At 36.8% G+C, this 72,089-nt stretch overlaps 4 protein-coding genes across 6 annotated transcripts; 3 read left to right on the top strand and 1 right to left on the bottom strand.

Moving 5' to 3' along the window:
* Positions 1-14,479: 14,479 nt before the first annotated feature.
* LOC133807761 (adenylyl-sulfate kinase, chloroplastic-like) lies at positions 14,480-18,886 on the top strand. 3 transcript variants are annotated; one of them, XM_062245826.1, is made up of 7 exons: positions 14,480-15,050; positions 15,865-16,005; positions 17,108-17,257; positions 17,344-17,462; positions 17,589-17,673; positions 17,777-17,823; positions 18,403-18,886. In XM_062245826.1, exons 1-7 carry the CDS (start codon positions 14,801-14,803, stop codon positions 18,499-18,501), a joined length of 891 nt encoding a protein of 296 aa, XP_062101810.1. In that variant the 5' UTR covers positions 14,480-14,800; the 3' UTR covers positions 18,502-18,886. The 3 variants fall into 3 exon arrangements, with proteins under 3 accessions (XP_062101810.1, XP_062101811.1, XP_062101812.1); XM_062245827.1 differs by having other exon boundaries at positions 14,888-15,050; positions 15,869-16,005; XM_062245828.1 differs by having other exon boundaries at positions 14,908-15,050; positions 15,882-16,005.
* A 2,169-nt stretch (positions 18,887-21,055) lies between these two features.
* On the bottom strand, positions 21,056-23,140 carry LOC133807745 (uncharacterized). The gene is made up of 4 exons (XM_062245825.1): positions 22,768-23,140; positions 22,384-22,531; positions 21,620-21,690; positions 21,056-21,506 (listed from the first exon to the last, which is right to left on the bottom strand). Exons 1-4 carry the CDS (start codon positions 22,972-22,974, stop codon positions 21,285-21,287), a joined length of 648 nt encoding a protein of 215 aa, XP_062101809.1. The 5' UTR covers positions 22,975-23,140; the 3' UTR covers positions 21,056-21,284.
* Positions 23,141-35,223: 12,083 nt separating this feature from the next.
* Positions 35,224-46,209, top strand: LOC133807729 (peptidyl-prolyl cis-trans isomerase CYP65). Its single transcript, XM_062245824.1, has 11 exons — positions 35,224-35,593; positions 35,689-35,751; positions 35,858-35,961; positions 42,247-42,338; positions 42,452-42,541; positions 42,642-42,717; positions 42,813-43,186; positions 43,666-43,922; positions 44,015-44,303; positions 45,574-45,687; positions 45,780-46,209. Exons 1-11 carry the CDS (start codon positions 35,466-35,468, stop codon positions 45,981-45,983), a joined length of 1,791 nt encoding a protein of 596 aa, XP_062101808.1. The 5' UTR covers positions 35,224-35,465; the 3' UTR covers positions 45,984-46,209.
* Positions 46,210-51,399: 5,190 nt separating this feature from the next.
* On the top strand, positions 51,400-53,718 carry LOC133807713 (protein SHORT-ROOT). Its single transcript, XM_062245823.1, has one exon. It carries the CDS (start codon positions 51,848-51,850, stop codon positions 53,384-53,386), a length of 1,539 nt encoding a protein of 512 aa, XP_062101807.1. The 5' UTR covers positions 51,400-51,847; the 3' UTR covers positions 53,387-53,718.
* The last annotated feature ends 18,371 nt before the right edge of the window (positions 53,719-72,089 follow it).

Raw genomic sequence — 72,089 nt, 5'->3', positions numbered from 1 at the left:
TTTCTTCTCTCCATCTCCAAAGACATAGGCGCCAGTGATTTTGGGCTTGTCGCTACCTCTACTTTCTCTTCTCTATAGTCACTCTCTCATCTACAGTGGCAACTCCAGTCGCAGGCGGAGGTAGCTCCAGATGGAGGCGGATGAAGCTTCAGCAGATCCAGCGGCGACGCGGCTCCAGGCAGTCAACGGAGGGTGGAGAGCATGGGATCCAACACAGGCAGAGGTAGGTTTTGTCTTTTTATTTCATTCATGTGATATATATATATAATTACAGAATATATATTATAAAGAAAGTAAGTATATTGCATATGTATTACGTTTATATTTTTGGCTGGACTATTTGGTGAGTGAGTAACGATTCTATTTGCTCTTATGTTTTATTTATTTATTTTTGGTTTTCGTTTTAGTTGTTGCTACAACTGTAGTTGGGCGGGCCAAAGAGCACATAAGACATTCAAACAAGTGAATATTTGGATGCTATACACGCATGAGTTCTTGAAGAAGGTAGATAAAATGACTTGTTAATATTGTTCTTTCCTTACTGCTTTTTATTTTTAATAAGTTGTGTAAATTTGGTTTTTGAATTGTAGGCAATAATCTTAAGGATAAGGCAACAATGAAGGAGAAACAAAGGAGAACATCAAGACACCCATTGTCATTGTTAACTGATGGATTCAAGCTTTTTATTTTGTTTAAATTTCAATTAACTATCTAGTTGCTATAATGGATTACTATAATAATTTTAAGACTTGTGTTTGGAATTTGGATAACTACTAGGAAATGATTTTTTTTTTCATTTTAGGTTTTAATTTGATATCCCTTATTTGTATTGAATTAATGATTTTGATAAACTTGATAGATTTTTTTTAAATGGGTTATAACCCAACCCAACCCAACCCATTATGTAATTAGTAGGGTTGGGTTACATATTAAAACTATTTTAAATGGGTTAGAATTTTCTAGGTTGATGTAACTGGGTTGGCTCATTCAAACACCCTCAACCCGGCCAACCCAACCCATGCCCAGCCCTAGCTAGACCTGCCATGAGTTGGAGAGCTTCGGTGGTGGTGTGTACATATGCAGCTGCTCGTCCACCACGGCCCCATATCTCAGAGGAACTAGGGTTGTACCCCTTATTTTGCCACTTAGGCCGGCTGGTTATAAATTTTGAGTTGTATATACCCTTTTAAACATCTGTTTGTAACATTTTGGGATCCCATGTATGTATGAAACTTTTAAATGAAATTTCAATGTTCCTTGACCAAATTTTTTAACCCTAACCCTTGACATTAACCTTTGTTACATGTTTATATCCAAATGACTTGATTAGCAAGTCTAACACTATTTAAAGTACACAGTGTAACAGTCCTGGATTAGGAGGACGTTACAACTTAGTATCAGAGCTGCCAAGGTTTAAGGGTTCCTGAAGACTGGCTGGGCATGTACACTCGCCACTAAAAACAAGCTCGACTTAGGGTTTGGTAACTACTTATCTGCGGGCCTTATTAGGGAGCATGAGATATTCTGATAGGGCCTGGCCCTTGACTGTTGCATGAATGATAAAGAACATGCTTATTAGCATCGTTATTGCCTATGAATGCAAAGGAACTGCTTATTAGCGTTGTTATATGGATATGTAGGTCAGGACACGCTTATTAGCGTTGTTATTTGCATATAGGCCAGGAAATGCTTATTAGCACTATTAATACTAACAAGGAAAAAAGAACATGTTTATCAGCATTACTATACATGTATAAATTCTTGAACATGCTTATTTGCATCATTAATTGCTTATGAATGCCAAAATTGCTTATCAACACGTTGTTTGCTGATGAATATCAAGAAGTGCTTATAAGCACCATGATTGAATGTATTACGTGTTGGCATGCTTATTAGCATTGTATTTGTTTGTTTGTTCGGTCTTGGACCGTTAGGCGGAAAAAGGTATAGTTATTACTTACCTAACTACCGATTTAATCACTGCAAAGTGGAATTGTTATCAGTATGCTTCCTCGAAGGTCATAGAGGTTGGCTGGCCAGCGAAGAGAATGACCAGGGCTAGGCTCCATTGCCAGCTTCATAAAATTGGCAACAGGTTCTTGCTGATATGCAAACCAGGTTACAGAGGCAGGAGGATGAGATTCGCCTCTTGACACAGCAACAGGTTTCAGGAGGGAACCTAGAGCCTGTAATACTGGCAGTTTTACAGCCAGAGGTACCAATGGTAGTACAACCCCAGGCAGGGGGAGATAGATGGGAACCCTTGTATGAGAGGTTCAGGAAACAGCACCCTCCAGTTTTTTAGGGCAGCTTATACCCACTGAAGGTTGAACAATGGATGACTATGATAACCACTATCCTAGATTTCATGAGGGTAGGTGGTAATGAAAGAGTGGCCTACGCCACTTACATGTTTCGGGAGGATGACCGAATATCGTGGGAGTTGGTATCCCAGACCAGGGAAGTAAACACTATGGAGTGGGAAGAATTCAGAACTATGTTCAATGAGAAATACTACAATGATGCAGTTAAAGCTGTGAAGGCTGAAGAGTTCAGTAAGTTACTTTAGGGCAACATATCAGTGATCGATTATGCCCTAAAGTTTGACAGATTGGCAAAGTTTTTCGAGGATATGGTGCCCACTGATGGGACCAGGAGAAAGAGGTTTCTCTAGGTGCTACAACCTATGATAGCCCGTGATATTTGTATTACTACTGTGCCAAGGGTGACTACCTATGCACAGGCTGTGGAGAAGGCGCTTACAACTGAGAGCGCCTATAACAAGATCTGGTATCAGAATGTGGCCAGAAGGGATTATAGGAGGCCGGGACCTCCATTTGTAGGCTTTGGTAGGGGTGGAGGCCCTAGTGACCAAAAGAGAAAGACTCCAGATATAGTTTCAGCTCCAGGGCCAGATAGAAGGCCACGAGGCATATAGATAGGCCGCCAGGGTCATGGTGAGACCTATAAGGCATTCCTAGAGTGTAATTGGTGTAGGATGCGCCATAATGGGGAATGTCGGGCGAAGGCCTGCTTCGTTTGCAGGAGTGTGGGACACTTGAAGAACGACTACCCGAAAGCCAGAAAGGAAGAGCCCAAGAAGGTGGATAGCCTGACGCCAGCTCGAGTGTTCGCATTGACCCAGGCAGAGGTCGAGGCTAGTCCCTCGGTGGTTACATGTCAACTTTCTAGTGCTGAGACCCTTTATATTGTCTTGATTGACTTGGGTGCTACACGCTCTTTTGTTGCTAGTAGGATTATAGATGGATTGTGTAGACCATGTGACTTTTAACCTGTGGGGTTTGGTACTATGTTGCCTACTAGGGAGTTAGTGGTTTCTAGGATATGGCTTAGAACACTACCAGTGACAGTGGATGGCAGGGAGTTGTCAGTTGACTTGGTAGAGTTGGTTATGACTAATTTTGATATAATTATTGGTATGGAGTGGCTAGAGAAGTATGGGGCAATGATAGATTGCAAGAAGCAGATGGTAACCTTTGAGTCGGAGGTGTAATGCCCTGGTTACTCCAAGACCGTTACTATGAACTTTAAACCGTGCTTAACTCACTAAACGAGTCATTTGGTTATAAACGTGCATCTAGGTGTTATTAATAGGCTAAGGTGAAAAATCTTGATCAAAAGGAATGGATATATTTTATTTAAAACATAAAATTGTACATGGGCCCATAAAGGCATTTACAAGTTATTTACAATCCAAAATGGTCATTACAGTGTAAAAGTTACAACCCACCGAACTAAGCGACAAAAGTAGGGTTAACCACTAGTTCCTATGAGAAACACCTTGGTCGTGGTGGTCAAGCAGCTGCATATGTACACATCGCCACCTAAGCTCTCCACTCAAGGCTGGGTGAGCCTTTCTTTCCCTTTACCTACACCACATAGCACCTGTGAGCCAAGACTCAGTAAGAAAACTCATTACTGCATGTATTCAATATCAATTGATGATTATTATTATCATACTGGGCTTGTAGCCCTAATCAAGTGGTATCGATATTTTAATACTAATGCTGGGGCATGTAGCCCTTATCAGATAAGTGACTGATGAGTAAGTCACGAACTTAAACCAGATGAGTGACTATGGAGTCACAAACTTGAATCAGATAAGTGATTGATGAGTGAGTCACGAACTTAAACCAAATGAGTGACTATGGAGTCACAAACTTGAATCAGATAAGTGACTGATGAGTGAGTCACGAACTTGGGCTCCGCACCCTTAGCTATGTGACGATGCAGTCACCTGGGCCTTCTGGCCCTGGCTCTAAGTAACTAGCCTTTAGACTAGACAAGCGCTTTTGTTTTCATCGAACTTAAGGTTGGTTAAGCATTTCATGCTTATGACGACAATGCTTATGTCGATTAGATCTAATCTTTTCGGCTTACGTTAAACACGCTAATACCGCTCTTGACTTATAAGCCAATACCATACGACTAGTGCATAGTATTGCTGCCAAACTTGACTAATGAGTCATAGCTTCACAGTCAATATTGACACCATTGCCGACTAATAAGTCAGTGCCACTCACAAGTAAGCAAGATTGCTAAGCATTTAATATGCAATCAAGGTCCACATTTAGAGCACTCAACATGCTTCATCAATAACCATGCATGTCACACACTAGGTGCAGTTTTCTTACCTCTTGTTCGAGCGAGAAATAATAAAAGAATGACCCTTGAGAACGATCGATCCTTTGATCCCTTAGCGATCACCTAGTCATAACTAAATATGGAACTCCATCAATAAAATAAATCACTAAAAGGTTTATAATCTAAAACCTCACTCCCGGGACTAATCTCGTGCTCTCGGGACTTCCAATCCACCCAAACGGGGTAGTGGAACCATCCCCCAATCCCCCAAAGTCATCCCAAGCCCTAAAAATAGGTCTTGCTGGAAATGACCTAGCGTTGGGGTGCTTCTAGGTAGCGCTGGGGCGCTGCCCCAAGTCAAAGAGAACCCCATTCTCTGCTCTGCCTAGCACTGGGGCGCCACTGACAGACCAGAAAATTCTGGTCTTCTCCCCTGCGATTTCCCCTGAAAACCAAGCTTCAAAATCAACCCTAAACATCATCCAAACCTATAATTTAACCCCAAAACTTCATCCATACATCAACCTCATCAAAACCCAAGCAAACTTTCCCAAAAACTTCCATGAATTCTCAACTATCCACTTCAAAATCTCAGCTGAAAACTAATAGAAAAACATAGCAAAACCAGAGTTTCGTGGCTGAAAACCTTACCTAAAACTTGAATTGAGTCCTCTTCAATGGTTGAACTAAGGTTCTAAGCTTCAAACCTTGATCTCCTAGCTTGAATCCTTAAATGGAGTTCAAAAATTCCAATGGAAGAAGAAAGAAAAATGGTGATCCTGAGAGAGAAAGAGAGTCTCTGTTTTTGGTTTAATCTTCTACAGCTTTCCTAAGTTTGAATATATCCCTTGGTCAAATGATCAAAATGCCCCTAGGTCATTAAATTCCCTCTTAAGGCTAACAAGGGTAAAACCGTCCTTTCTCGCCTATCTCATTAATTATGAGATTATAATTAATGTCCTTCAATTCTCGTTATTCCCAATATTCTCAAATGCTAATAAATCATATCCCATTACCCTTTAATTCCTGGTAATGTACTAATCATCAAATTACCCCGAGACTCACCCCGAGCCCCGAAATTAGCCCGCTCTGACCAAACCGCTAACTAGTATTCAAAGATTGTCTCATGCCGAATAGCTCGAAAAAATTCACATTATAATGTGGCCTCATCAATAATCACTAACATGCATGAAAATATACAAATATGCCCTCAACGGGCCAAATTACCAAAATGCCCTTATAATGAAAAGTGGACCCACATGCATGCAATTATCATCATATTATAATATAATTCACATAAGCATGCATATAATCATTTAATGGCATAATAAATCAATTATGGCCCTCCCAACCTACTAATCCAACCATTAAACCTCATTAGGGATTATGAGGCATTACAGGAGTGGGATGACCCTTTATATTCGTTGGCACTGTGCATGGACCCAGTATACCTAGTGTGGTGGATACCACTCAGGTCGTGCCAGTGGGACCAGGATAGACCAAATTGGTCTGTGAGTTTCTGGATGTGTTTCCAAAGGATCTGTCAGGGTTACCTCCACATAGGGAGATAGAGTTTATGATTGAATTGGCGCCAGGGACAGAGCCATCATCTAGGGCACCTTATAGGATGGCTCCAGTAGAGCTGAAGGAACTAAAGGTTCAATTACAGGAGTTACTAGACTTGGGTTTTATCAGACCCAGTTTCTCGCCATGGGGCGCATCAGTTCTCTTCGTGAAGAAGAAAGACGATTCTCTGAGAATGTGTATCGATTATAGAGAACTGAACAAGCTGATTATCAAGAACACGTACCCTCTTCCAAGGATTGATGATCTGTTTGATCAGTTACAGGGTAGGATAGTATTCTCCAAGATAGATTTTTGATCTGGTTATCACCAGCTGAGGATCAGGGAGGAGGATATACCAAAGACAACTTTTCGCACCAAGTACGGGCATTATGAGTTTTTGGTGATGTCATTTGGACTGACTATTTCCCCAACAACATTTATGAATCTGATGAATATGGTGTTCAAAGATTACCTGAATCGGTTTGTGATCGTCTTTATTGGCGATATATTAGTATACTCTCAGTCAGAGACAGAGCACGAGCAGTATCTCAAATTTGTACTACAGAGGCTGAGAGAGCATAAGTTGTATGCAAAATTCAAGAAGTGCGAGTTTTAGTTGCCACAGGTGACTTTCTTAGGTCACATAGTCAATAAGGATGGAATTATGTGGATCCAGTGAAGATTGAGTGGTCAAAGATTGGCCAAGGTCGAAGAAGGCTTCAGAGATCAGAAGTTTCTTGGGAATGGCAGGTTATTATAGACGCTTTGTGGAGGGGTTTTCCAAGATTGCATCATCACTAACAGAGTTGACACGCAAGAATCAGAGAGTCATATGGTTAGACAATTGTGAGGACAGTTTCCAGAGACTGAAGAAGAATTTGATCACTGCTCCAGTTCTGAGTCTTCTTATAGATCAGGACAAGTTTGTGGTTTATTGTGACACCTCGAGGCAGGGCCTAGGTTGTATTCTTATGCAGGCAAGGATGGTGATTGCATATGAATCATGTCAGCTAAAGGAGTATGAGCAGAGGTACCCCGCACATGATCTAGAACTTGCAGCAGTGGTTTTTGCACTGAAGGTGTGGCGGCACTACTTATATGGTGAGAAGTGTGAGATATACACAGATCACAAGAGTTTGAAATACTTTTTCACTCAGAAGGATTTGAACATGAGGCAGAGACGTTGGTTAGAGCTGGTGAAGGATTATGATTGTGAGATCCTCTATCACCCAGGAAATGCCGACGTGGTATCAGATGCCTTAAGCCAGAAGGGTCTGGGACAGTTGTATAGTGCTAGGCATATATCCAAGGAGTTGACTAAGGATATGACTAGAGTAGGTATTGAGCTAGTGGTGGGCCAGTTAGCCAAAATCACCTTGTAGTCTACTCTTTTGGAGAGGATCAAGGAGAACCAGTTGAGTGATCCACAGTTGGGGAAGATGAAAGGGGACGTCCTAGCAGGAGTAGCTAAGGACTACACAGTGTCAAACATGGGCTTATTTAGATACAAGGATCGGATCTACATTCTGATAGACAGTGGGATCAAACAGGTTATTTTGGATGAATCTCATACTACCCCTTATTCTCTATATCCAGGCACCACAAAGATGTACCAGGATCTAAAAGTTTTATATTGGTTGCCTGGGATGAAGAGGGATGTGACTGAGTATGTGGCGAAGTGCCTAACTTGTCAGTAGGTCAAGGCAGAGCATCAGAGACCAGCAGGGCTGTTACAGCCTCTGGATATCCCAAAGTGGAAGTGGGAGGACATCACGATGGATATCCTGGTAGGATTTCCCATGATAGTGGGCCAGCACGATTCAGTTTGAGTCATCGTGGATCGGTATATGAAATCAGCTCATTTTCTACCAATGAGGACGAATTACACAGTTGACCAGTATGCAGATCTCTATGTGAGAGAGATAGTTCGCCTTCATGGGACTCCGAGGTCTATCGTGTTTGATAGGGACCCTATCTTTACTTCCAAGTTTTGGGGAAGTTTACAGAGGGCGATGGGTACACAGCTGAAGTTTAGTACAGCTTATCATACTCAGACCGATGGTCAGTTTGAGAGGACTATCCATATACTGGATGACATGCTGAGAGCATGTGTATTGGACTTTCAAGGGTCTTGGAGTAAATATTTGCCTCTGATAAAGTTTTCCTATAATAACAGCTACCAGTCGACTATTGGAGTGACACCTTATGAGATGTTGTATGGTAGGAAGTGCATATAGCCCATTCATTGGGATGAGTTGGGTGAGAAGAAATATTTGGGTCCTGAAGCAGTTCAGGGGACCTCTAAGGCTATTGAAAAGATTAAAGCTCAGATGCTCACATCTCAATGCAGACAGAAGAGTTATTCAGACCCAAAGCGGAGGAACGTGGAGTTCGAAGTGGGAGACTATGTCTTCCTTAGAGTTTCACCACTGAGAGAGGTGAAGAGATTTGGGAAGAAGGGAAAGTTGAGCCCTAGGTTTGTTTGACCATTTGAGATCCTGGAGAGGATCGGTCAGGTGGCCAATAGGTTGGCCTTACCCTCTACACGATCTAGTGCACACAACATATTTCATATTTCCATGCTGAGGAAGTATGTATTAGATGGGACTCATGTATTGAGTTATGAGGATCTGGAACTGAAGACAGATTTGTCCTATGAGGAGCAACCAGTTCATATTTTAGACAGGAAGGAGAAGGTCCTAAGGAACAAGACTATACCTTTGGTTAAGGTATTGTGGAGGAACAACAAGGTCAAGGAAGCAACCTGGGAGCTGAAGGTAGATATGCAGAATCAAAATCCCGAGTTGTTCAGGTAAAATTTTGAGGACGAAATTTCTGTAAGGAAGGGATGGTTGTAACATCCCAAATGACCTAATAAGGCTTAGGGCCTTGATTAGGGGGCTAGGATAGCAATTTATGGAAATTATATGTTAATGTGAAATATATGCATGTAAGTATGTGTTTACGTGAGTTGTATGATAATATGACTAGATATGCATGTTTAGGTGTATTAAATATACATGTGGGTCTGTTTCTTATTAGAATGACATTTTTTGTAATTTGGCCCGTTATGGGTATATTTGGAATATATGTGATATATGTGTGAGACCACATTATTATGTGGATATATTTGGGTTACTCAGCACGAGACGGTCCTAGGGAGCAAGTTAGCGGGAAAGTCACAACGGGACCGAATACCCGACTCGGGGTGAGTCAAGGGGTATAATGGATATCTAATACATTACCGAGTTATCGGGTAACGGAAATGAATATTCGAGGATATATTTGGTATTATTAAGATTGGGAGGGAATTCTAGGAGTTTTGACCATTTTACCCTCGGGGACATTTTTGGTACCCCGAGCCTCGGGATTTGCTTAAGGTTACTTAGAGTCTAAGTAAACCACACAAAACACCAAAAACAGAGGGAAACGTTTGCACTTTCTCTTGTTCAAAGACTTTCTTTCAATTTATTGAGAATTCTTGCGGTTTAAGGAGAATCGAGGTTAACTTAGGCTCGGGATTGCTTGGGGAAAGACTTACCATCGACTGAGACAATAGAGGTAACAATTTCTAGCCCTAAATCTCTGTGTTTCTCTGGTTTTTAGTTAAGTTTTTGAAATTTTAGAAACTCAGTTCTGAGTTGGGAATTTGATGGGGTATTGGCCAAGCTTTTGCTTGGGTCTTGATGGTTTTGGGCTACTAAATTGATTGAGGACTTTACTTTTAAGTTTTAGCTATGTTGGGATAGGTTTTTGGAGGGATTTGGCTTGAAGAAAATAGAGAAAAAACAAGGTTTTCATGTCGAGTCGCGACCCTATTCTTGGGGCGTCGCAACTCTTTTGAATGCTGGGAGAAGCAGGTGTCTTCGGGCCATTTGAGTCGCGGTGCCTGCTAGGGCGCACCGCGCCGCGTGTCAAAGCAGAGAAGAGCTTTGGCTCTCCGACTTGGGGCGGGCTACGGCTCCTTGGTTTTGAGTCACGGCGCTTGAAGGGTTTTGAGCCCCAGGAGGGCTTTTGAGTGCAGGAACTCAAACCTAAGGGCTCGGAATCGATCCTACTACCTGGTTTAGTAGAATTCGACGTCCTGGAGGCTAGGACTCGGCCCCAAATCCTTTATTCGCTTATTTTAATGAGATTTTCTATTGGTTGTGATTATTTTATCGCTAGGGGCTCAGGACCAGGATCGTGCTCGAGGATCGTTCTTAAAACACTTTGCACTCGGACCTAAGGTAAGAAAACTGCACCCAATACTTGATATATGTGATTAGGGCTTGGCCTGGTTGTTGATTATAACTATGATTAGGGCTCGGCCCCTGAGAATGAAAGTGATTTAGGTTATGCTCAAATGCTTCATGACTGGATAATTGTTTAATGAATGCTTGCCTTGTTTGCATAGGTAGGGCTCGACCCCATTAAGGAACATGGTTATTATTGTGTTTGTGTTTCATTGGTTAAGATACCATGATTTATATGTATGCATACTTGTATGGTCTAAAGTATGATTATCTGTATCTGTATATGATTGTTTGGTTATCTGAATGTCTGATTAAAGCCTTGACTTATTAGTCAAGGGCAGCAATAGCGTGCTACACGCTAGTCGAGAGGCTTAGGCCTAATCAAGGACGTACTATTACATTGCCTGACCCTATGGTCGTTGGAAAACAAAGTGCTTAGCTAGCTCTATGGCTAGTTACTCAGAGCTAAGGGCAAGGGCCCCAGGTGACTCTATGGTCACATAGCTAGGGCATAGGGCCCCAAGTTGACTCTATGGTCAACTATTCAGAGTAACGAGCCCAGTATAATCCAATGATCATTTATTTGTACTTGTATGCATGTATGAGTAGGTTATTACTGCTGGGCATGCTAGATATGTATTTGGAATCTGTATTTATTGTTCATGCACATGTTTAAGTTTTCTTGTTGATCCTTAGCTCACGGGTGCTATGTGGTGCAAGTAAAGGGAACAGAAAGCTAGACCAACCATGAGTTGGAGAGCTTCGGTGGCGGTGTATACATATGCGGCTGATCGTCCACCACGGCTGAGGATATCTCAGAGGAACTAGGGTTGTAGCCCTTATTTTGCTGCTTAGGCCGGCTGGTTGTAACTTTTGAGTTGTATATACCCTTTTAAACATCTATTTGTAACATTTTGGGATCCCAAGTACGTATGAAACTTTTAAATGAAAAGTCAATGTTCTTTGACCAAATTTTTTAACCTTATCCATTAACATTAACCTTAGTTACACATTTATATCCAAATGACTTGATTAGCAAGTCTGACACTATTTAAAGTATACAGTGTAACAGTCCTGGATTAGGACGACGTTACAATTAGTATGCTTTTGCTACTACATCCTGCTATTTCTAGTTTTTTTTTCTTTCTAATACAGTGTTGATTGAAGTAGTAGTATCAATCCTTTTTTTTTATTGTCACGTGTAACGACTGTGATGGGGTTCTCTTTTTACTCTGGTTTAATGCATTAAGGGGGTGTTTGGTATGGGGGTTAGGTTTAGTGGGAATGAGAATGTCAAGTCTAACTCATGTTTGATAAATTTATGTGTAATGGTTTGAGGGTTTGTATTTCCAAGTAGGTCATACTTTTTATCTTAACTTGATGGTAACCTTTACCCCTTCAAACACTTGAGTTTCATATTCCCTTAAGAATGAGATGAGCCTGAGTCAACTATGTTTTCTTAAACACAAAGTTGTTCTTTACACTTTGACAGCCTTTTAGTCCACAAAATCTCTCGTGAGAAATAAATGAAGTAAAGCTTTTTATTTCTAGGCTCACTTGTGTTACATTTGAATTTAGAAAAAACCCCTAAGAACATGTATATGATTTTTTTTAGATGAATAATAAAATACAAGTAAATTAACAAGTCTCGACCTTCTCTGTTCAATTATACATCTACTTCCAAAACTACTCAACCAGACTCCTAATGTTTTATTACTCTGATCGTTCACCTGAACACAACTAGTAACACATCAACTTTCTATTCAAAAAGACCAAGTATGCTTCATCATCATTACTCGACTAAATTTTATCTCCACTAGGGATGCACATTTTTTCCATGAGGATGGGGCATCGTGGGGACCTGTCTCTAATGGGGCGGGGATTCCCCATCTAAATGAGAAATGGGACGAGGACGATGGCAATTTTCCATCCCTAAATGTTAATCAGGACAATGGTGAGGACCGGGATGACACTTTCCGCCCCAATAGGGCCACATTTAATTTTTTATTTTTTATTTTTTTTAATATTTTTATGTGTTTCAATTTTTTTGTTATGTGTTATTGTAGTATATTAGTAAATTTTCAAAGATTTTAAATTTTATTTAGGATAATATTTAGTATTTTAAATTATAAATATTGTGTAATATTTTAGTTTTTATGTAATTTGCCATTTTTCTTTTCAAATTTTAATTTAGATTTTATTATTTAAATAAATAGGATTCCATGGGAATTCTCCACCCAACCTCGATGGAAAATAGGTGGGGACAAGAGTGGGAACGAAGATTAAAACTGTTAATATGGACTAAGACGAGGGAGCACTCCCCACTAATTCTTTGCCTCATCTACATCTCTAATCTCCACGTCAATATCTTTGTCTTTGTTTAACACATGTCATCAGTCTAGCTTCATAAATTATGCCACGCCATTAAGTGAAAATCAAGGATAACAAAAAGTGATGGTAAAATTATACGATAGCAAAAATCAAGGGTAAATTCACTAAAAAATTTGTTGGTAAATACCATTTTGGATATTCTATTTTGCAAAAGTTACTGATCGGACCATCTGTTTTGTTAAATGACAATTTGGACCATGCGTTTTGCAAAATGGAACAAAATGATACCCTGAGCTTGATTTTGGTCAAATAATTTTTCAATATGACCAAAATACCCTCAAATTTAACAACTTAATGAATTTGTTAATATTAATGAATTTTTAAAAATTATATTATATTCAATTAATTTTTAATATTAAATATTAAAAATTAAAATTAGATAAACAAAAAAAAAGTGAAACATAATCTCTACCCTAAAATAAAAATCATATCCCTAAAAATTTCAAATTTCTTCTTCTTTTATTCAAACAAAAATTATAACCTAAACTCCTAAACACAACAAGACCACAAAGAAGAACACTATGACCACAAAGAAGAATAAATTAAATCAGATAAAACAACATTTTAAAAACTAAATTAAATCTCTATCTCTCTTTGTGAAAATTAATCTTGAGGGAATAAAAGAAACTCATAGATTTAGAGAGAAAAGTTCAAACCCAAGAACTAGATTTATCCTCCATTGATCTCCATCTCAAACCCAGATTCGAGACCATTTGATGCCGACTGTGGGACGACGAACTCAACCCTGGGTTCCGACTGATGACAGAGAGCTCCTCGACGCCGCAAGGGATGCCGATTTGAGACCACTTGATGCCAATCGAAAGGGAAGCTTACCCAGAAGAACCTAGGAACCAAGCCAATCTGGCCTCCGTCACACCAGACACCGTAGAGAGAACCCAGGAGCTTAGCGATCAAAAGGGAAGCTTGGCGTCCACCCCACGACCCGACCAGCCTCGGATCTGAAACCTCAGACCAATCCCCGTCGCAGATCTCAAGCCTCATCATAGCCACAACTCAAACCTCACCACAGGCATAACTCAACCTAGTTGTCACCTCTATCTTCGGCTTCAGATTTTGTGGCAAGGTACCTGGAAAAACAAGATGGAAGAATAAGATAAAGATGAAGGATTGTTTTGATTCTTTTTTGTTTTTTTGTTTTTTGGTTTAGAGAATAAGGGTTTTGATTTTTTATTAGTTTTATGTTTTATTTCAAACTTTTATGCTAATTAAATTAAATTTGATTTTATTAAATATTTTAAAAAATCAATTTAATTTATATTTTATTTTAAAATCTATTTTTAATTATTTAATTAATTCAATAATTAATAATAGTAGGGGAATTTTGGTTATATTGAAAAATTATTTGACTAAAATCAAGTTTAATGTATCATTATGTTGTATTTTGTAAAATACAAAGTTTGAATTATTATTTAACAAAACATAATATCTAATTAATAATTTTTACAAAATTGAGGATCCAAAATGACATTTAAGGAAAGTTTTTTTATGCAAATATCACAATTTAATATTATATTCAGGAATGTGCATTAAGAATAGTGTTGCAAAAAGCAAGTTGGATTTATTTATTTATTATTGTTTGAGAGAAAAAAAGAAATAATGGGAATAGGTTTAGCTACAGCCTCCCTCACCTCACTTCTTATAAACTCTCCATGAATTCACATTTCACACCACACCAGATCTTTAGCTGTGCTCTGTCTCTCACTCATTTTGCCACCTAATTACAGCCACTCTCTCTCTCTCTCTCTCTCCACAAAAAAAAGGCAAGAACTCCTTTCTCCTCCTCTGGTCCAAACCATGGCTCTTATTTCGTAGTTCTTAGAGAGTGAGGGAGAGAGAAAATATGCACTTTCTCATCCATGTGACAGTACTTGAACGTTTTGTTCATTACTATTATTATTAACAGAAACCATCAACCAATAAGCTTCCCATTTATAAGCCAAACTGTTTCCATCGAATCTAGAGGGGTTGAAGAGCTTTCGGAGATGACAACGTTCAGTGTTCCACCACGACTGTCGATGTGGGGCGGTTCAACTTCGGAATTTGAATCTGGACCTGCAATATCTATGTCTTCTGGGAAGCTAAGGTTTCTGACTATGGTGGGGGAAGATAAATGTAATGCGATTGGGTTGGACCGGACGAGTAAGAGTAGGAGGAAGCTTTGTCGTGGACCCCATGTGGGTTCGAGGTTTTTGAGGTCAATCAAGGCAATGGAGGATTGTGCTTCAATTTCTGGTACATGCCCTTTTCTTTTTATTAATCATATTCTTTTGTTGTAATGAGCAAAGTTATTTACAACGATTTGTATTTCATGGGTTTTATTTTTCTTAGAAAATTAGATGGTGAGTATATGTATAAAAGAAAGGTACATTTTTTATTTATTGTTGTTGAATAAAGGAAGACTGCTTTGGGCAATTTAAGCAGTCAATTGAAAAGCCTTCACCTCATTGAATGGTAGTTTGAATTTATAACCCCACTCCATAGACCTATTTTTTTCTTATGATATTATCTATGCTCAGCTGTACTAAATTTTTTGAACAAAAATAGATTATGCTACGACGTGACTCGACTTCAAACAAATAAGGAGGTGAAAATACTCAGTAACCATGAAAAAGCCTGTTTCCTTTCGCTTTAGACATACCTATAAGCAAATTTCAGTAAACCTGTCTTTTCGGGATTTTCTTTTGTTGTGGTGTAAGGCACCTAATCTAAAATCTAGCTTCTTAAAATCATAGGATTTCCCTTTGTCAAGATTGTGAATTCATTTGTTGAAGGAACTATTTGTTGGGTGTTCTTTGCTTATTGAGAATTGGTACAGAAAGCCTGGCTTATTTTGCAGAACCATTAATATGTGTGTGCTTAGAATTTGATGAAGATTAATGTGTTTTTTCAGCTAACTCAAAAATCATTGAGCTTTCAGCATGAATGGTGTATGTTATTCTTCTGGTTGTAATTCTAGCTTGTGGAAATGTCATTTTAAGCATGTTTGTGGTTTTGTTCTCACATGGATCTGTTTAGGTTTCTAATTTAAATAAACCATTCTAACTAGGAAGAAATCTCCACCAGATGTCAACCATTGGGAATTCGACAAACATTACATGGCACAAAAGTTCAGTGGAGAAACTTGACAGGCAAGAATTACTTCAGCAGAAAGGCTGTGTCGTATGGATTACTGGTCTTAGTGGTTCAGGTTTGTTAATTGATCAACTCCTTTTTTCCTTTTTTTTTATTTTGGTTTTATTTTTTCCTTCTAAACAATATTTGTCAATGTTCTCCTAGCAACTCTTTTTTTAAATAGTAGTGCTTCTTCAACTCATAAAGATGGTTTAAACTCGTAACGTTAATTATAGCTATGCTGTACTTGTTGGATTTTTTTGGGTTGTTTAATGGTGTGTACTTCTTGCATTAGTGATTCATGTTAGCAAAGTTGCTTGTGGAATTAGACGTGTCAAATGTCAATAAACCAGAAAAAGCTGCTAGCTTTTTGTATTAATTGCAAGTTGGTGTCATGTTATTATCTGACTCAGCTTCCACTTGGCTGACTGTTGTTGTTGTGAATTATTGTATCTGTCTACCCTGGTTTTGTCTGTTTTCTTTATGTTAATTGCACATAATTTGTTGATAAGATCGTTATTTTGATCATTTGCTTGACCTTTTTCCACCTATGTTTAGATTCAGATTAATTGATTTCCACCAAGCTCAAGCTTGGCTTAAAATCAAGTTAGTTGTAGTACAACTTTGATCCTTTTTTGGGGGGGTAATATATCAGTTAGCATACTATATGATAGTGACCATTATTTTAATAGCAAGATTACGTAGAGTGTTGGGATTCTAAGCCTACCCCTGTTAGTAGTAAGTCATACCTAGCACTAAATCTGGATTTACTCAGCCTTCTAGTTAAATTAATTTGTGACATTGAGCTATTTTTTATTTTATTTTAAAATGAATCTGGAAAATATGAGTAATTGAGTAATCAAACAATTAGGAAGAAACCTTTTGCTGATTTACCTCTTAAGTTTTTTCCAATCCATATCTCATAGTTACACATTTGTTGATTCAGTTCTTACATGCAAAATCTGTAAGATCACTCTGGTACACCATATTTTTTACAAATAGATAAAGAAAAGTGTTCATAAGCTCTCGTAAAATCCAAGTGCTTGGGTATTATATGAGTTCTGTCCTTGACTACTACTCAAGAGATGCATGTGGAAGAGTTTTTTTATATATTCAATATTTCCACTGTACTTTTTCTTACTCCCTCTCTCTTGTAATCACATATCTTGGTCTAATAGGTAAAAGCACATTGGCATGTGCTCTGAGTCATGGCCTGCACTCGAGAGGAAAGTTTACCTACGTTCTTGACGGTGACAATGTTCGACATGGTCTAAACAGTGATCTTAGTTTTAAATCAGAAGATCGTACAGAAAACATAAGACGTATTGGTGGGTCTCTATTAGTTTCTGACATATTTTTATGCAGAAGGTAGTAACATTTTTCTCTAAATATGTACTATTTTCTTTTTTAAAAGGCGAGGTAGCAAAGTTGTTTGCAGATGCTGGAATCATTTGCATTGCTAGTTTAATATCTCCATACAGAAAAGAACGAGATGCCTGTCGTGCACTATTGTCAGAAGGAGATTTCATTGAGGTATGTGGTTATCTATATGGGATTTTCTTTAGCTGATTTTCAGAACAACTGTACAAGGACTTAGTTTTTATATGTTATTGCCTTCATGGTGGATTGATATTCTATACTATTCTTGCGCTTTATCAGGTGTACTTGGATGTGCCACTTCAAGTGTGTGAAAGTAGGGACCCAAAGGGTCTTTACAAGCTTGCACGCGCAGGAAAGATAAAAGGTATATTTCTAGACATTTTGTATTAATTAAGATATAGACTATTTGAATACTTTTTTTAAAAAAAGAATACTTGGTATTGAAACATTAATTTGGCATGCTGCAGGTTTTACAGGGATTGATGATCCATATGAACCACCATTAAATTGTGAGGTATGCTAATAGAGGAAGCTAGCTCAATAAAGTAACTTGAGATTCACTTTTACTAGATTGCAAATTTTCTTAAATGTACCAATCTAGAAGAAACCCTCAAGTATTATTTTCTGCATAAGAAGCCAATTTTAGGGATGGAAAAATAGATACTTCTCTGTTATCTAGTACTAGTTTAATAATTGAATGATTCAACTCAACAAGTTTTTTATTTGATATCCTCACTTTTATGCTCGTACTTATTGTTATTATTTTCTTGCCTTTCATCAATTGCTTGTGTATTGGTAAGAGCATTGCTATGGACACAAACTTTTACACTAGTTGATGTGACCAGTTTTTTAACTACACAACATAATGACTATTATTTTAGTAACTTTGAAATGATATGCAATTTAAAATCATCCACATCTGTTAGTGAAAAATTGTAGTACATAAGTTGGTCACACGTGTAGGCAGCCTAAAATACATGGCTGCGACTGTGGTAGAGTGCTGTGGCTTAAGCCTTTGAGTGCATCGTAGAATTACTCGTATTATTCTCAGTATTACCCTAATTTGGTTTTATGTTTCTGTTATATTACACAGATAGTCTTGAAACAGAAGGCAGAGGACATTGTTTCTCCATGTGAAATGGCAAAAACAGTAATATCTTACTTAGAGGAGAAAGGATATCTGCAGGCCTGAGAGTCAAACAACAAGAAGGTGCCTGTACCTGGTTTCCAAAGCTGTTTTAACATGTCATGTGAATTGCTTCCTCCCCAGGATAGGAAATTCCTCGTTTCCTACCATTTGTGGTTCCGGTAATTAATCAATCGATTAATTTGTTTTTATCATTGTAAGTCAGTTTGTGCTGTGGTTAGTGGCTTCATATTTTAGATTAGTAATGCATCCCAACTACCTAATAACACTCATATGGCAAGAGGGATTTCATCCCATTTCATTTGCCATATAAAAAGTTGGGAAACAATATTTTATTCTAGCAAACAAATAAAAGGAGCCAAGGGGAAGTTGGCTTTTGTTCTATTGTGAATTATTTCATTTAATAAATGAATTCTAGTATATGAGTGAAGTACTTTAGCTGAGCATTGCCTTTGTTGATGTCACTAATGCAAATGCATTGATTGATCAGCTATCCCATTTACATTAAGTATTCAAATCATCTTTATTGATGTTTGGATTGTTGTTTCATTCCTTTAGTAAAAGAAAAAGAGAAAAAAAAAGGAGACATTGTCTCTTAGTTGGGTGCATATTGGCTATGTAAACTAAACGAAAAGGAAAAGAGTGGGGTCTGGGGAGCTTGTTACTTGTTAGGCCATTTGAATAATAAAAAATAGTTTTTGGTTTAGAACTGAAAAAAGCATATTGACGAACCTTGCTTAGTAGCTAATGACTCAACCTTTTGAGAAGGACAATAACTAGTGAGCTTTGGGCTACACTTAAAATTGAATTATGTATTCTGCTAAAGATGTTATCTGAGATGAACTCCTTAGAATGTACTGCATTCTACACTTGCCGAAAAAAAAAAAAAACCAACAATGCTAATTCTATTGAGCGAAGTACATAGAAAATTATAACTAAGATCATACCTTAGCTTACACTGAATGAAAGTTTATCAAGTAGCTAGCCAAAGAGGCTAATTAACCAGGAAAATAGGCTCAATTATAGAGCATGGAAGATCAGATGACCATGGCAAGAGCCCTTCTTCTGCTTGTCTATATCTCTATGAATAGACATAATGCATAGCAGATAAGAAATCCAGTCCTCTGTGTCTACGAATGGAGATAAAGCATAGCATTAGCGAGGTGGTTACGGACACCATCACTGAGCTCACAACGTCAAAAGTGATCGAGAATCGCCTCTCTTGAAGACCCCAAATTGTCCAAAGAAACATTTCTAAGCGATCCATCTTCGGAATTCCTTGAACTGACAGAATGAAAGACAGATGAAGGTGGAAAGATAATTGAAAAGAAAGGCCAAGTACACACTTCAGTTCAGATGCAAAAACCAGTCTTTTTCCACTTGGAAGTGAACTGTCAAGGCAAAGAATGAGAATGGTAGGCGCTCCTTGAATCCCTTTATATGCTTTTCAACGTTTTTTGTTTGGAAAAATAAAGAAAGTTGGGTTTTGATGAGAGAAGTTATTGCGTTGCTTCCAAGTTGCTTCTGAACCTCATCCTTTACTAAACCCAAAGATATTCTTAAATCCACGAACAGCCAAAAAAAGGGGTTGCTTGGAAGGAAGGTTTTAATGATTTTGTGTTGGAACCTTGTTAAGTGATAACTGAAAGAAATGATATTGACATAGGAACTTCAAATTTTACATTTTTAATTTATATTGTTGTTGTTGTGTTTTGTAGTTTTCCACTAAGTGACCTTAGTTGATGGCGAAGTTGTCTACCCAAAATTCTGAAAATGAGAAAAAACTTCCCACTCCCATGTTGCGTCCAAGAAATAATGTCAGTGGTTTTTGAAGCAAGTGATAGGGACGGGAGAAGAGTTTAATGTAAGTACACTTACTCATCCAACCCTAAAAAAATGCAAGTACATTTACAAATCCAACCCAAAAAACTAACCAATGAAATCATTAGTTGTGTTTTTTTCAAACAAATTATGTTGATTGAAAATTTTAGTGGAATTTGATTAGTGGAGAGGTGTATATATCTTTCTTTTTATATTGAAGACTTATATGATTTTTTTAATAGACTTATAAATTTTATAAATATATATATATATGTATATAAGGCACAAGGCACATAACTAATGGGTAAAAAAGTCTATCTCATTTTAAAATTAATAATAGAAATTATTTCCAACCATTTTCATTGGTTTAGCACTTGAATTAGGATTCTATTAGTTGTAGGAATAAATGATTACCATGGAATGAATTCCGTAAGTAAAAAGGTCAAACCAAACAAATGGAACTTTGATTCCATTCCCATTACCATTCAAGCAAACCAAACATGGCCTAAGTATTAACATCATTCTTTTTTAGTTTTGGAAACGGTGATAAATGGTATTCTTTCCATTTGGCCAATAAGGGCAATACGTTTAAGTTTGAAAACGACATCAATTTCAAATATAATCTACAAAAACAACATAATTTTATTTGGAAACAAATGTTCATCGAAGATTCGAATGTGATTGACATTGTGTTTTAAGATTATTAATAACGCATACATTTGCAACATAACACATGCTTTAATTGTTAAGACTACTTAATTAATATGTAAAACAGAGGTAAAAATTAGAATGAGGAATGTAGTTTATACTAATCTTTTTGTAGGTCAAGTTCTATTACATTAAAACTTGGTCTAACAATTATCAACTAATTGAGTATTTAAATGTAATCTTCTTTAATGTAAAAAAGAAAATCAGTGGTGATCTCACATTCATGCCCTTTTTTCCCACATGAAAACTATCAATAATAACATAAAACAAAATAGTCTGGTACAGCTAATGGTGGCAATTCAAATAGGAAATTTCATCGGCATTTCTCTGGCAAGAGAAGGTAACCATCTCTCTCCTCTAATCTTCTTCAGCTGGGCTACTCTTTCCTCTTCCTTTTTGGCTGCTTCCTTTGCTGCTGCTTCTTTAGCTTCCATCCTAGCCAATGACTTTTGGCACGCTTTTCTTGATGCAGCCATTATATCTTCTCCATCAACAGTAACAGATTGGAGTCTTTTTTTGAACTGTAACCCAACATACAGAGCTTGAGGCCATGTCATACATATATATATATATATGTGTGTGTGTGTGTGAGAATTAAAAGCAGGTGCAGAATAATGAACTCAGTCATACATACCTCCTTTGATTTCTCATTAATTTCTTTTCCAGGAAGAATTTTCGGTCTTTTTCTAGGTTCTTGAGGTTCCTCTGGTGGTATAAACATACTAGTTAGTTAGTCCTCAGTATGAATTTGGCATATAGGGCCGGCATAACTACATTGTATGTCAACATCAGAAAGATACTTTCAATTTCATGACAACTGGCAAGATTAGCCGGGCAAGAGAAGATACTCAAGTGATGATACGGTGTCACATACTGATTATGGCAAAGATCTTGATCAGAAAACCAGTTTTCTTATTCTAACAAAACCAATCCATTGTACTGATTACTTACGAACCAACCCAACATATTAAACTAGAATGCAACTTATCAAAAAAATTCACAGGAGAAACTAAACAAGAATGCAAGATGGCAAGAATAAGATAATCAATTACTATATGAGATAGATAATGATTAGGACCTGGTGTAAGGACATGTGAGCTTGGTGAATTATAACTTAAATTGGATTTTTAAGAAAAAAATTAAAATAACCAATTCAGCGCTGACTATAATAACTCAATTGATGTAGAGAATGGGATAATCGAAGCAAAGAAGAAGAAGAAATCTATAAACAGCTAGAATTACTTTGATCCATAAACACACATCAACAGATTGAATGATGGAGATCTATAGTAAGTTCTCCATTTATTTGTCTCAATCTCATGGAACCAGTATGAGTATTTCCAGGCTTAAAGCTCAAAGCTTTTTCAATTAAAAAAATGATGGCTGACAGTTACTTACCGATGGGATCAAGTTCTATTCCAGGGCTAGAATGCTTAAACAAACGTATTACACCTTCATTACTAAATTCGGCAACTGGTTCATGAATAGGATGATCTTTCACCATCTCCAAACTCTCCTCTAAGATTTCATCCAAAACCTTTTGTGCCTGTCAAGACACTTAATTTGGTCAAGAAAACCTTAAAGCAAGCTCACTTAAAACCATCAACTAGTTACCACCCCATTCATTATATTTCATTAAAATCTCTTTGAATGACTATAATTAAGCACAAAAGAAAGATATTTATATGCAAGAGACATGTATATTGGGCCAGTATTGTGTCAAAATCATTTCCTATAGAGCACACTAAGCAAAAAGTAGAAAAGAGGAAGATTAGGAAGGACCTTGATTTGGTAGTGCTTGGGTTTGTGGTTCCGGCGGTCATTGCCATCTTCGGCCGAAGCAAGACGTCGTTTGGCGGCCATGTCAGAAGAGCCATCAGTAATGGAAGAGACATAAGCAGAGGTGGTGGTGGCGACTGAATCGATTGCTGCTCTCCACGCGGCATCTCCATCTTCCTCGCCACTACTACTCTCACTCGGGTCTCCCATGACCTCTTGACGACTCCGTTCAGACTGCCGGCGGTGACTCAGTTCCCATTGTCCAAGTTACCGCTCATCTAAAACCCTCGACAATTTAGGATGGATGTTACCAACATTTTGGGCTTGGAAGGCCTTATTTAGGGTGGAATATTTACACCTTTTCTTGCAAAAAAAGATCATTTACAAAAATACCAACTCAAATTCTATTTACAGAAATACACAGGACTTCTCCATACCAAACCCTCCATTTCCGCCAGATTTTTTTTTCCAATGCACGCGCCAGCCAGCCAAATTTTGCTACCAAAAGCTTTCAGACAGCGGTACCAAAGGCGTGATTTTAACTACATTTTCTGGCCAACTTTGGTCGCTCCAAGGCTGAGGATGGTACCACTAAAACTAGCAGTTCGAGAGGAATAAAACTCAACCAAAGGTAAGTGTAATCAAAGGTAAGTGTTTTAAGAATACTCATTTGACACATGTTCATTTGATTATTCAATTATTAAGTGAAAATAAGGAATCTGAGTGATTCGTGTACGTAGGCCAATTATTCAGGCCAAACCATGTTAATATTTTCTTCTTGAATTCACAATCTTTATTAATTGTCGTTCTAAAACACGTTTACTCATTTTCTTTATAAATTGACCAAAATGTGAATTAACATGTAACTAACATTTATAGAAATAGCTAGAATAAAAAAACAACTAAATTTGTAACCAAATGTTACAAAAAAAAAATCAATTTAAGAGAAAAAAATCCAAAAATCGGGGCAGAAATAGATGAAGAGAGAGATCTTGGTTGGATGGGTTTTGTTCTCATTGATGAGCTAAGTTCAACAGTGCAAAGACTACTTGTTTTGGTGTCAGAGTTGGCCATAAATGAAGATTGAAGGTAGCAGCGCTGCGAACATCAAATAGCCACCCACAAAGGTTAGGGGCAACGAGTGGGGCAGTGAAGCTTGGGGGCTAGTGGTTTGGACAGCTGACAAACACATCTTAGGGGTGCTTGTCAATATTGGCAATGATCATCCATGGAAGAATGGTAAATAGGAAGAGGAGGAGGAGAGAGACAATATTCTTGATACAGCATAGTTAATTTTGTTATTTTTCTTTTCCTTTTTCAGTTCTTACTGTTTAGAGTTAGTTACAGGTTTGTTGTAACAACTCTCTCTCTCTGCTTGTCTTCATTCTCTGTAAGACTTTTTCTATAAATAAAAAGGCCTCTAGCTCAAAGACCGTAAAAAAAAAGCTTTTGCAAGTCTTTGTAGCTCATTCTCCTTCTCTGAGGTGTTCTCTTGATAGTCTTGTATAGATAAGCTTCTTTATGGTATCAGATTGCCATTGACGTCTTTGTCTACAATGGATCCTGGTGTTCTTGATAATTCCACTGCTGCTCCGACTAATAGTGCTCCTCCGATGGATCCTGGTGTTCTTGATAATCCCACCGCTGCTCCGACTGACACTGCTCCTCCGGTTCCTGTCGCTCAGCCTCCCCAATGGAATCCCTTCCAAAACTCCCTCAATTCTTCTCTCATAGTCAAATTAGATCGCACGAATTTTCTTGCGTGGAAATCTCAAGTCATCCCCACTGTCATCGGTCATGGACTCGACGACATTCTTCTCACCGGTGTTGCTCCGGTTGAACGTTTGGTTAATGGAGCTGTTAATCCAGAGTTCACCTTATGGAGAAGGAAGGATCAACTACTCCTCAGCTGGCTTCGCTCGTCTATGTCTGAGACAATTCTTGGATCTTTAGCCCATCACACCACCTCTTTTGCTGCCTAGAAAGCGCTTGAACAACGATACTCCAGTCAATCAAAGGCGCGCCTCATGCAAATCAAGTCCCAACTATCAACAATCACCAAAGGCAATCTCTCTGTTTCTGATCACTATGATTTAGTGAAGCTCTTGGTTGATTCTTTATCGACTGCAGGTCACCCATTAGAGAAAAGCGACTTGATTATGCATCTGCTCAATGGACTAGGCCCTGAATTCGATCCCGTGGTTGTTCATGTCACTAGTCTTGTTGACAATCTTTCTTTCGATTCAATACATTCTTTGCTGCTCACTCATGAAAGCAGACTAGAAAGACACTATAGTATTGGGGATCTTTCATCGAAAATGGCTGCCAATCTCTCAGTTGGCAATTCAAGATTTGCTTCCACTAGGGCTTCACGACAGAATGGCTTCACTGATCGTGGTTCAACTTCCTTTTCCTCTAATCGACAACCTAATTGCCCATATGGTAGAGCTGGATTCAACATTCCACGGCTTCTCTGTCAAGTCTGTCACAAATTGGGTCATACTGCTGCAGTTTGCCATTACAGGTTCGATAAAAATTTCGTTACCCCTCGCAGTGGTGACTCTAAGGCATTCCTCACTGAGATTGAAGATCCAGCTGCATCACAGATCTACTCCTCAACAACCCTCCCTGATTTTGGTGTTGATCACGATTGGTATGCAGATACAGGTGCCACCAATCATGTTGCTCAAGGAATTGAACATCTAGACACTGAAATTCCTTACTCTGGTTCTGAGTCTTTGGCTGTAGGGGATGGTAAGAAACTTCCTATTACCCATATTGGTAACTCTTCCTTACCCTCTTCCTGTTCATTTCAGTCTTTACAGCTTAAGTCCATTTTAAAAGTGCCTAGAATCACTAAAAATCTTGTTAGTGTATCTAAACTTACCAAAGATAACAGGGTATTTCTTGAATTTCATTCCAGTTGTTGTTTTGTCAAGGACAAACTTACAGGGAAAGTTCTGCTTAAAGGAAGGGAGAAAAATGGCCTCTACATGTTGTCTCACACCTCTTTTCCCCATTCCAATGTCCAGCTCGAGTGTCAACTTGCCACTAAACAGTCAAATTCTGCCAATTCATTTTCTATTGCACCTTGTTGTAATAATGATTCCGCTATTGCAGACTCTACCTCTTGTAACCATTTAAAAATGAATAAACATGTGAATGATTTTTCTGGTTTACATTCCAATACTTCTCCTGAAATTTTACATGTGCAACATACCAATAATATTAATATTTGGCACTCCAAACTTGGCCATCCAGCACCCCACACTCTAGCTAAGGTTCTGTCCAATATTAAAATCCCAACCTCTATTAAAGATCTGCAATTCTGTGAAGCCTGTAAACAAGGCAAAAGCCATAAGCTGCCTTACCCTCTATCTAATTCTAGAGCCTCTCAACCATTAGAGCTAGTTCATACAGATGTCTGGGGTCCATCTCATATTACATCTAAAGAAGGATATAGATATTATATTCACTTCATAGATGACTTTAGCAGGTTCACTTGGCTTTTTCCTCTAACTGTTAAATCTGCAGCATATACAACATTTCTCCAATTTAAGGTGTTGGTGGAAAAATAGTTTCAATTGTCTATAAAAAATGTTCAATCTGATTGGGGGGTGAATACAGGTCTTTTGCCTCTTTTCTTACTCAACATGGTATTCAATTTCAACATCCATGTCCTCATGATCATGAACAAAATGGGCGGCCAGAAAGGAAGCATAGACACATTACTGAAACTGGTCTCACAATGCTTGCTCAATCTGGTTTATCTCTAGCTTACTGGTGGCATGCCTTTCAAACTGCAGTCTTCACTATCAACAGGCTACCTACACCTGTCATTGGCAACATTTCACCTTATGAATGTTTATTTCATAGGCCACCTGACTACAACTTCCTCAAATCATTTGGATGTGTTTGCTTCCCTCGTCTCAGGCCATATCAGTCAACCAAGCTCAATATCCGGTCCACTAAATGCATTTTCATAGGCTACTCTATGCAACATAAAGGCTATCTCTGTGAAAATCCTGAAGGCAGGGTCTATATTGCCGAAAATGTCCAATTTAATGAAGATGAGTTTCCTGCTCATAAGACTATTACTACACCTCAAGTAACCTTATCTATACATCAGTTATTTCCAACAATCAGTTTTGTTACACCACCTCTTGTTCCTGACACATCCATTTCTAATGATGTTTCATCTGAGGTCTCTCCTGCTGCAACTGGTACCAATTGTACGCCTGTTATTCCTGTATCTGCTCCATTACAAGTTCCAACTGGAGTTAATACCCCTTCCACAATGGAAGCTTCATCTCATGGTCACTCAGCTAGAACTCAAATGCAAGATATCTCTCTCACATATGGTTTACCTTACCTCATACAAACACCTCACAAACAGGAACCTTATCACCTCATACAGAATCCCATACAGAACTCCATACGACACCTCATACAGAACCTAGTTCACTGCTTCCTTCTATATCAGCTCCAGTTCAACCACCTCCTACAAATAAGCACCCTATGCAAACCCGTTCCAAGGCTGGTATTCACAAACCCAAAGCATTCCTTGCCACCAATTGCCCTTTGCCTGAGTCTCTCATTTCTAAAGAACCATCTTCTCTAAAACAAGCTCTAGCTGATCCTAAATGGCTTGCTTCTATGAACCATGAAATCAATGCTCTCACCAGGAATAAGACTTGGACATTGGTCCCTTATCAACCTCACATGACCTTAGTTGGCAATAAGTGGGTTCACAGAGTAAAAATCAAGGCAGATGGCACACTTGACAAGTATAAATCAAGGCTGGTTGCCAAGGGATATTTACAAACACCCGGTATAGACTATACAGAGACATTTAGTCCAGTGGTAAAGCCACAACTGTTCGCATTTTGCTCACTCTAGCTGTTTCCTTCAACTAGTCTGTACAACAGTTAGATGTTTCAAATGCTTTCCTTAATGGTACCCTTCAAGAAATTGTTTACATGCAACAACCACCTAGGTTCATTGATCCTTCTCGACCCCACCATGTCTATCTTCTCCATAAGGCTCTTTATGGCCTGAAACAAACTCCAAGAGCATGGAATGAGAAACTCAAACACACTCTCTGCAGCAGAGGTTTCACCATTTCCAGGTCTGACAATTCTTTGTTTGTTCATGGAACTGGTTCCACTCTCATTATCCTCTTAGTCTATGTTGATGACATCTTGATCACTGGACCATATCCTAAGCTCATCTCTCACCTTATTCGAGATGTCAATACTGAGTTCTCTATCAAGGACCTTGGCCCCTTACATTATTTTTTGGGGATTGAAATAATCAGGACTACTTCTGGTATGTACCTTTCACAGACCAAGTATATCTCAGATTTACTTGCCAAGCTCCACATGGAAGGTGCTAAGCCTAGTCCTTCACCTACAAGCTGCACTCATCACCTGTCCTTGACAAATGGTGAACCCTTCTCAGATCACAGCTTGTATAGAAGCACGCTGGGTGCTCTTCAGTACCTGACTTTAACAAGGCAGGCTATTGCCTTCATTATGAACAAATTAAGCCAATTTATACATGCTCCAACAACAGTTCACTGGGAAGCATGTAAAAGGTTGTTCCAATATCTAAAGGGTACTGTGCATGAAGGTCTATTCATTAAACCAGCTCTTAGATTAGATCTTCAGGCTTACTCTGATGCCGATTGGGCAAGTTGCCCTAATGACAGAAGATCTACAGGAGGTTATGCAGTGTTCTTTGGCGGAAATTTGATCTCTTGATCCGCTAAGAAACAATCAGTTGTAGCTCGATCAAGTACTGAAAGTGAGTTTCGTGCTCTGGCAAACACTACTGTAGAAATCAAGTGGATCACTTCAGTGCTCTCTGAACTTCAGGTCAAGCTTCCCATAGCTCCTATACTTTGGGTAGATAACCAAGGCGCTGCTTCTCTGGCTGCTAATCCAGTGTTCCACGCAAGGTCCAAACACATTGAAATCGATCTTCATTTTGTTCGGGATCAAATTCTGGCAAAACAGATTGAAGTTAGATACGTTCCTTCTATTGACCAAGTAGCTGATGTTTTGACAAATGACAGATTTGCCTATCTCAAGTCCAAACTCAAAGTGTATTCTACACCCTTTCGCTTGAGGGGGGATGATACAGTATAGTTAATTCTGTTATTTTTCTTTTCACTTTTCAGTTCTTACTGTTTAGAGTCAGTTACAGGTTTGTTGTAACAACTCTCTCTCTCTCTCTCTCTGTGTGCTTGTCTTCATTCTCTGTAAGACTTTTTCTATAAATAAAAAGGCCTCTAGCTCAAAGACCGTAAAAAAAAAGCTTTTGCAAGTCTTTGTAGCTTATTCTCTTTCTCTGAGGTGTTCTCTTGATAGTCTTGTATAGATAAGCTTCTTTAATTCTTGATATTATTTTTCTCATCAGTATATTTCAATTTTATTTATTATTGTATTTTGAGTGGCTTATGTAGTTTTTTTATTTTAAACAAGTTCTAAACTTCCCTCCGCAATGTAAAAAATAATAATAATAAAAAATTGTATTTTCTGAAATACATATATTTTTTTTACTTATTTATTATTCTTAATATTTTTCTTAAAAAAATAAGTACTCAAGGTTTCTAAAAAAATAACTTACTGCATCAACCCAAAATAAACTAAAGAAAACAATATATATTAGAACAATTAAACATTAACAAAAAAAAAAAAAAACTAAACACAACGTAAAAACAACACAAAAAATAGAAAACAAGACAAAATTGTAAAAAAGTAAAAAATTTCTTACCGTCGTAGAATTAAAAAAAAATGTTTGACCGTAAAAATGTATTTTTGTTTAGGAAATTACATTTTATATGAGATTTTTAATAGAGTACTCAAAACTATGGATTTTTTTTCAAAAAAAAATTTATCTATGACTTTTTTTTAAGATTTTTCACTTTTATAGGTTTATTTTCCCATATATCTTTTTTATAAAAGTTGGTTTATACCATAGTTTTACTCTTAATCAAGTTTTATTAATTTGGAAGGGTATGTTTGTAATTTGATTATTACTTTTTATATTGTTTTTATATTAAATTTTTCTTTGGTTGTTTTGTAAATTATTTTTTTTGTAATATGAATTGTTTTTAAAATTATTTTTTATTTATTATAAACATTTTTTCTGTTTTTTTAGATTATATGTTTCTTTTTTCAAATCCTGGGTAAGCTACCCAGTTACTTGATTGATCTTTGACAGTTATGTAAACAAAAATCCTAGAACTAGGTTAAATAACATATACCAGGAGGGGTAACCAGTTATCCTGAGATGAGTAACTTTCTGTCATAAGAGGGGTAACTAGTTACCATAAGAGGGTGACGAGTTACTCATATTAAATATGAAAAGAAACATCAAACTTGAAGGAAAAAGAGGAAGAACACTTCATTAAAAAATGAAGAAGAAGTAACTATGATTTTAGTAACATAGATAACTAGTTACCATAAAAAACTAATAAATATACACAGACCAGAACGTGAAGGTAACTAGTTACCCCCAGAAATATACACACAAAGAACGTAAAGGTAACCAATTACCCATTCACGTTTTCATATTTTCATTAGTTTTCTTTCCAAATTTTGGTATTCCTATAAGTATTACAGTAAAAAGAAAATGCTGAAAAAATTGATTTGAATCTTTTTACATATAGTGGAAAAAACTATGAACAAAAAAACAAACACAAAACAAATGAAAGAAAAAATAGATAGATGAATAAGAATGAAAATAAGAAGAAGAAGAAGAAGAATGGAAAAATTGAAAGAAAAAAATGATGTACGAAAAAATTGGTAGAAAAAAGAAGAAAAAGGAAAAAATTGAAGAAAAAACAAGTAAGAAAAAAAACTTAAAAAATAATCAAAAAATGAAGGAAAAAATTAAAATTACCTTCAAAATCAAAGAAAACATAACTATGATAAAAAAAAAATGTGGCATTTTCATATTTTAGTTAGCTACTAATTGTGTTTCTCATACTTTAATTTTTTCTTTAATAAATTTTTCCATACAAATTAAGAAAAATATAATTCCCATATTTTTGCACATTGATGGTATAAAAGCCATATTTTTTAAAAATTCATTTTTTTTTATAGAAATTGAGTATTTTATGTAAAAATAACAAAAAAAAAAATTACATTTTATATGGGATTTTTAATAGTGTACAAAAATATGACTTTATTTTTCTTCAAAAAAAGTTAATCTATGACTTTTTTTTAAGAATTTTCACTTTTATAGGTTTATTTTCCTATGTTTTTGTATAAAAATAGGTATATGCTATAGTTTTACTCTTAATCAAGTTTTATTAATTTGGAAGGGTATATTTGTAATTTGATTATTATTTTTTTAGCTTATTTGTTTTTTTATATTACTAATTTTATATTAAATTTTTATTCGGTTGTTTTGCAAAAAAAATTTTTTTGTAATATGAATTGTGTTTAAGATTAATTTTTATTTATTATAAACATTTTTTTCCTTTTTTTAGAATGTACATTTCTTTTTTTCAAATCATGAGTAATGTAATCAGTTACTTGATTGATTTTTCACAGTTATGTAAAAAAAAATCCTAGAGCTAGGTTAAATAACATGTACTACGAGGAGTAACCAGTTATCCTGAGAGGAGTAATGTAGCGTCCCAAATTTGCTAATAAGGCTTAGGGCCTTGATTAGCGTGCCTGGAGGGCAATAATTGATTTATTATATTAATATGTGAATTTGATGATTATGTGATTAGAAATGCATGTTTAGGTGGATTAAATATGCATGTGGGCCCTATTTGGTTGTAAGGGGCATATTTGTAATTTTAGCCCGCTGAGGGCCATAAATGCAATATTTGTGTGTATTGTGATTGACATCATGTGTGAGTGGTGATATATTTGTGATGCACGATCCGAGACAGTTCTAGGGAGCGGTTTAGCTAGAAAATCACAACAGGGTCAAATACCCAGCTCGGGAGGAGCTTAGGGGTATTTTGGGTATATAATATGTGTTTGAAATTTATCGAGTAACGGGTAGTGATTTGGTAGTTATTTGGTTATGTCAGGACTTAACGAGGATTTATGGGAATACTCGGGGACTTAACGGAGTTTGGTAAATGACTAAATTGCCCTTGGTTATTTAAGGGTTAAGGATAAGTGTGAGGGGCAGTTTGGTCATTTGGCAGGGGTATTACTTAGCTTAGAGAAGCCTTGGGAAACCACTGGAACAAAACAGAGGACCCTCTCCCTATCACTCGGTTTCTCCATCTCTCTTTGGATGCTTGAAGGCTGAAGAAAATTATGAGGGATTTAAGCTAGGAATTCAGAAATCTAAGCCTTGGAACTTGGGTGGAGTAAGCTTGGGAAGTTGAAGAGCAAGTGTAAGCTTGAATTCATCCTTGAGGTAAGAGCCTGACATTAAATTATTTGAGTTTCTGCTGAGTTTTGGTTAGAATTATAAGTTTGCATGTGAATTGGATTCTTAAGTTTAATTTGGTTATGGGTTGAGTTTATGTTATTATTTATGGACTTGCTATGGAGCCTAGATTGTGTGGTAGGGAAGTCCAAGCTTAATTATGAGTTTAGATATTGAATTGGGTTGATTTTAGAAGAATTGGCTCGAAAGAAATGCAGAAAAATATGGAGGTTTTGTGGGTTCGGAGGCTCGAGCCGTGACCCAAGGCTGGGCATGCCGCGACCCGTGTGTGCGTGAAGGCCTGGGGAAGCCTCTGTTCTTGAAGCGTGCCACGGCCCTAGGAAGGGCATGCTGCGGCCTGTGTCTCCCAGCAGGGAGGCATTTTGCCTCTGTTTTGAGGCATGCCGTGGGCCTAGTTCAAAGTGTTGGTTGTTTGAAAGTTTTTGGCTCGGGAACCCAAAAGTTAGGGCTCATGATGGATTTTATCACCCCGATTGATAGAATCCAAGGTCCCGGAGACTAGAATTATATCCCAAAGTTATTTAATGAATTAGAGCTCGATGGATAGCTTTTGTCAACAGTGAGGCTCGGACTAGAGGACTGTGCTTGGGATAGCGGTGGTTAGGAAACTTGGGACACAGGTAAAAAAACTGTTGTACCCGTAGAGCAGGGCATGGCCCTATAGTTTGTATTGCAGGGGACAACCCTATGTGATTGAATTGCAGGGCGTAGCCCTATTATTTATGTTTTGTATTTGTTTAAGTATTTCTTGATTATATGCTATGTATTGCATACTTGTGAATGAACGGCGAAGACCGAGAACGGCAGGAAGCCGGGTCCGGCAAGGGGCCGGGAACAGCGTTAAGCACGTGGAGTGCAAGGCCGAGTACGGCAAGGGCCCAGGAGCGGCGTTGAGCACGCAGAGTGCAAGCCGCTAGGGTGAGACCCTTCACGGATGCATGAGTCATCCTCACGGTGTAGACCGCGAACCCAGGGCTTGGTAAAGCGCATGGAACGGCATGGCCACTATATGTTTAGCCCGTTGGTTGCTTTGTTATATGCTGATTGATAGATATGCATATGTTGATTATTTGTGTTGAGTTTTCTTGTTGGGCTTCAGCTCACAGATGCTCTAAGGTGCAGGTAAGGGCAAGGGAAAGGTTGACCAACCATGAGTACAGAGAGCGTGAAGCAACGTGTACATGTTCGGCCTGCCTGGCTGCCACGACTAGGGGTATTTTTGGGAAATGATATGTATTACCCTGAATTTTGTCGTTTAGTCGACCTTAAATGTATTTTGAGTTGTAAATATTTTCTAAACAGTACTTTGGGATCCCAACCATAAAACTTTATGAGATTTCAATGAGTATCCAAATATTTTGTATTTAATGAGTGGAATGAGTTTTATCTCAACTTAGCTACACTTTTAATCTAAAACCTCGATTAGCAAGTGATTAACACATTTTAAACTCACTTAGTAACGACTTTAAGGAAGTAGGGCATTACAAGTAACTTTTTGTCATAAGAGAGGTAACCAGTCACCATAAGAGAGGTGACGGGTTACTCTTATTAAATATGAAAATAAACATCAAATTTAAAGGAAAAAGAGGAAGAACACTCCATTAAAAATGAAGAAGAAGTAACTATGATTTTAGTAACATAGGTAACCAGTTACCATAAAGAACCTAGAAATATACACATACATTAGAACGTGAAGGTAACCAGTTACCCTTAGAAATATACTCACAAAGAACGTGAATGTAACCACCCCCACAAATATACCAGAAATATACACACAAAGAATGACAAGGTAACCAATTACAACAAATCTGAAGAAAGAAGAAAAAAAAATTAGATCCATCCCCTTTCTCTTTTCTCCCATCTTCTTCATATTTTTTTTTTCTAGATTTGAATGTTCTCATCAGGGTAATTGATTACCCATTCACGTTTTCATATTTTTATTAGTTTTATTTCTAAATTTTGGTGTTCCTATAAGAGTTACAGTAAAAAGAAAATGCTGAAAAAATTGATTTGAATTTTTTTACATATAGTAGAAAAAACTATAAAAATTACAATAATAAAAGATAATAAATAAAAAAATTAGTAAAATAATTATGCAATGTTAAAATATGTGTGAGAAAAAGGAAAAAAATGGAATGAGAAAAGAATAAGTACAAAAAATGATGAAAAAAGAAAAAAAAACTTAGGAAGAAAATAAAAAAAATATGAAAAAAAAACAAAAAAAATGATGAATGAAAAAAAAAAACAGATGAATGAATAAAAATGAAAAGAAGAAGAAGAAAAATAATGGAAAGAAAAATACTAGGAATCCAAAAATTGGTAGAAAAAAAAAGAAAAAATGGAAGAAGAAAAAAAGAAAATAAAAAAAAATGGAAGGAGAAAATAATAAATACAAAAATGAAGGAAAAAAATGAAATAAAACTGAAAAAATATGAAAAAAAAACAATATCTATGAAAATTAATAAAAATGAGAAGAAGAAGAATGGAAAAATCAAAAGAAAAAAAAGGATGAGGGAAAAAATTTGAGGAAAAAAAAAAGAAAAAGAAAAAAATAGAAGAAAAAATAAGTAAGGGAAAAAAGAAAGAAAAAATAATTAAAAAATAAAAATAAAAGAACCTTCAAAATTAAAGAAAACATAAGTATAATAAAAAAATAACATTTTAGTTAGCTACTAATTGTGTTTGCCATACTTACAATTTTTTTTAATAAATTTTCCTATACAAATTAAAAAAAAGTATAATTCCCATATTTTTGCCCATTAGTATAAGGAAAAAAAAAATAAAACAACCTTCAAAATTAAAAAAAACATGACTATAATATTTTTTATATTTTAGTTAGCTACTAATTATGTCTATCATACTTAAAATTTTTTTTAATAAATTTTATCCTTCTCATATTTTTTGCCCATCTCTATAAAAGCCATATCTTTCAAAAATACAAAAAAAAAAAAAAAAACAAAAAAAGGCCAGTTGTGCTTCTGAGCTGGTTTATATTGGGCTTCGAACGTGATAAGCCCTCAAAGTTGGCCAATGGGCTTTTCAGAATCCGAAATCTGCAGAATCAGAATCAAATGGTAGTATGCGAGGGCGGTCTTCGTACAAAAAATCCGAACTCAGAAAATCGCCGGTCACACGAAGCTGAATTAAGCTTGAAGTAACACGCTTCGACAGCAAACCCTTGCTCTGCAGAGTTGATTAATTCGTCAAATTCATTGGTCGGTGTTGGGATATTCTGTAGGGTTGGAACGAAGAAGCCTGATTGAGATTACACAATGGGGAAGAAACAGCACAGCAAGGACCGAATGTTCATCACTAAGACGGAGTGGGCCACCGAATGGGGTGGCGCCAAAGCCAAATCCACCTCCACTCCATTCAAACGCCTCCCTTTCTATTGCTGCGCGTATTTTTTTCTTATATCTCTCACGCTTTTTGAAAATATAAATTTTGATATTTGTTCACTCTATTTAGTCATGGCTTATTGAAATTTTGATGCAGGCTCACCTTTACGCCTTTCGATGATCCTGTTTGCACTGCTGATGGCAGTGTCTTCGAAATCATGTGGGTATCTTCAATCTATAGTTCTTTTTATGTATTTTTTGGTCATGATGGAATGCTGCTTAGTTTAGTAACGTGCTTTGGCTTTGTTATTTTGAAATGGGTGCAGGCGTATAATTCCATATATTAGAAAGTTCGGGAAAAATCCAGTCACAGGGGCTCCCTTGAAGCAGGAGGATCTTATCCCACTAATATTTCACAAGAACTCTGAAGGTTGGTTTTTTTTTTTCGGGGTTATGCAATTATTGGATGGGGGTTGTGATTAATGAAATTACATTTCTGTCATGTTTGAGGTTATGTTGATTTTAGTTGATGTTGATAATCAATAAGATATAGAAAAAATATGTTCAGGGGTCGGTATTGATGCTTCTGTCAAAACGGGCACAACCTATGCTCATAAAGCTGTCACTTTCATTGTTATCACTTATGAGGAACAAGCTTTTCTTCAGCAGACCAAATATTTAGAGGCAGAATTTCTGTATATTAGCGATTGTTTTGTGAGGTTGATATCATTTGGGGTTCGTAAATCCTCCTATAGGTGCGGATATGTTTTTCTTTTAAAGAGATAAAAGGACAAAAAGAGATTCTGAAGTCATTGTTTACATTCCTAAGCATTTACATGTGGTTGTGTTTAAATTAGACTGTTGTGAGTTACTGCGATTAGCTTATGGTTTTAAAGCTTTCAATTATTTCTTTTGCGGGACAGCTTAATGCTGAATGAAAGCTTTTGAAAATGCTTTGAATGATTCTCTCTTTCTCTCTCTTTTATTTTTCTATAAATACTTTAGAAGCAGTTTCCACATTGTGTGATTATGAGCCTATGAGTTTTAATTTATCACCTTGCAAGTATGCATAGGAGAAGTAGCATTGCTAGAAATGTGGGTGTGTTGGTATGGTTTTCTGATTGACTTTTCTTAGTAAAGAACAATCTATCAGTAGTTAAGCCCAGAATGGATGAATAAACTTCTTGAAATCTTTATTGAATGATGAACAATTACACAGAAATTTGCTAGCATTTGAGAGGCTAGACTCTCCAAGGTACAACCAGTTCGAGAGGGTTGTTCTCTCCTTAGTTCCTCACTTAAAACTCTCTATTTCCTCCCCTTACCAAGAGACAAACACCCTCTATATATACAAGTTAAGTGATAATGCCACCTAGGACAAAAATAAAATATAAACTAAACAGCCACTGGTATAAACTAAACAGCCACTAAACCCAGAAAAACAACTAGAGAATGAAAATACATAAAATTAAATACATAACCATACTAACTAGGTGTAACTATAACGTGGTCTCCTCTTGTATACGAACTTGACTGGGGGTTTATCAATACGCCTCTCAAAAACCATCACCTTGTCCTCAAGGTGGAATAGAGGGCATTGGTTCTGTATAGTGGTGAGCGGCTCCCAGGTTACTTCGAAATCTGGTAGGTGTTTCCTCTTTATTAGGACCTCTGATGGTGTGGTTGCAGTAGCATGCGGAAATTGCAAGTCAAGCACTGCCTCGGGTTCGACTTGAAGCTCTAATTCTGGTGTAAGTTGCGGGGGAATGGTAGGCGCGGCTGGAGAGGTGCCAATGGCCCGTCGGAGCTGCGAAATGTGGAAAACTGGGTGTATGCGGGCATGGTCCGGAAGCTGGAGCTTGTAGGCTACTGAACCTATTCTTTGTATGATGGGGAAAGGGCCATAATAGCGGGCGGACAACTTTTTGTTGGAGTGTTTTGCAAGGGATTTCTGGCGGTACAGGCGAAGTTTGAGGTAGACTAGATCTCCAATGGCGAATTCGTCGGGTCTTCTCTTAAGGTCAGCTTGTAGCTTCATGCGGTGTTGGGCTCGGAGTAGGTGCATGCGTAAGTCATCCAGGATGTCGTCGCGCATGTAGAGTAGTTCATCAACCCCGGACACTATGGCTGTGCCCTTGCGGTATGGTAAAAGTGGTGGTGGTTCTCTCCCATATAAAGCATGGAAAGGAGTGCTCTTTAGAGAAGTATGATAGGAGGTGTTGTAGGAATATTCTGCCCGTGCAAGCCACCTTGACCACTGTTTCGGCTGCTGGTAGGAAAAACATCTCAAGTATGTCTCAAGGCAACGGTTAAGGACCTCGGACTGTCCATCGGTTTGTGGGTGGTATTCCGTACTCTTCTTGAGAGTAGTTCCTTGGAGTTTAAAGAGATGGCTCCAAAATAGGCGGAGGAAAATTCTATCTCGGTCAGAAATGATAGATTGTGGAATTCCATGGAGTCCTACTACTTCTTTGGTGAAAACTTCCGCTACGGTCGGGGCCGTAAAAGGATGCTTCAGCCTAATAAAGTGAGCATACTTGGATAGGCGATCAATGACTACTAATATGGTGTCCCAACCCTCTGATTTTGGAAGTCCTATGAAATCCACACTTCGTCCCATACTTGTGCTGGAAGCACTAGGGGCTGTAGAAGACCAGCGGGGGAGGTTGTAAGAAGTTTATTCTGTTGGCAAACACTACATTTCTGGACAAACTTGTCAACATCAGCTCTTAATCCCTCCCAAAATAACTCAGCTGCCACCCTCTTATAAGTTGAGTACCCCCGAATGACCACTAAATGGCGTAGTATGAAATTCTGCCAAAATCCTTGGTATTAGTGGCGACTTCTTTGGGATTACTAGTCGATTTTTGTAATGGAGGAGGTCGCTATAGATCTAGAAGTTGTGATGTACCTTGCTGTTGTTAACAGATCTTCTTGAATTTGTCTCAAAACGGGATCAACCGCTATCTCTTGGGCCAATTCCAGCCATAGTTGCTACTCCATGGTCACTAAAGAGTCAAAAGTGGGCGTTTCAACCTGCCGTGATAAGGCATCAGCCACCCTATTGTTGGTTCCATGCATGTATTCTATTTCAAAATCCAATTCCCATGAACTTAGATACCCACTTTTGATATTCCGAGCCGATGATTGGCTGTGTAAGCAGGTGTTTCAGACTTTGTTGGTCAGTCCGCACCACAAATTTTTTTCCCAATAAGTATGGTCGCCATTTGGCTATTGCGTAAACAATCGCCATTAACTCTTTCTCATAGACTGATTTTTTTCTTGCCTGAACTCCCAAAACTTGACTGAAATAGGCAATTGGGCGTTGGTTTTGTAATCAAACAACCCCTAATCCGTGCCCCGAAGCATCTGTCTCAATGATGAAAGGTTGGGAAAAATCTGGTAGAGCTAAAACAGGTACTGTGGTCATTGCTTTTTGGAGTAGACAGAATGCTTGTTCGGGGGCTGGTCCCCAATGGAATTGATCTTTCTTCAGTTGGTCTGTGAGAGGTTGTGCTATGCGAGCATAGTTGGCTACGAACTTCCTGTAGTAACCAGTAAGGCCCAGAAATCTGTGCAGCCCTTTGATTGTCTTGGGAATGGGCCATTGGAGCATTGCCGACACCTTTTGAGGATCAGCCACCACTCCCTTTTGCGAAATGATGTATCCGAGGTATTCTACTTGCAACTGTCTGAAAGCACACTTTTTGGAGTTGGCATAGAGCTTATGTGTTCGTAGGAGTTCGAAAACTTGGGCCAGGTGCTGCTGGTGGAGCTCTCGAGTCTTGTTGTAGACTAGGATGTTGTCAAAGAATACTAGCACAAACTGTCGAAGATGAGGCCTGAAGATGTCGTTCATTAAGGATTGAAAGGTGGCCGGTGCATTGGTCAATCCGAAAGGCATGACACGGAATTCGTAGTGGCCATCATGAGTGCGGAACGCTGTTTTGTGCACATCTTCTTGTCGTACCCTTATTTGATGATACCCTGATATAAGATCCAATTTAGAAAAAATTAAAGCTACATTTAATTCATCTAATAGTTCATCAATGACGGGTATTGGAAACTTATCTGGGATGGTAACTCTATTAAGAGCTCGATTATCTACACAAAATTGCCATGAGCCATCTTTCTTTTTAACGAGTAGAACCGGGCTTGAGAAAAGGCTGGTGTTGGGTTGGATTATTCCCACCGTAAGCATTCTCGAAATTAACTTTTCGATTTCTGATTTTTGGAAGTGTGCGTGGCGATTGGGTCTCACACTTATTGGAGCTGTTTTGGGTTGTAATGTGATCGAATGCTCATGGGAACGAATTGGTGGAAGTCCTGCAGGCATATTGAAAATATCATAAAATTCAGCAATGATTTTGGACAAAAATTCAGGTACCTACTGTTCCACCAGGTTGGGTTTCGGACTAGTGTAATTGAAATCTAGAATGAGGCCTTGTTTCTCGGCTTGTATAGTCTTAATCATGGTTTTCAGCGACACCATTGATCTGTCCAGCGATGAGTCCCCTTTGATAGTAACCGTGCGCTTGCCAAGTTGGAACTCCATGGTTTGTAGCTTCCAATCTAACTTCATCGTGCCCAATGTGGCTAGCCATTGTAACCCCAAGATTATATCAGCACTCCCAAGTGGTAGTGGTAAAAAATCATCCGTTATTTCCACATCTTGGAAGTGGATGTTCAAGTTCTTACAAATCCCATCACACTTCAGCGAATCCCCATTGCCCAATGTAACTCCATATGGCTTTGTTTTGGTTATAGGCAGCTGTAAATGATTCACTAGGGTCTTAGAAATAAAATTGTGAGTTGCCCCGGAATCGATGAGTACTACCTCTCTAGACCCCAGATTCCCTTTGATTTTCATGGTCGAATTTGATGATAGGCCAGCCACCGACTGAAATGAAACAGCCACATTGTCATGTACTTCGGTAGAGTCAAATGCCGCCTCTTCTTGTTTGTCATCGTTTTCTTCTTGGTTAAAAAGGTCGTCCTCAATGTCTTCGGGTACCATTATTAGCTGTAGCTATTTCTTCCTACAACGGTGGCCTGGGGACCACTTGTCGTCACACTTAAAACACAATCCTTTTTGCCTCTTTTGCTGGACCTCGGAATCAGTAAGTCTCCGAACAGCCGTGGTTGCTGGTGTTGGGTTTGTACTTGACGAGGGTTTGTCACTTCTCACTGATGTGTCGCTGAAGCTAGACTTAATCGCATGATTGTAACGTTGTCGTGCCACCCTATTCTTGTCTTCGATGTCTTGAACAATGTCCATAGCTACATCAACGTTCTTGGGTCTCATGATTCGCAATTCTGCCCTCAGCGACGGGATGAGGCCATTCATGAAAGTGCTTAACTGTACAGCAGAATCCACATTTGTCAAAGGTGTTAATAACCTTATAAACTTTTTCTTGTAATCTGAAACAGTTCCCTCCTGTTTGATGGTCAGAAATTGATCGTGGAGGGAGCCTTCTTGGGTGTCTCGGAAATGGCGAAGTAACATTCGTTTCAGTTGTTCCCAGCTGAGAATTTCCCTCTGTTATTTTCGTATTGGTACCATAGAAGGGCATCCCCAGAAAAGGATATGAAGGCTGCTTCAATCTTTTCTTCTTCATCATACCCCTGGCACAAAAAGAAACGTTCTGCTTGCATTACCCAGCCATCTGGGTTTTCACCATCAAAGTTAGGCATCTTCAATTTTTTTAGACGTCTTTCATGTCAAAATTTAGTCTCATGTTGCCTGCGATCATAGGAAGTCCCCTCCGTGTGTCGTGTCCCTCGAATTCCAGCCGTGGGTGAAGTGCCCGCCGACCCGCGTCGGAACCCTGGGTTCATGCCGCCTTGCTGGAATTCCATTGGAATGGCTTCCTCCTTCAATTTCCCTTTCTTCTGGCTGCCTGATCCCCCATTTTCGTTTTCCCCAGTGGTGTGATGATGAGTTCTTGAGCTTTCTTGAATGTCTAAAAGAGCCTTGAATTGTTGCTGCATACTTTCTTGGAAATCCTTTTGAGATTGTTGAATCTCCCTTGCCATCTCCTCCATGGAATTCTTAAATTCAGAGAACTCGATCTTCATAATCGCCATGTCCTCCTCGGATACAGTAGTGGAGTCACTCTTCTCCACAGCCTTCTTGGGCCCCATGTCCGCAGCTCACCACACCAATTGATAGATTTTTCTTAGTAGAGAACAATCTATCAGTAGTTAAGCCCAGAATGGATGAATAAACTTCTTGAAATCTTTATTGAATGATGAACAATTACACAGAAATTTGCTAGCATTCGAGAGGCTAGACTCTCCAAGGTACAACCAGTTCGAGAGGGCTGTTCTCTCCTTAGTTCCTCACTTAAAACTCTCTATTTCCTCCCCTTACCAAGAGACAAACACCCTCTATATATACAAGTTAAGTGATAATGCCACCTAGGACATAAATAAAATATAAACTAAACAGCCACTGGTATAAACTAAACAGCCACGAAACCCAGAAAAACAACTAGAGAATGAAAATACATAAAATTAAATACATAACCATACTAACTAGGTGTAACTATAACGTGGTCTCCTCTTGTATACGAACTTGACTGGGGGTTTATCATTTTCCCTTTATTCACAAAGTCTTGTTTTGTCCTTAGCTGTTTTATCTGTTAGTTTACTTTCGGGCATTAGCTAATTGAAAACCTTTCATCACATTTCTTTCATTTTTTCCCTGGTTTAGGAGAGTTTCATTGCCCAGTGTTGAACAAAGTTTTTACTGAATTTACGCACATAGTTGCTGTGAAGACTACAGGAAACGTGTTTTGCTATGAGGTTTGTTTTTCCACTGGCTCGTACGGTTGATTTTTTTGTAATACATAAACATGTACTTGCTTCTGTTGATGTATAAGCTCTCTCAAGTTCTTTGTTGGGATTTTGCTTTATAGGCAATTAAAGAACTAAACATCAAAACAAAGAACTGGAAGGAGCTTCTCACTGATGAACCATTTGCTAGAGGGGACCTTATAACTATTCAGGTAATTAGTAGATTAAAACATATCCAATTCTTGCAAAACTCTTCTGAGTAGTTTATGCTTGCTTGAATATAATATGTATGCTTATGGGTATCCTTTGCAGAATCCTACTGCAATTGATGGGAAAACTCTCTTGGATTTTGATCATGTGAAAAATAGCTTAACACTTGATGATGAAGGTAAGCTACATTTTTCACAGTGCAGGGTTTTCTTAAATTTTGATTTTATGATTTTACCATTTTGTCATTTTTACTTCTTCAGTTCCTTTCCCCAGAGTTAAAGAAAATGAGTTCAGATCCATCCTATAACATAAATGTCAGTGGAGACATCAAGCAGATGTTGAAGGAGCTTGGTACAGAGAAAGCAAAGCAAACTGCACTGCTAGGAGGAGGTGGCAGCAAGGCACAGAATGAAAGGGCCGCAGCACTTACTGCCATTTTGGCTGCGAGGTCACGTATAAAAGAAGATTCTGACAAAAAATCAAATGGAGAGGGTAAAGCCCCTCAGGCTTACAGCATAGTAGATGCTGCATCTGCTTCTGTACATGGGAGAAGTGCCGCTGCAGCAAAAGCTGGATCAAGTGATAAAACTGCTGCTCGAATTGCTATGCACAAGGCTGGTGAGAGGACACCATTGAATGCTAAGCTGGTTAGTTTGTCTTTACATTGATCTCTTTCAAAAATTGAGGGAATACTAATTGTTTGAGGTTCCGATGTAAAAAATCTGTTTCTTGAAAGAGAAGACTGCTGTTGATCAAAATTTAGTCTGCCCTTTCCATTTTTTTCTTCTAAATATTGAAAAGAGTTTATGGAGATTTAGTGTCCTATCAATAGATCTAGCCAACTTTGCATAGCTTCATATTCTACTTTGTTATTTGAAGTTTTAAATCCCAACTTTACAAATTGTTCATAGACTGGTTTAAAAAAAATTGTTCATAGACTTCTCTTGTTGGCACTTATGTTTCTTGAAGGGGAGACTGCTGTTATTTGAACTTAATTGTTTCAGTAGTAAACTACACTGTTGTCTGTTATCTGGTCCTTTGGGTGAGCAGGATATAGTCTTATTAATCCTACTGTTCGTTTACTTTCCTAGGTGCCATGGTCAGTATTAATGAGTATCTGTTTCAGGTCAAGAGTACATTCACTACTGGCGCTGCTTCGAGATCCTTCACTTCTACCTCTTTTGATCCTGTGACTAAAAATGAATATGAATATGTCAAAGTTGAGAAGAACCCCAAGAAAAAAGGATATTTGCAACTGCATACAACTCATGGTGATTTAAACATTGAGCTGCACTGTGATATAACTCCGAGGACATGTGAGAACTTCCTCACTCTCTGTGAACGTGGATATTATAATGGAGTAGCTTTCCATAGAAACATCCGGTATAATAATTACTTTAGAAATTTATGTGTTCATATGAATTGTGCTTTCGGTCTGTTAATGTGACTAACTTCAAGTTGTTTGGTCCATGTAGAAATTTTATGATTCAAGGGGGTGATCCTACTGGTACTGGGAGAGGAGGTGAATCTATTTGGGGACAGCCATTTAAAGATGAAGTCAACTCCAAGTTGCTTCACTCTGGAAGGGGTGTTCTTAGTATGGCAAACAGTGGTCCCCACACAAATGGTTCCCAGTTTTTTATCCTGTACAAGTCTGCGAATCATTTGAACTTCAAGCATACTGTTTTCGGTGGAGTTGTAGGTGGGTTGACAACTCTTGCAGCAATGGAAAAGGTGCCTGTTGATGACGATGATCGACCTTTGGTGAGTTCTTGTAGCTTCTTTTTCTCACAACTTTGTGTTTAGAGCTTACTTTGGTTTCATTTTAGTGCTCCCGTGTCTTCATTCATCTTTGCTGGACTGATTGAAAATGTATTACTTTGATAATATAACTAAGGGAAATTTGCGGCATAAATACCTATTTTGTTCATTTTGTTGCTAATAAGTACCCAATTTTCTAAAATTGCGGCATAAATACTCATTTTGTTCATTTTGTTGCTAATAAGTACCCAATTTTTAAAAATTGCGGCATAAATACCCATTTTGTTCATTTTGTTGCTAATAAGTACCCAATTTTTAAAAATTGCTGCATTAATACTCAAAATTCCATTTTTTAGACTCTACCGTTGTACCCACTTAACAGAGTTACTATTAAGGACACGTGTACTGTCCTGATAATTCTTCTTTTTTTTCACCTAATTAATTAAGAAAATACATAAAACTAATTAAAATAAAAATTAGTACTCTAAAGTCTTACAGACAGATGACATCTGATAGTAAGTACTCTAAAGTTTCCTCTTGGACTTTTTATCGGGCTAAAAATAAAGCTAGACACATTATTGATGGTACTTATTGTATTTTCTTAATTAATTAGGTGAAAAAAAAGAAGAATTATCAGGACAGTACACGTGTCCTTAATAGTAACTCTGTTAAGTGGGTACCAACGGCAGAGTCTAAAAAGTGGAATTTTGAATATTAATGCAGCAATTTTTAAAAATTGGGTACTTATTAGTAACAAAATGAACAAAATGGGTATTTATGCCGCAATTTTTAAAAATTGGGTACTTATTAGCAACAAAATGAACAAAATGACTATTTATGCCGCAATTTTTAAAAATTGGGTACTTATTAGCAACAAAATGAACAAAATGGGTATTTATGCTGCAAATTTCCCAATAACTAACAATTTTTCAGAACATGTCATTTGTTATTGTTTGAAAACTTTCAGCCTGGTTTCTATATTGCTGCTCTGGGGTAGTAGCAATTTGTTACTACTGCAGCATGACACTATTCTTTAACACACATTTTCAATAATTTAACCTTGTCTTAGGATGTTTGTGTTATTGGGCATCTTTTTTGCGCATGTGTGAGTTTGTACCAGATGTTATTGTGAACTTCATTGTGCTTTAAAGTGTCGCAATTTTTTTATCTCAATATATGGTGGAAATATTTACTTTGCTACTATATATCTAAAGATTAAAATCAATCTACGGTAATTCCATGTCTCAATTGTGCTTCTGTTGCTTTTATGCAGGAGGAAATTAAGATAACAGGTGTCAATGTTTTTGTAAATCCTTATTCTGAACCTGATGAGGAAGAAGAAAAAGAAGCAGCTGAAAATGAGAAGAAAGCTGAGGATGAAGACAATGTTAGTATTAAACGATTTAATGTCAGAGTAATTGTTCTTTTTACTTAGTTTTTTTTACTCCCAGTAATCTTGCTACTTTTGTGTTATCTCAGGACAAGATTGGGTCATGGTATAGCAACCCGGGCACTGGAACCATGGGATCAGGAGCAGTTGGTGGTGGTGTTGCAAAGTATCTGAAAGCAAGGACTGCTCAAGCTGAATCTGCCGTTGTTGACAATGGTTCAGCAGCCGCGGTGACAAAGAAGAGGAAGATGGGAACTTCTACTGCAGAATTCAAAGATTTCTCTTCGTGGTAATTGGTAAATAATCCCCAAAACTTGTACCATAGGTAGTATCTAAAATAATGATTTGAAATCTGGAGATGTGGGTCTGCCTAAGCCAGTGTCATTATATATTCTTTTTCAATCTGTTCTAGTTTTCAAATTTATATATGTACAATGACATGTATTCCTTAAAATGGCCGTCGTTGTAATAACATTCAAATTTTGTCCAGTTAGTCATCATCTCTAACTCTATTCCCAACATCTCAGATTCCAAATTATAAATCAAAGATGATGTGAGATTCAACACTGATTATCAATCAGTAAAGAGATAACAGCATTTACAAAATGCTATGTTTTGTCGTTTTTCTCACATTTATTAAAAAAAATAATGAGCAAAACTGGACAAAGAGTTACTTTCATGTTTCATGCACCATCATTCATGGCGCTCAGACTGAGTGGGGACTGGGGTTACACCGGGACCAGCGCCAAAGTGGGATCCCTCCCTACTGGTCCTCTTGTGGCATCTTTTTATACCTTTATGACAAAGGAATTTTCTCTAACTGTTGTTGGGTTTGGTTAGCTATAGACTATAGAGTATAGACGAAAGAAGGCTTAACTGCATGTGCAGGAAGACATATTTACCCTAAAATATATGATGACAGTCATCGTCGGCCTTTTACCAATGTTCAAGTTCCCAATCGAAAGCCTGAGACTTTGTGGAAGCTTTTATCGAAGGGTTTCTGTTTGGTAAGCTGGAAAATGGAGCAGAGTTTCTTTTTTTTCTTTCTTTCTCTATCATTTCACCTGAACAACGCTGCTGCTGCTGTATGCCAAAAAGTCAGAATTAATCAAGTGATCTGTATTCGATTATGGATTTGAAATGTGCTAACTTTGGTGCTCTTTGAGAATAAATGAGACCCACACCACACCTAACCCAATTCTTGATGCCTGCCTGCCTGCCTGTTATGCCGTGCTATGCTATGCTGTACACAACTTTAGAAACAAAGGACCCTTTCCTCCAGTACTCTTGGGTCCTTTTTAATTTTTTTTAATATATATATATATATAAGTTTGATAAGTTTGAATAAATGATCTCTTGAAACTAACTTTTCCTTGAGAAATACACAAACTACTACTTAAATATGTGAGTTTATATATTTCTTAACTAGATAAGGAGACATTATTGTTGTTGTTACTTGTTTTTGTTTGAAACTAGAGAAGATCCTTAGTTTTGCTTTAAATCTGTAAGAATATTCGTATAATGGTTTGATACTATATAATAAACATGATATAATCATAATGAATGGAGTCTTTTTGGTATGATTCCTAATTAATAAGAACAAAATTTTATGAATGAAAAGGAATATAATAGCTCTTCTTTCTACTTCATCATTTTGTTTGTTTATATTTCTTTCAGTTTTTTTATATCCACACCTGCAAGTCACTCTTCCTATAAATATAATCTAATCCTAATAATGTCAATTAAGTATATGAAACGTACGTAAACAATGACACAATTAACGATCTCATAAGATTGAATCAATATATAAAATAATAAACCATAACAATTAACTCCAAAACATGGCTTATTTTATTGAGGTTTAGAGCTTTAATCACGTCAAACGTTTTTCCTACGTCACTCAAAGAACAATCATACCACTTAATTTGGTTAAACAACTCTAAATTAAAACTCAAAGGGGGACCTTCCAAGCATCATCAACTTGGAAAATAAAAATAGAATAATAATTAAAAAAATAAACATTTCCAAGAAAAGCTATATATGATAGAAAGGCCGGCATCAATCCATGTCGAAGAAACTCATATGGTTGGTTAAGGTGTGGGACATTAAACTAGTATATATATTTTAATAAAGTCGTACATCTCTTCAATGTGTAGATAAAGAAAATTTTAAGTTTTAACGGTTTTTTTATTATTTTAATGTTAATTATAACAGAATATTCTTATATTTAACGAAATATTCTTATATTTAACAGTAGTTTGTAAACATCACTTAAACTTAAATAAAATAAAATAAATAATTAAAAAAAATTAAAATAGAATATTTTTGAGATATTTTACAATGATAATTATTTAAAAATAATAAATAATTAAACAAATTAAAATATGATATTTTTGAGATATTTTACAATGATAATTATTTAAAAATAATAAATAATTAAACAAATTAAAATATGATATTTTTGAGATATTTTACAATGATAATTATTTAAAAATAATAAATAATTAAATAAATTAAAATATGATATTTTTTAGATGTTTTACAATAATAATTATTTAAAAATAATAAAATCACAAGTTTTATAACTTAAATAAAATTTAATTAAACTTAAACTTACTTATTAGAATAATATCATATTAAACATATAATATAATCTATTGTCAATTAGCAACAAATTATTTAAAAAAAAAACTAGCAAGAAACTTAAATTTAAAATTCACTTATAATATTTAATATTACATTAAACATATAATATATAATCTCTTGTTGTCACTCCCAAATTCAAAAAACTAGAACAAACATAAACTTTTAAAAAATATATTTAATTAAAATAGGATATTTATTTGAAATTTATATGATATTAATATAAATTTAATACAAATAATTAATAAATTCTATAAATAAAACTACAAAAACGTACATTGCACGTTACTTGTATCTAGTATATTTATAAATACTAGATACAAACAAGCAACATACAATATGCATATTGTTTTATTTATAGATTTTCAATTATATTTATTAAATTTATATCACTATCATATAAATTTTAAATAAATAAACAATATTATATATAAAAAAATGACATAAACATATTAAATGAAAAATTAAATCAAAACATTGTTTATGATTTTTTATAAATATATATATAAGATGATAACCTTTTTAAACATGATAATTTTTTTTAATAAAAATTAAGATAATATATTATATATTATTATTATAATAATATTTTATACTATTTAAATTTATATTAATATAAGTATTAAATATCTAGTCTTGTGTTATATTAGAATATAATAATATAATTAGGATTATATAATAATAATATTTTATAATATTTGAATTCATACTAATATAATTAGTAAAATATTAAGATTATATATTATTATCAAAATAATATTTAAATTTATATTAATATAATTATTAATATCTTGTATTATATATTATTATAATAATGATATATTATATCATTTGAATTTGAATTTAAATTTAAATTAATATAATTATTATATATGTAGTTTTATATTAAGTATTGTTGTAATAATAATATTTTATAATATTTGAATTTATATTAATATAATTAATAAATATCTATTTTAGTTAGTTATAAAGGAATATTTAGTTAAATATTTAAAATATGCTGTTAAAATTAATAAAACAAACAGTTAAAACCACATATTTTCGTTATTTATACATTTTTTATATAGAAGATATATATATATATATAGCAGAGAGATGTGACTCATTTTTATATTTGTTTTTTCAATTTTAATTTTATAAATAAGTATTATACTATTCTGGTCTTAACACAGATTAATCATCCGTGTAACCAAACTATTTTTTAGATCCACTTGAGTTAGAGCAAAAACAAGACAGCCATCACCATCTAATATCAAAACAAAAATTTCGAATTATGGTTGAGGCAGTGACATTTTATCTACAATTTTGTAATTATAATATCTTCTTCATAAAACTCGGACTAAATAAATAATATATATTTATATAAATATATAAGATCCCATAAAATTCATAGAACCATCCACCAATTAGTAAGCTTTGAAAGTCTTCCCTTAAAAAAAGCTTTGAAAAGTCTTTGTCGATATTATATTTTGTTTTGTTAAGCTTTGTCTGATTAATATATAATTCGTGTATACGAGAAGCTTAACAGGGATTACAACTCTACACATTCAACTAATTAATATGGACACTTCTTTCTCTTCAAATAATTACTAAATTTCATGGAAGTTCAAATGACCCATATATAAGATTCCAAAATATGACCATAAGGAATCCACCCCAAAATTCCCTTTTGGCTAAAAGAATCCAAATCATCAATTAGATTTTCCTAGTCGTAGCTGGTGAAGAAAACCCAAGAACGTACCTAGGAAAATAATATTATACGAGAAAATTTCTTTTAGGGGTGATGAAATTTAAGAAAATAAGCAAAGATGTGGACAAAAAAAAAAAGATACTTAGTTGTACAGTACCAAAATTTGAATCAGAAACATGCATAACATAATTCTGGGTGTTATCTAGAGATATCCTCTTTATATATCCTGGGCCAAAGGAGACAAGATTTTCTATTTGGAAAGAATTAAAACATAGCTCGAGGACAACAATATTAAGACAAGGGGAAATCAAGTATTATTGTTGTTTTTTTTGGTTGCAATCATCATAAAGATCACTAGACTTGACCATATAGGAATTGAGGGAAAAAAAAAAAAGAGAGAGAGAGAAAGAAGAAAAGAAAGAAAGAAAGAAGAGAAATTTACTCAAGTGGATTTTAGGAACTCAATAAAAAAAATTTGCATGGAGGAGATCTATGGTTGTTGTTGGCCTATTCTATCTAGAGAAATGGCCTATATAGACCCAGCTAATTTGTACTCTAATTAAAGGTGCATGTGTGATCAGTTTATATTTAAACTATCAAAAGTGAAAGAGAGCATGCCCTAGATTTTGATGAAGGGTACATACATATTGGTATTAGTACACAAATATAATACATTATATATGTTATGGGAGATATATTATATTTTTATATTTTTGTGTGTGTGTGTGTATATATATATAGTATATAATTTAAAGAAAGAAAGAAAAAAAAAAGGTGGGGAGGAGGGGAATTTTGGCAGGGATTGGAGAGGGATTAGGAGGCAAGGAATGTTAGTGGGATGTGCAGGTGCAGGGGGTGATGGTGGCTTTGATGATGATGATGATGCACGCCGGCAGCTTTACTCTTCCTTCTATCTCTCTTTCTCTCTCTAACCCATTTGGCACGCCTACTCCCACTCACAAAACTCTCTCTCTCTCTCTCTCTCTCTCTGCTTAAAAGAATGAAAAGCTAATCCACTAACCCATTTGGTGATCTCGACCTTTGTTTATTAACTTTTTCCTTAGCTTTTTGTCAGACACAGATGAGAAGAATAGATCTATTTCTAAACCAACCCCATCAATCCCAGCTAGCTTCCTAGTCCCCGTCTCACACCCCCACATTCTTTCAACTCACTCACTCACTTTCTCTAAACAATTAATCTAATTTTTATATATCTAACATTCACTCTTCGTGGTCTTATAATCTTAAGTCAGTCAGTCAGTCAGTCACTCTATCTAGTCCTCTCCTTCAAAGTTCAAACCAAACTTTTTTTTTCTTTTTCTTTTTCTTGTAGCTATATATATATATGTATGTGTACATATATATAATATACAAAGCTCAAAAAGAAAAGAAAAAACTAATCTCCCCACCTCCCCGCTCCCCACATAATTCCTCATCGATTACACCAAAAAAGAAATAAAGCATATATGTTATACCACACTTTATAGTATATAGATTCCCAACCTCTCCTTATTCCCTATAGCTCTCTCAACATTTAAAAAAAAAAAAAAAAAACTTTTGCTAAAATCCAACTCAAAAATCCCCATTCTCTCTCTCTCTCTCTCTCTCTCCCTGTAGTCTACAAAAATTGAATTTTCTATTATTCCAATCACACAGTTAAAAAAAACACAAACACCCCATATATCTATCATATCTCTCTTTCTTTGTTACCTTCTCCTCTCTATTATTTCAAGCCCCCCACAAACCAAATAATCGAGTGGAGTCAAAAAAACTCAAAAAATATAGTTTCTATTGATGTGGGTCGAATGGTATTGTGTGTCTTAAATGGATACCTTATTCAGATTAGTGAGTCTCCAATCTGATCAACAATCCTTTAACTCTAGCCGAACTTCGAGTAGCTCAGCAAGATCCTCTGCTAATAAACAATACCTACAAAACCAAGAAGAAGAAGAAGAATGCTTCAACTTTTTCATGGATGAAGAAGACTTCTCCTCTTCTTCCTCTAGACACTACTACCCTTATAACCAGCCTCACCACCACCACCCTTCTACTACTACGAGCACCACCCCAACCCCAACCCCAGCTCCAACTCCTACTACCACTACGGCTACCAACGCTAGCACCTCCACCGCTGACTTCTCCTTCTCACCCGTCGGTGATCTTATCACTAACCTAGACCTCTTCTCCTCCGGTAACAAGTGGGCCCCGGAGATTCTCCTCGAGACGGCTCGAGCCGTAGCTGACAAGAACAGCTCTAGGGTTCAACAGCTCTTGTGGATGCTCAATGAGCTCAGCTCACCTTATGGCGATGCTGACCAGAAGCTGGCGGCTTACTTCCTCCAAGCCCTTTTCAGCCGAGTCAATGACTCTGGCGACCGTTGCTACCGGACCTTAGTTTCCGCCTCGGACAAGACGTGTTCCTTCGAGTCAACGAGGAAGATGGTTTTGAAATTCCAGGAAGTCAGCCCTTGGACCACGTTCGGACACGTGGCGTGTAATGGTGCCATTATGGAAGCCTTCGAAGGCGAAGCTAAGCTTCACATAATCGATATAAGCAACACCTATTGCACCCAGTGGCCTACTCTTCTTGAAGCCTTGGCCACCCGTACGGACGAGACTCCACATCTTCGTTTGACCACCGTCGTCTCCACCAGGGATAGCAGCGACGGTTCGGGCCCTGGCGGGTCCGTGCAGAAGGTGATGAAAGAGATAGGGATGAGAATGGAGAAGTTCGCCAGGCTCATGGGAGTGCCCTTTAAGTTTAACGTCGTTCACCATTTTGGTGACCTTTCGGAGCTGAATTTGGCTGAGCTTGACGTGCGAGACGACGAAGCCTTGGCGGTCAACTGCGTCAACACTTTGCATTCCGTCGGCGCTGTCGAAAACCGTCGGGACTACCTGGTGGCGGCGTTTCGGAGCCTGAGGCCAAGGGTGATTACGGTGGTGGAGGAAGAGGCTGAACTCGACGTGGGGCACGATGGGATCGAGTTTGTTAGAGGATTTCAGGAGTGTGTGCGATGGTTTAGGGTTTACTTTGAAGCTCTGGATGAGAGCTTTCCAAGAACGAGTAATGAGAGGCTGATGCTCGAACGCGCCGCCGGACGCGCCATCGTTGACTTGATCGCCTGTTCTCCATCCGACTCTGTCGAGCGGCGGGAGACAGCGGTGAGGTGGTCCCGGCGGCTGCATGGAGCCGGGTTTAGCCCGGCCACGTTTAGCGACGAGGTTTCCGATGACGTTCGCGCCTTGTTAAGGAGGTATAAGGAGGGTTGGGCAATGACACAGTGCTCCGACGCCGGTGCCGGAATATTCCTAACATGGAAGGATCAGCCGGTGGTTTGGACAAGTGCTTGGAAGCCATGACGATGGTGATTTAATTGGCTTAATTATAAGTTAATTTAGTCTCACATGCTTGGGAGTGATTCACACGTGTAGTATGTTTTATTTTAAGCACGTGCATGGGAGAACATTAGGGAGTTTGTGATATGATTATGTTTGAAAGGAGTAGTAAAAAAAGAAAAAGAAAAATGTGGATCGAGTTTATAAGGGAATATTGTTATTTTGGATAGAAATGGAGGAAAATTAATTAATCTTCATGATAGTCCTTATAATTATATATTACTTTGTGAGATTTGTGATTTTATTATTTTTCCTCTAAATTATTTAATGACAATTTAGGTAATGGGTTTTGATCATATGATATTATTGATAATACTTCTCTAGATTTTTATACATACATTTTTGTCTTTTATTTTCATTAATTTTCTATTCCCAATTTATATATTAGATATGATCCAAATTAACACTATATTGATAATTATAAACTAGACAAAAGAGAAGATAGCTAAATAGTCATTGTCATTATGTTTAACCTACACTACTATAGGACAGCAACATTATTTATTCATTTATGTTTTGTTGGTTCTTCAAAATGTGAAAGCATACACTTATAACTTGTATTTTTCTTGACTTTATATTATATATATATACAAATGGGGTCCAAATGGGGTTTGGTATTTTGGTGTGTTAAGTAAAGCTGATATCAGCAACTCAAATAATATATAATTAGTATAATATAACAAGATCATTAATTAGCTAATAGCTACGTACAAACTAATTTAATGGGCAACACTTTCAAAAGAGAAAGCTATAGCATGCTTAATTATTATTAAACAAAACAAGTTACAAAAAGGTCATTATCTAGAATCTTAGGACGGCCACTGAGACTGAGTTGGGAAGGGATGGTGTGTTTGGGGGAATCTCACAAAAGGTGTGGTGTCATTAGTGGGCTATAAGAGTCTTATATAGTTAGTGGCCAGCACGATGTCTGAATGTGAATATATATTGGATCTATATGGTCTCTATCTCTCTCTCTCTCCCTCTTTCTCTGCCTACCTTAGCTTATAGCTATTACCTCAATTTTTTTCTTCTTTATTGTTTATTTGTTACTTTTTCTGAAAAAAAGTTTATCCTCTTTTATTCGAAGCGAAAGCTTTTTTGTGCTCTTGCATGGCTAATGGCCCCCACCCACCACCTCCATTCAGTGACCAAGAGAACACTTTCTCTCCTTACTCCTCTTTCCTTTAAGTAACGTTTAGATGTTTTGGTACTTTTGGCCCACGGAAAGAAAAGGAAGGAGCCACCCCAGATAACATTATATATACACATAATTCAAGTGGCCATGGGAAACACTCCTTTTTAGGGTTAAAATTGTTCAATTTTTAATCTTTTGATAAGACTTGCCCCCTCCACGTTGACATCTCCACTTTTCCAACCATTCATCTCAGAAACTTTTCTTTTTTCTTCTTCTTTTACTTTCTCATAATAGTTTTTATTTAGTTCCTTTTATATATTATTAACATATTATATATGTAAAGAAAAAGGAAAAAGAGAAAAGAGAAATATATATAGCTAGCTGGTTGGTGTGGTGATAGACATAGCTTTAGTCACGTTGACCAGTTTGGTGCAGTGAAGGAAGATGAGAAGAAGAGAGGTGTCTCATGGGGTCGCGCGGGGACAGACGTTTCTTTCTGGAAACACGTTGAAGAAAGATTGAGTTTCAAAAGAGCAGTATCAATAAATCTTCTTGTTTTTTTTTTGCTTTTGCTATTAAATTAATTATTAAATCTTTTAAACAATATCTTTTTTGCTTTCTGTCTTAGCAGTAGTACTGTTCTCTTACAAGAAACTCTGAAATATATAAAAATTTATTTTATATATATCTATGCTATCCATGAGAACGAAAAAAAAAAAAAAAAAACACTCAAAGACAAACCTAAATATATATAAAGTAATTAACTAATTAATTTTTAGGTTGTCGTATTGTATATTTTTTCTCCAACAAAATGCAGTGCATCGATCTTTTTATATTGTTACTTCAAAAAAAAAGAACTTTTTATGTATGAAATATCTATATGATTACCGTTATACTATTGTGCCCTGGTTTTTGATTAATATTACAAGGTACAATAATAATTTATAATTCATGGCAAAGGAAAAAAAAAGGCATGCATGAAATAATTAAAAAAAAGGCATGCATGAAATAATTAATAATTTAATTGATGTGACATTTTTATTATTTGTTAACGTATGAGTTGTACTAATTTTGTATATAAATATATTTGAAAGAAAAACTACTTTTTTTTTCCTTTCACTTAACAAATGATCACAAAAGAGACAGTGAGAGAGAAGAAAAAAAAAAAACTTATTGTTCGTCCTAAAAACAAATTAATTTGGACTATAAGATAATCAAATTTATGGGGTAATTGCAATTTTTATATTAAATTTTAGTTATATATTATATAAATCTACTAGAATAATACTCATTCGATATTTTTGGGTTTGGGACGTACCATCTGCGTTACTTATGTGGTCTTATTAGAGTATTACTAAGTGGTATGAGTAGTACTTAATATACAAAAATGTGACATACTACTATCCATATAATTTAATACAAGTCACACATATTTTAATTTAATAAATATTATGAAATACCACTAATCAACTATAGAGTATTACTTCATGTAGTGTTTGACATTTTAAAATGTCAAATAACAACACTCATCTTATTAATGTATAGTCAAAAAGTTTATTTAATAGTGTTAATAATAAATAGATAAGAGATTACCTACGGAGCTTGGAGGGTAAAATAGTTACGTAAATTACAAAGCAAAGTTTATATTTTTCTTTTGACATTTTATCAAGTAAAAATTAAGTAGTGTACCAATTTTAAGCCACCTCTTATTTGTAGCCATATTTTGAAATTTTTTTTTATACCCAATATTTTAGTTACTATTACTATTATACTATTTTTTTTGCTCAAACACTTACAAAATGGTACTAAAAATGAGTAATATTAAACTAAATGTATTTAGTGGTTATTTTTGGTTAATTAATATTAAAAGTGGGTATTTTTTCACCAATATATATAACTCATTAACTATTTTTATTATTTTTATAAATGACTTAAATAAGTGTAAACGTGATGATATATGATTTGATGATATCACAATATATCTTCTAGGTATGTAATGTGTTGCGGTATATATATTTGTGTAATGTTGTTCATTACTATTTTGCTATGTACGATTTGATAATATATTTGTATATCTCCTAATATACGAATATATATGAATTAATGACATACATATTGACCTCTTGGATTTATGTAATTTACTCACTAGAGTCATTAACAAAAACAAAAACATGGATATATACTAAATATTTTGATGAATAAATAGTTGTTATGACCTTATACTACAACAAAAACGCTTATTACCGGCGGAGAAAACCGCCGGCAATAGTCAGGAAAGCCGCCGGTAATACTTTTACCGGCGGGCTCCGCCGGCAAAAATCCGCCGGTAAAAACCGGTCGGTAAAATGTCGTTATTGCCGGCGGAACTAGCCTCCCGCCGGTAATAATATTATTCCCGGCGGATTATTACCGGCGGATCCCGCCGGTAATAATTTGGTCGGAATCCATGTCTGACACATTATTGCCGGCGGTTTCCGCCGGTAATAACATATTTAAAAAAAATAATTATATTTATATATATATAAAAAAATATTGAAAAATGTTGTCGAAGATGATTAGCAGTGATTCACATGGCCAAGATTCATCTTGAACGATGGCTTGCTGAGAATCTAGACTCCATTCGACCTTCTTGAACGATGGCTTGCTGAGAATCAAGACTCCATTGGAATAAAGAGTAATAATGGTCAATCTCTTTTCAAAGAACGGAGTCCACTAAGATAGGCAGAGAGGAATCCGAATGGCTAAAAAAAAAACAATAAAATAAAATGAAGTTTTTTTATATAAACAATAATATAATTATTTTCTTTATATAAATCTATAATAAAACAATATATAGACATACCCCCTTCGCTGTTACAGTTGCCGGCCACCGGAATATCTTCGGGAACGCCGGAAAACTCCACGGCAGAGAGCACTCGGCGGATTAGAAGAGAGAATCGGAAGAAAAAAAAATGGAGGAGAAGGAAATGGGGAAGGGGAATCGGGTTGCACAAATATATAGATTATTATTGCCGGCGGATCCGCCGGCAATAATATATTATTACCAGCGGAGCCCGCCGGTAATAATCCGCCGGTAATAATCAAAATATTATTACCGGCGGAGCCCGCCGGTAATAATCCGCCGGTAATAAATTGAAATATTTATTGCGCGGCAGTTTTGCCGCCTTAATAAATTCTGATTATTACCGGCGGGTTGTCCGCCGGTAATAATAAATTTCCCGCCGGTAATAATTAAATAATTTAAAAAAATAAAAATAAAAATAAAAACGGATTAATACCGGCGGACTACGTTTTCCGCCGGTAAAAATAGTATTATTACCGGTGGACTTTCTCCGCCGGTAATAATTCCGCCTGTAAAAATACTTTTTGTTGTAGTGTTAATTAAATATTAAACACGCTAAAAATATGAAGAAAAAAAATAAAAAAAATAAAAACAAACAATAATTTAAAAAAAATAAATATTTAAACAACGTTATAAGTTTGTTGTATTATAAAAAACACTGTTCATATATACCCTCTCCTAATAATCCTCGACGGGTCAAGGCAAATGATCCAAATTAACACTATATTGATAATTATAAACTAGACAAAAGAGAAGATAGCGAAATAGTCATTGTCATTATGTTTAACCTACACTACTGTAGGACAGCAACATTATTTATTCATTTATGTTTTGTTGGTTCTTTAAAATGTGAAAGCATACACTTATAACTTGTAATTTTCTTGACTTTAAATTATATATATACAAATGGGGACCAAATGGGGTGGGTTTGGTATTTTGGTGTGTTAAGTAAATTATTATCGTATTTTTTCAATTATGTTGGTATTTTATAATTGTGTTATATTAGTTTTTATCATTATTGTTTTGATAATTTATGTTTTATTATTATTGTTATTCTAAGTTATTGAAGTTATTTGTTATTATAAGTTTTGTTTTGGTAATTGTTATGGTAAGTTACTAGAAATTTTGACGCAATTTTCAGTTTTAGGTATTTGACTTTTTTTACTAAGGCATCAATACAAAGATAAGTTTTTTTCTTCTTGTTTCTTTCTAATTTATAAGTTTAGTTTTTTCTTATTCATATTTAAAAAAATATTTTTATCATATTTGATTTTAATTGCAATTGATTAAACTTAATTGTATAGTGTTTATTATTATTATTATTGAAATTCCATTTTTTAATATTACCAACTAAATTTAATTAAACAATTTAATTAATGAGGAACTCTTATATAATTGTTTGATCAGACAGATATTCTGATATATCAGGACAGCATGCTGATTGACCAGAATATACGAACAGATAGTAAATAAACTTAAAGTAACGTGACACAAATTTTTTTTTACGTGGTTTGGAAAACATAGTCCATGGGGCCGCGTCCGGAGATAAAATCAATTAGTAAAGTTTCAAAAGTACAAAAAACAATTGACTTATACAAGTTTAGACTCCCTTTAAAACTTTGTCTCAACCTTGAAGTACTCCACTTTAATAATCTGATTTTGGTAATCACCCAGATCACGAAATCCCTTCTGATCTTGATGAGTGCTTACTTCATCCCGAAGCAATACTTATGGAAATCTTCTCCCGAAGACTTGTATATGTCACGTACACAAGCTTTATGACATGTTCAAGAATAAACAACATAAGACACAAACAAACAAAGAGATAATATACCAAAAACTACTCTTTACAAATAAAATAACTCTTCAAAAGCATAAGACGTTAGAAATGGTGAAGATGTGAGAATGGCTGCTGCTTAGGCCTAATATTTATAGAGTTTAAAAACCCCTAAGCTAGCCAATTTCGTTAATGGCCTAAATCAGACCAAATCGGGAAGTTACTCAAAATAACTTCTCATTTAATTTACTGCAGGAATTTCCAGATGTGGCAGACAATCATTCTGTAGCATCAGGAAATTGTCGAACCTGGTCTTAAAACCCAACTAGATTCATTTCAAAATTTCCTTCCTTTGGGCATAAGCTTCATTCAATTTCCTTATTTTAGACCGATAAAATCAAGGGAAATATATACAAAGAATAATTCTTTAATATTCATACTCATTATAGACAAGGTTACCATAAATATTTAAGGAGACTTGACTATATATAAAATACATTTAGTAAAAAATTGATTTTTACCAAAATGTGACACAATCACACTTAAATACCCAATATATAATTTTGAAAAAAATACCATTTAAATAATAAAATATATTTATTAAAAATGTTAGCCAACAATAGGATTTTACAATTATTATCTTTTCTAAAAATATATTTATCCATCTTTCATATCTCTTTTTGTAGATTTATTAAAAGAAGATTCATAACTGTCATTGGATATTTGGATGCTATACAATAAAGATGTGGATTTGTAGATGCCAAATATGTGTCTTTAATGGTGGTGCTGGTTCAAAGTTATCTATTTGGTCTTTCTTTGCACTTTGTTGCATAAGACTCTTTAGCAGTTGCGATTGCTTTCTTTAGAGATCCTCATTTTTCAATGACTTCAAGTTTTTGTTAGAGAATATTGCAAATTCGTTGTCCAATTTTCCAAGAGTATCATTGATTCATGTTCATCATCATGGATTAATTGTACATACTCTTTGAGTGGATGAAGAACTTGTTTGGCTCCTAGTTTTATAGGATGTATGACATTATGAATTTTTTTTTTCAATGATAATATATTTCATTGCGACAAAAAATACTAATAAAATTCTATTTTTTTATGACAATATTATTTCTATTTCTATTATTTTGTTTTATTTGCTCATATACATTCACTAAAGAATTTTCCTTGTTAGATTTCTTGTCTCCTATAATTATTTCTCATATTTCATGTTTTTTCTATTATATTAGGGAACATCCCGAAATTAACCTTTGTTTACTCTTAAATTAAATACATATATCTCTCTCAAAGTTTTTTACAAATATAACCTTTTACCTAGTTGAAAAGTAAAAAATACCATTAGTGCTCCCTTTTTCTTTTCTCTGTCATTTCTCACGATTTGTAGCCCTACTCTCATGGATGGTTATGTTCTTTTTTTCTCCACATCTGATTTACAGTGCCTCATCTTCATCTATTTTGAAGTTTTGTTATCTCCTTACTAAAATCTAAGATACTCCCTGATTTTTATTCAAAAAGTGACCAAAATTGAAGGAAGAAAGTGTTTTTGATGATGGGTAAGTGTTATTGGTGTTTATGGTATGAATTTGTTATATAATAGTTTGTAGTTGTTTTTCAAATTATTCTGGGCTGAAAAATATAACCAAAAATTATGTTGAGATCTCGTATTTTTTGCAGTTTTTGTGTTTTAGGTTTTTTTTGGTTCAGACCAAGTTTAGACTTGGTTCGGACCTTATTCGGACCAGGTTTAGACATGGTTTGGATTTGGTTTAGACCTTGTTCGAACTTTATTCTGACCAAGTTTAGACTTGGTTCGAACCAATCACAAAAGGATGAAGAGTGGGAACAACTTGTCAATGAAGGTTGGTCATTTAGTGTGAAACAAAACAGAGGGATGAAGGTGCCAAAGACTATCACTTACAATAGTCTTGTTGATCATTTGCACATTAATTGGAGCTGAGAAATATGGTAGTGCTCTTGAGTTAAAGCTGATTTATCAATTTGGAATTAAAGGTATTCCTCCATCTTTGATTTCTAATGATGATGATGTTTCATTCTTTCTTGAAGAGATATCAATATCTATCAATCATTGCACACCCATATGTGTATCCATTATAAAGAGGAGAAGTAATGTTCAATCAGCTACTGAAACACCTTAGTTGTATGCAATTCCTCAAGTGGAAACAAATGAGAATGATCATCTTGATGTAGACGAGGCCACTGATGGCGGTGAAGACAATGATGATGATGATGATGAATCAAGCTCAAATGACAATGAGAATGTTGATAGGCCTTCATCCAACCATGTCCCACAATCAGCTTCCAATGATGTCTCTAAGAATCATGGTTCCTCAAATAAAAGAGGTCGTAAGGTAAGAGATGTTGGCGAAGATAACATGTAGAGTACTCCACTATTGACTGAGGAAGTGGAAGGAAGAACTCCTATGACCTCAATGTCTGAATTATTGACATCCTCAACGAGTATAAATTCATGGGAAATAAAATAGGGTCAAATATTTGAGAACACGTAAGAGTTGAAGATGAAGTTGCATCTTTATGCATTAAAGAAAAGCTGAGTTTAAAATAAACAAGTTTGCGAAAGATATATGGTGTACAAGATGTGTTGATCCTAAATGCATTTGGAGGTTGAGGGCTAGAAAATTACAAAATTCTTTTATGTTTAAGGTTCGTAAATTTGTTGTTGAACACACTTGCTCATTGGATGTGCGACATAAAGATCACTATCACGCAACTTCATGTCTTATTGGACACGTGATAAAAATAAACTATGAGGGTGACAGTGTTAAGTACAAGCCACACTTAATTGCACAAGATATGAGTTTGGCATATGAAAATGTCTTACATTAGAGGTACACTAGAATCATCATTTCAGAAACTTCCATCATTTTTATACATGATATAGAAAAAAAATCCTTGGACTGTTACTCATTTGTAGATGGACAATGAAGTTCATTTCAAATACTGTTTCATGACATTAGGTGCTTCTATAAAGGGGTTTAAAACATCTATTCGACCAGTCATATGTGTAGATGGAACCTTCTTGCTTACTAGGAGTGGAGGCATACCATGGTGGTCTTCTTTGTCATGTTTCATGGCTATATTTGTTGAAGTGGGAGGTTCCTCACTGTCTTCGTTATCAACCTGCAATTCAACGTTATCATCTATAAAACTATTAACACAACCCATGAGAAAGTCTTCCAAATTTTGGACGATAGAGTCATAAAACTCTTTCTCCTCAGGTGTTGGATTGAACGTTTCTCCTTATAACATCCTGTAGCAACACAAAAAAATTAATTAGGTACAAACATACATAATAATCATAATCGCAAATAAAAACAAGTCAAACTTACATTTTTCCTCTTAAATACATCTTCAATAGCTTTCTCGTTCAACTTTTTATATGCTGACTACTTAAGCATCCTTGGAAAGCCACAAGGTTGTTGTTCAGTAAATGTAGAAAATTTTGAGAAGACTTCATAAACCCAATATTGTAATGCAGTTGCATAACCATAAATTGTGTAGCCAAGTGTTGATTTTTTTTTTCTTGTCTTCAACATTCTTGTTGTATTTTTGCTCTAACCTTTCCATATTCTTGGTTAAACCAAATAATGTCTTCTCATAGGATAATATCCCCCAAGGACAGGCAAAGAAGTCTTTTTCATTCTCCACATTGGATAGAACATCAAGAAAACATTTGTTCTTTGGCTCTTGGGGTAACAAAAGTGAGTCTACCAAAAAACATAGACCTAATTTCCAAACATCTTCCTTGACATCACACCTTTTGAATCCATCTTCCAACCCTTCAGTCATACCTTCTTTATTGTTCAAGTATGTCTCCAAAACTCATTTACTTCTGGTCATTTCCGTAAACTTGGGCTCATCCAAAGAAATTCCACAATTCAAGCCAGTTATCAAACCAAATTCAGTAATTCCAAACCTTGCATTCTTACCACAAATATACAAAGCCAAAGAGTATTCTTTCTTTCCTTTTACAACAACTCTTCTAAGTAGTAACTAGTGAATAATAACTCCAGAAAATTGTAAAGGCAGAGCTAAGAAAAATTAATTGTTTGAATGGTGACTATTTTGCTTGTTCCAACAAGTCAAACTTCTCGAACTTACTTATTGTTATCGAGATATTGCACTCTCTATACTTAACCCTTGCTGGAAAGTTCCTCTCAATAGGAATCACAAGGCGTGGCATCTTGAAAAAAAAGATAACATCATATTTAAAAAAAATTTAAGTTTCACACAATGGTTCAGACATGCTCGAACATGGGTTCAGGCATTAGTTCAGACGTAAGTTCAGATATGGGTTCGGACATGTCTGACCATGGGTTCAGACATACATATTCGACCATGGAAATTTTTAGACTATTCACCCATGGGTTCGGACATCAACTTTTTTCTGACTCCAACTATTTTCAGACATGGTTCAGACTATTTCTTTACATAGTTCGGACCTTGTTCCATTCTCAAATCCAACCCACATCCTAAAACAAAGTTTTCAATGGAGATAAGACCTAGATAAAATTTTCTTTGGATCTCATTCAAAGATCACAAAAATCAAATAAAATCTAAATCAAATCACTAAACACATGTATGATTTTAAACTTTGTTTCTCCTTTTTTTCTACAAATATTTATGAAAAATATACCATGTTCTCAAACTTTGGTTCTCTTTTTTTTCTTCGAAATGTTTGATGTGTTTTCTGTTGGGAAACTTATACATGATCTTTATTTATTTTCATGTAGATCTAATATTAAACAAATTAATATGAGATAACCTAGAACATGTTTCTAAAATTGAATTCAAAGAGAAACAAAGATAATAATACTTAAAGTATATGCAGCGGAATGAAAGAGTCATTCCTTCAATTTCTCTAACTCTTGTATCCTTTCTGTCTCAGAGTATTATCAAGAAATTGAATCGTTCTTCTAATTTCTTCACAGTCTTCCAATGTATCCTTAGAATCACCTAGACTAGTGTGGGCAATTCTCAACACATGAGCTAGATACAGAAGAAGAGAAAATAACAAAGAGGCTTAGAAAATGACTTGTGTTTAGAGAGAATCTAAACTATCAGAAAACCAGTGATTAAACTTATGTGTTGAATTCTCTCTAAGCACTCATTTTATAGACTCAATTAGACCATTTAATTTAATTAAAAAATCAATAAAATAATAGCCAATTAACAGCCCTAGGTAGAAATTATCATGGGCTTTAGGCCCGTGAAATTTCCTATTTGATTATAAGCCCATCGGACTTAAAATCAATGCCTATATTATTTTCTATTGATTTAATTAATTAAATAATTATTTAAATCCTTTATCAAATCAATTATTTATAATTTGAAACTTGATTTAAAATTATTTATTAATTTAGATACCAATTTATCTTAATTAATAAATCTGCCATAATTTATCTTTTCTTCTAAAAAATACATAACTCTCTGAAACTATCCAAAATTGACCTGGTCAACTTTGATAATTCTAATTGATAATTAAATCAATTAATTGAGACTATCTAGATGATTTTATCCAAGGTACAATGGGAACCATGAGCCTATGAAATACGCTCCAATAAGTTATCATAAATCTAACAAATAAATTTACTAACTTATTAATTCTTCGTGACCCCACTATAGACTTGGAATTGCACAATTGAATTCATAGAACGCTCTATAAAAAATATAGATATGCTATTAATTATCCATTGTTACAACCATAATTGTCACTCAATCCTCTATAGACGGTCTACAATGAGATAGGACTAAAATACCGTTTACCCCTCATTGTATTTTATCCTTAAAACACTTAGTTCCTTGTAAATGATATTTCAATAAACTAATTTAATTACTTAAATGAGATCTCTATCATTTAACACCTTGAACCAAACTAAAAGGAAACCATAGTTTTACTTCTTCATCAAAAGCTATAGATGTTCATATCTATGATTAACACTCCCACTCAATTATACTACCGAGTTCCCAAGATGTAAGTATGGGCTAGTCTGTAGGGTAAGCTGGTAACGAACAAGTCAAAGAACTCAAATAATACAATCAGTTAGAATCCTAACCACTCAGAATTGAGATTGAATTGACCTATGGTCAACTATATGATATGACTAGAATAGATAATAACAATATGTTCACTTATCTTATCAACTCTCAATATCGGTCTAGTCTTATCGATGTAACCAATACATTCGATCTTATCTACTTTGCTAATGTTTTGGAAAGAACATAACACTACTATGTGTAAGTAGATCATATCGTAGATTGGCAAGACTAATCTTAGGACTAACTTATTTTGAACATATAATCATATTTATATTCCACTGTGATTATGTCACTATAAATAAGATTAGCTATATGCTTAGGATTTAATAAAAATTTATATTAAACAAACAATCATGAAAATAAAACATGTGAGCAAAGTGATTGACCGAGTCAAAAAATGATTTCCATTATTTTATTGATAATAAAATGAGATTACAAAGAATTTGAGTTTTAATTAGGGCATAAAACCCCAACAAACTCCCACTTGCACTAATTGAAACTAATGCCTTAATTCTACTAATCCCATTTCCTTGATATGCTTATCGAATGTAGCTTCTGGTAGTGTCTTTGTAAACAGATCTGCAAGATTGTCTTCAGTTGCAATCTTCATAACCTTCACATCTCCCCTGACCACATATTCTCGAATAATGTGATACTTCCTTTCTATATGCTTACTCCTCTTGTGACTTCGAGGTTCTTTCGAGTTGGATATCGCTCTTGTATTGTCACAAAACAACACAAGCGGTTTATCCATTTCTGGAATAACACCAAGATCTTAATAGAACTTCTTTAGCCAGACTATTTCCTTACTTACTTCTGACGCGGCTATGTACTCAGCCTCCATGGTGGAATATGAGATTGCAGACTGCTTTACGCTTCTCCAAATCACAGTTCCACCCCCAAGAGTAAACACCATTCCAAAAGTAGACTTCCTATCATCGACATCAGTCTGAAAATTTGAATCAATGTAGCCTACAGAGTTCAGAACACCACCCTTATAGACTAACATATAATCCCTAGTCCGCCTTAAATACTTCAGGATATGCTTAACTGCTATCCAATTTTTTGGTCCTGGGTTTGACTGATACCTGCTCACTACTCCCATTGCATAGCAGATATATGGTCTAGTACACAACATGGCATACATCAGACTTCCAACTGTAGATGCATAAGGAACTTTTCTTATTGCATCTTCCTCTTCAGGAGTCTGGGGAGACTGCTTCTTTGAAAGATGAATTCCATGGCAAGACGGTAAACACCCTCTCTTGGAATTTTTCATTGAGAAACGTTCAAGCACTTTATCTATGTAAGCTGCTTGAGATTGAGCTAAGGGTCTGTTCTTTCTATCCCTGATAATCTGGATACCTAGAACATAACTTGCTTCACCCAAATCCTTCATCTGGAATTGAGTGCTCAACCAATTCTTCACATTAGATAATTTCTTAACATTGTTTCCAATGAGTAAGATATCATCTACATAAAGAACCATGAATACCACTATTTGATTTGCCTTCAGTTGGTAAACACAAGGTTCATCAATATTTTGTTCAAAGCCATAGGTTTTGATTATTTCATCAAACCTAAGATTCCAGGAACGAGAAGCTTGCTTAAGTCCATAGATGGACCTATTCAACTTGCAAACTTTTCCTTCTTGTCCAGCTACTTTAAATCCTTTTGGCTGATCCATATAAATTACTTCGTCAAGTTTTCCATTCAGAAGAGCTGTCTTGACGTCCATTTGCTAGATCTCATAGTCGAGAGCGGCTGCTATGGATAGGAGGATGCGAATGGATTTGAGCATGGCTACCGGACTAAAAGTTTCCTCATAGTCCACGCCTTCTCTTTGGGTATAACCCTTTGCCACTAATCGAGCTTTATAAGTCTCAATATTTCCATCAACACCTCATTTCTTTTTGTAGATCCACTTACAACTAATGGCCCTGAAGTCACTAGGTGCTTCCACAAGATCCTAGACGGAATTTGAGTACATGGACTCCATTTCCTGTTTCATGGCTTCGAACCATAGTTCCTTTTCAGGGCTAGCCATTGCCTGTTTGAAAGACAACAGATCATTATCACTAGTGTCACCAACAACCATATTGGTTTCACCATCCAAACCATAGCGAACTGGGTTCCTAGAAGCCCTCCCACTATGACGAGGCTCCGTGACTATTTGCTCAGGAACAGTGGTACTTTCTTCATTTAAATCAACTTGCATCGGTTGGACATGAAGAGTGGGAATTTCATCATCAACTTGCGTTGATGATGATGGAACATTGGTTGGAGTCAATTCTTTAACCATCTCCTCTAAAACTACTTTGCTGCGAGGTTTAAAGTTCTGGACATAGTCATTTTCCTGAAAAGTAGCATTTGTAGAAGTAAACACTTTCTTTTCTGAATGACTATAGAAAAGTCCACCCCAAGTACCTTTAGGATAGCCAACAAACATGCAAACTTCAGTTCGTGGTTCTAGCTTTCCTCCTTTTTCCTCAGGAAGTGGGTGAGACACCCCCAGATTCTATAATGGCGTAAACTAGGTTCACGACTGTTATCCCAAATTTTGAAAATGGTGACGTGGCAATAGAATTGACACGTGGCATGGATTAGTTGGGTGATCTGGCTTAGTAATAGCCCAGTGCATTAGTGAAGAGTTTGGATTGCTTGAGAGATGTCATAGTCAACCAAATACACTCGAGGAGAATACTTGGGCTAAGGTGTGCTTGGCTCGGACCCTAGTCCGAGGAGCCCAAGTGTTTGGCTCGGACCTTAGTCCAAGGAGCTTAAGAGATGGGCTTAGACCTTGGCCCGAGGAGAGGCCACAACAGGTCCGATCGGACCCTAGTGCGAGGAGCCAAATGCTTGGCTCGGACCTTAGTCTGAGGAGCCCCTAAATGCTTGGCTCGGACCTCAGTCCGAGGAGAGCCCTGGGTGATTGGCTCGGACCATATCCGAGGAGAGCCATGCATGTGTGCCAAGGGATTGGCTCGGACCCTAGTCTGAGGAGCCCCCTAGATGCTTGGCTCGGATCCTAGTCCGAGGAGGAGCCATGAGGTTGGATCAGACCCTAGTCCGAGGAGCCCCCTAGATGCTTGGCTCGGATCCTAGTTCGAGGAGGAGCCATGAGGTTGGCTCGGACCCTAGTCTGAGGAGGAGCCATGAGGTTGGCTCGGACCCTAGTCCGAGGAGAGGCCAAATAGTGCTTGGCTCGGACCTAGTCCAAGGAGAAGCCAAGTGCATGCCTCGGACCTTAGTCCGAGGAGGGCCAAAAATATGTGGCTCGGACCCTAGTCTGAGGAGAGGCTCCAAGTGATTGCCTCGGACTAGTCAACCAAATACACTCGAGGAGAATAATTGGGCTAAGGTGTGCTTGGCTCGGACCCTAGTCCGAGGAGCCCAAGTGTTTGGCTCGGACCTTAGTCCAAGGAGCTCAAGAGATGGGCTTAGACCTTGGCCCGAGGAGAGGCCACAACAGGTCCGATCGGACCCTAGTGCGAGGAGCCAAATGCTTGGCTCGGACCTTAGTCTGAGGAGCCCCTAAATGCTTGGCTCGGACCTCAGTCCGAGGAGAGCCCTGGGTGATTGGCTCGGACCATATCCGAGGAGAGCCATGCATGTGTGCCAAGGGATTGGCTCGGACCCTAGTCCGAGGAGCCCCCTAGATGCTTGGCTCGGATCCTAGTCCGAGGAGGAGCCATGAGGTTGGATCAGACCCTAGTCCGAGGAGCCCCCTAGATGCTTGGCTCGGATCCTAGTTCGAGGAGGAGCCATGAGGTTGGCTCGGACCCTAGTCTGAGGAGGAGCCATGAGGTTGGCTCGGACCCTAGTCCGAGGAGAGGCCAAATAGTGCTTGGCTCGGACCTAGTCCAAGGAGAAGCCAAGTGCATGCCTCGGACCTTAGTCCGAGGAGAGCCAAGGAGGGTGGCTCGGACCTTGGTCCGAGGAGAGCTATGCATGCATAATCTTGAACCAAAGGAAAGCCTAGAGGAGTATGGACCGTATGCAGGTGTCCAGCATGCATATATCCGACCAGAAGACAATATTCATCAACAAAATAGACTAGACTATGTCAAATTTCCAGAAACAACTTCAGCAAGAATCGGTCTGGGCACCGCGGGAATCTCTCATTCCTCACTCAAATTGAGGAATCTGTTGTATTTTGAATATTTTGTGTAATTTAAATGTAATATAAATAATAGAATATCCCGATTCTAGAGGGATATCAGTTTAGAATCCCAAGCCTATAAATAGAGGGTTAATGGGATCAAAAAAGGACTTTTGGCAATTTGACAATTGGTCTGAGTTCTAGAGAGAGAAAGTGCATTTTTCTTGAGAGAGAAACCCCTTTTTGTATTCCTATTTACACTAAAGAAACTCAGTTGACACTGGTTCATCTGATCTTGAGTGTGGATAAAATAATAAAATCTCTAAGTGGATTAGGCTATTACCGACTGATCGGGGTTGAACCACTATAAAATCTCTTGTGTTATTTACTTTTCTTGATTAAACTGTCTGTGTCGTTTAACTTCTCTTGAAGGTTCATCGTTTTTGACGTTCTCACGTCGTTGGCTAAAAACATAGTCAACATTTTGGTGCTTTCATTGAGAGCCTGAAGAGAAGAACAGACAGTCCCTGAAGCAATATGGCGCCTAAGAACACCACTGCTGCTTCCAAGAAAACGAGCTCCTTTAAGGAGCATGCTAGATCGGAAGGTCCCATCGTTCAAGATCGTGAAACTGAGCCTAGAGTCGTGCTCGAGGATGTAGCTCCAGAAGTTGAGGAGCTCCAGGAGGCCATGAGCGCATTCTAGGAGGAGATGGCTCAGTTCAACGCCAGGCAGGAGGCATTCACTGAGGAAATGGCTAGGCAGAATGCTGCATTCGAGCAGCAGAAACGGGAGATGGATGCTAGGAGTGAGAAGATCCATCGACAGCAGGAGGAGGCTGACAGGCGACATCATGAAGCTTCACTCGCTCTAGAGGCAGCTACGCAACTGACCCGAGCTAATGCTCAAGCTGCGCCTGGGGTGGCAGCCACCCCAGAGGCAAGGACCACAGAAGCTGGTCGTAAGAAAACTGATAGACCAGGCAGGGGTGGTAATAACCCACCTGGTCATGAGGAGGATGGAGTCCGATCATGCACTGCCTCGACTCAAAGGGGGAACTCCAAAACCCCCTCAAAGAGCCACCGATTAGAGACCTCCAGGTCAGGGAGTCATAAGTCAGGCAGTAAGAAAACACCTTATGAGTAGGAGCACAATAGAGCTCCTCGTGGCAATGAGACTTCCCACTTCAAGGATGGGCATGGACGTGATGAGGCTGACAGTCATCACAGCAACCAATCTAAGGAGAAGAATAATAACCGACGAGGAGGAGAGGACCGACCAGCTCAGGCAGGAAAGCCACCACGACATCCCAACCAACGCAATGGCAATGAGTACGCTCCACCCAGCAGACCTTCCGAGAAGACTCAGAGTACGGTGTTCAACCGGTTGGGAAAGAACACTGCTCAGAAGGACCTGAGGGACGTCATTGATGATAGAAGGAGGACCGGCTCGGTCGAAGGGCAAGAGCCAATCCGTCCTACCTGTCGAGTAGAAATACTCAATGATGGTGTGCCGGATAGGAGTGCCCGACTAGGCGGTCCCGAGAGTGAGTCCCCAGCAGTGGCCCCAGGCATCCAAGCCCAGCTTGATGCTTTGGCAGCGGCAGTCCAGAGTTTGTCAAAACAACCAGCTGCGATTGATCCGGAAGACCACAGAAGTGGTAGCCCTTTCTGTGCTCGAATTAGAGCAGCTCAACCACCAAAGAAATACAAAGCACCGATACTGCCAGTTTATACAGAAAAGGCAGACCCGGTGAGACACGTTGGGAAGTTTGAAGACCAGATGGAGCTGCTCGGGGTGAGTGATGACTACCGCTGCAGAGTCTTCCCCACCACGTTGTCAGACACTGCCTAGGAGTGGTACTGGAAGTTCAAACCAGACTCCATCACCTCTTGGGAGAGCTTTAGGAAGGAGTTTTGCAGGCAGTTTAGTACTGCCCGAACCCCTCCTGTTTATGCCAACCACTTGGTGGATATTAGGCAGGGTAAAGATGAGTCTCTCAAGAACTACATTCAAAGGTTCATGAGAGAAGCTAACCGAGCTACCGCGGTTGGAGATGAGGGGAAGATGGTGGCAATCTCTTCCGGTATTATCTACCGAAGTATTTTGTGGGACAACATCCATCACCATCCAATTTCAACTTTACAACAGTTTTTGGAACGGGCAGATAAGTATATGAAGTTGGATGATGCAATTGAGAAGGGAGAAAATGGATTGAACAATCCAAGTGGATCAGGTGATACTCCCAAGGATAGCAGAAATGATCAAGGTGGTGGTAAGAAACGTGGGAATAATGGGTCTGACCGTCGCAATGAGAAAAAGGCTAAGTCGGGATCAAACGACAAGCCAACGAAGTATGAACCTCGATTCACCAACTACACCACTCTTTCTGTGACCCGGGCGGAGATCTACTTAGCCAGTCATCAGGAGGTCCCTTACCGGAAACCCCCACCAATCAAGAAGGAGATGAGTAAGAGGGATATGAACAAGTTCTGTCGTTTCCATGGAGACTATGGTCACGAAATGAATGAGTGTAATCACCTTAAAGATGAGATAGAGTTTCTCCTCCAGTCGGGGAAGCTAAAAAAGTACCGAGCAGAGAAGGCCCAAGGAGAGGGGAGCAACAATAATCCTGGGTTCAAGCGGCAACGGTCCCCACCTTTGCAACCCGAACCTGTGGAATTCACACTAGATACTATATGTGGAGGACCACATCTTGCTGGA

This window comes from Humulus lupulus, chromosome 1 (assembly GCF_963169125.1).
Source record: "Humulus lupulus chromosome 1, drHumLupu1.1, whole genome shotgun sequence".
Lineage (NCBI taxonomy): Eukaryota > Viridiplantae > Streptophyta > Magnoliopsida > Rosales > Cannabaceae > Humulus > Humulus lupulus.
Note: the sequence above shows the minus strand (reverse complement) of the source record. Positions and strands in the feature narration are given on the sequence as shown.

Bases quoted from the DNA above. Each gene is read 5' to 3' on its own strand.
- LOC133807729 (XM_062245824.1), top strand. From the start codon at position 35,466: ATGGGGAAGAAACAGCACAGCAAGGACCGAATGTTCATCACTAAGACG. The intron at 42,339-42,451 runs GTTTGTTTTTCC...TTTGCTTTATAG, and splicing joins GAAACGTGTTTTGCTATGAG to GCAATTAAAGAACTAAACAT. The intron at 42,542-42,641 runs GTAATTAGTAGA...TATCCTTTGCAG, and splicing joins GGGACCTTATAACTATTCAG to AATCCTACTGCAATTGATGG.
- LOC133807761 (XM_062245826.1), top strand. From the start codon at position 14,801: ATGACAACGTTCAGTGTTCCACCACGACTGTCGATGTGGGGCGGTTCA. The intron at 17,258-17,343 runs GTGGGTCTCTAT...CTTTTTTAAAAG, and splicing joins AGAAAACATAAGACGTATTG to GCGAGGTAGCAAAGTTGTTT. The intron at 17,824-18,402 runs GTATGCTAATAG...TATATTACACAG, and splicing joins AACCACCATTAAATTGTGAG to ATAGTCTTGAAACAGAAGGC.
- LOC133807713 (XM_062245823.1), top strand. From the start codon at position 51,848: ATGGATACCTTATTCAGATTAGTGAGTCTCCAATCTGATCAACAATCC.
- LOC133807745 (XM_062245825.1), bottom strand. From the start codon at position 22,974: ATGGGAGACCCGAGTGAGAGTAGTAGTGGCGAGGAAGATGGAGATGCC. The intron at 22,532-22,767 runs GTCCTTCCTAAT...GTGTCTTGACAG, and splicing joins CCAAGCACTACCAAATCAAG to GCACAAAAGGTTTTGGATGA. The intron at 21,691-22,383 runs GTAAGTAACTGT...TTATACCACCAG, and splicing joins AATAGAACTTGATCCCATCG to AGGAACCTCAAGAACCTAGA.